This window comes from Impatiens glandulifera, chromosome 6, assembly GCF_907164915.1.
Source record: "Impatiens glandulifera chromosome 6, dImpGla2.1, whole genome shotgun sequence".
Taxonomy (NCBI): Eukaryota; Viridiplantae; Streptophyta; class Magnoliopsida; order Ericales; family Balsaminaceae; genus Impatiens; species Impatiens glandulifera.
The window spans coordinates 27,565,457-27,637,545 of record NC_061867.1 but is presented as its reverse complement, the minus strand read 5'-3'; the positions used below and the strand labels follow the sequence as shown (position 1 = coordinate 27,637,545).

Genomic DNA, 72,089 nt, shown 5'->3' with positions numbered 1-72,089 from the left:
TCATATATATATCCAAATTAACCACAACTCTCGACCCAACAATCTGAACATTTAAAAATTAAGCATCATTATATATATAACTAAAGTTATTTCCCTACGTTGTGCGTGTAATAATAAATAATTTTTTTAAAGAGAAATATATATTGGTTACATTTTAAATTAAGATAAAAGATAAGTGTAAATTAATTACATTATAAATTAGTATACAAGTTAAAATTATAATATTATATAAATCACACCACCATTCATAAAATTAAATATTATTAATAAAATTCCATTTAAGAGTGAGTTTGAAAAAAATGACATATATTTTCATACTAATAAATTAATCATTCAAAATCACTAATAAATTAAGTTTTAAATATTTCTTATAATTTTTATAATATTAAGTTTGAAAGAATATAAAAGATAAATGAATCTTATTTTAAATTTTTAAGAGAAGACTCATATAATACCTTAATAAATAAGGCAAAAATTATAGATATAAAAAATGTTTAGCAAAATCTTTTTTATCATTAATAAATAATCAGAAATTTTAAAGAATATATTAAAAACATTTGCTCATAAATAAAATAAACAAATAACAATTACAGAATTAGAGGAGAGTAGAGTTGTTGGACATATGTTAGTTGAAAGAAGATGAAATTGGTCTCATGAAGTGCGTAGAATGAAATAAGGCTCAATCTATTGATACGATAATTCACTCAAGGTTCATGGATTTGTGTGTTTAATGTTAGGACAAACTCTACTAAGAAGAAGATGACATGCAAGTCATTAAAAAGATTATGAATATGAGGAGTTATGGAAGTAAGATGATTGAATTCGGTTTTGATAACTGTATGGATATTTCCTTTTAACACGAGTCATGTTTCAAGTGTTGCTCTATATACATTATATCATAATTTCAATGTATTAGAATCAGACGAAGATATAATAGAGTCAACATATTTGAGATATTTATGACAACGACGGAGCTTCATAGAGGGCGGAGGTGGGTTGCCCAGAGTAAATTTTATAAAACCTTATATATATAAAAGTTTATAAGACAAAGATTTGTCAATATGGCTCTAGTGATGGCCTCGTTAATTTTTTAATTTATTACAATTTTATTTTCTTTATTATATTTTAAAATATAATAATAAATTATAACGAAATATATATTTATTATTTAAAGTTGATTTTTAATTTTTATATTTGTAAAAAAAAAAAGTTATTATTTTAAGTAAATATATATATATATATATATATTAATTATATACATAATTAAATATAATAATCATTTTAAAAAACTAATAATGTTAATTAAAAAATAGTAGTCAAATATAAAATTAATTTATAAAATAAAATTATATTTCATTATTAATAAATAATATTTATAATTAATTATATAAATAGTGTTATTATTATTATTATTATTATAAATTAATACAACTTATATTTATATAATTTATTATTTCTAACTAATTTATAATTCTATCATTCTAATTTCAAATATGATTTATTTATATAATTATATAAATATAAGGAATTGTATATAAAATAATTTAAAACATATAATAATATTATTTATTTTAAAACAATATTAATATGATAATTATATATATATATATATATTTATTAATTTTAATATAATTAAAAAGACAAATTACTTATAGAATAAAAATTATATATAAAAATTTATATAAATATATGGGTAAAATAGTATTTTATATTTCTTACTACTATCTTATACCTCTAACCAAAAATAAAATAATAAAATATATATAATCGTTTTCTCGAGCGTTTACTTACTTAATATTTTGTTTTTATAATGATTTTATGTTTTTTTTCTTATTTTCATGTTTTTTTTCTCTTTTTTTCCTATATTTTTATCAAATTGAGCTGCCACTAAATTATACTTTTCATATTTTTTATTTATATGGTTAGTTTTCACGTTATTTGAAACCTAATTCATTTAACTTCTCATGTTTTTTTAATCTAATTTTTCTTCAAATATATAATTTTAAATGTATACATTTGTTTTTTAAATCGAGTATTCTCAATACTTTTTAGATTTAGTATATTTATTTTAATTTAATAAAAGTATTTGTGGAAATGTTTGATTAATATGTTCACTTATTACTCGTAATAATGTAATATCTACCTAGGCAAAAATAAGAATTCTGGATTCGCCCTTGTTTATGATGAACAATAAATCAAACTTCTACATAGAGTCGAGGAAGGTAGATATTTCTACAATATGTTTGTTCTCTTGTCCTTTGTGGAGAAAGACGAGACTTTCAATATTAGAAAGTTAAGGTGGGGTGAATTTTGCTCTCATAAGGCTTGAGACATCATTAGAATTCATACGTATTAGAATTCATGCATAGATAGTTAATTGACACCATATTGGACTTGCATAGACATCATTTTATTTTTATTATTAATTATATATTATTTGGGTTTTTATTTTGAACTTGGGCCATCTAGAAAATATTGAATTGAATTAGTTCTAACAACCCCTCTAAAAAACATAAATACTAAATTTGCAACGCTTACACATTCAACTGATACAAATAATCAATTATTCTCTTTAACTTCGTCCTTTTAATGTTGAGAAATAAGTAAACAAATGTTATAAAAATATTCCTAGTGAAAATTTAACACTTTAAAATTATTAAGTATCACTAATATGTAGAGTCGTGTGGAATTCAATTTTCCTAAAAAAAATCATAAATTAGACATGGATAATGGAGTATGCGTTTTAAGACACTATTGTTTAAATGTTATTGGAATTTAGCAAATATAGATTATATATGATATAAATTGTACATCATAATGTAAATTTTATAGATTGATATTGTTTAGTTGTAAGGCTAAAAAATTCGATATTAAGTTGGGCGCTTAAGATTATATCATATACCACTAGAATATATGTTGTCCAAAATGTGATTATGAGTCTCGATCAATACATTTTCTTGCAAAAAAAAAAATAATTGCTAGAATATAAATAATATATATGTAAAATATTATCACAATATTAACATTTTTATGTCACCAAAATTAAATTTAAACTTCTAATCTTATGACTTAATTTTGAGTATTTTTCACCAACCATCTCATCATTATTAATATCGTCTCATTTCATTCAGCAACAATTTCTTCTCGTGGTTATCATTATACACATCTTACCCCCACATGTTTTTTATGACTTCATTCTAACATTTTACATGACAGTGTTGTTTTATCAAACTGACACTTATTACTCATCCATGTAGATAATTTATATATTAGTGAAATGATATTTCTACTTCTACTTCATTCACTTCCCACTTACTTCACTTCTTCCAAATTGATAAAATGAAAATGAAAGTTTATTTGGGATTTTGATAAAATAACAAACGGTGTAATTGATAAAAAAAATTATGGATGTTGATAAAATGAGTTTTTATACAAAATTATTTTTTTATAAATGGTGTTAATTTGAAAATAATAAAGATAAATAATATAGGTTTAATTTTAAGATGATTTGAAAAAAATGATATATTGAGAAATAAATGAGATATGAAAGTGATAAATTAGAGAAATTATTATATTTTTTCAGCTAATCAGATTGCGTCACGTAATCCCTTCTCCCAAATTCACTCCCCAATCATTTTTTATTATATATAAAATGTTATAAATATAGAATTATATAAGAGAATATTTATAAATTTATAATATATATGGTAAAAAACAATTAGAAGAGATATTATATGTTCTAAAATTTTCTATTCTATGTGATTTATTGAAAATTTGACAAAAATGATATGAGGGAGATAATGATAAATTTAAAGAATTTAGAAAAGTTATTATAAATATTATATATTCAAAAGTAAATGAAGTAGATAATATATTTTTTAATTTCTTTTATAATTTGGTGATATATAAATATAGATATATATATATATAAATATATAAATTTATATTATATAATTATAATATATTGAGAAATAAATGAGAATATAAAATATATTTTAAAAATTTTATTATATATAATGAGAGATAATATATATATATATATTATATTGTAAAATGAATTAGAGAAGATATTATATTTTATTAAATTTTTGTATTTTAGGTGATTTATTAGATAATAATATAAAATAGTTTATAAATTTTCATAATTAAGAAATAAAAAATGAGATACATATATTAAAGATATATTTTAATTAAGTTAAATAAAGAAAAGTAAAAATTTATTAAGAGAGAAATAATAAATTAATAAACTTAAAACAATAAGTACGACATAGTTTTAATTATGTAGTCTAAACAAAACAAAGTTGTGAAAATGTCTTTGCGCAGGTACAGCTCAAAAGACGTATGTCTTCAGACGTGGTCTGAAGCAAGCGTGAGCAGACGTCATCTAACTACATCAGACGTGATCTAAAGTAGTGCACGAGCAGACGTCATCTAACTACATCAGACGTGATCTGAAGTAGTGTGCGAGCAGACGTCGTCTTACTACATCAGACGTGGTCTGATGTAGTGCGCGTGCATACGTTGTCCAACTACATCAGACGTGATCTGAAGTAGTGCGCGAGCAGACGTCGTCTAACTACATTAGACGTGGTCAGTGCCGTTCCTGATATTTTTTAGGCCTTAGGCGAAAGCACGAAATTGGGGCCCTACGCATAAACTTCACTTGTGTTTCATCGTTGATCTTCAATAACCTTCCAATATCTATAAAGATGCAACATAAATTTTCAACGAAAGTGACTTCTTCTTGCATTTTTAGATGCAAAATCATTGATAATTGTATCGTAATCAATATACTCCAAAAAATCTTTTTCAATACATAAAATAGCAAGTCCATTCAATCTATCTTGAGACATCGAAGATCTTAGATAATTTTTCAATAATTTTAACTTAGAAAAACTTCTTTCAGCAGAAGCTATCGTAATAGGCAATGTTAGTAAAATTCGATATACAATAGAGACATTAGGATAACAATCTATTGACATTACAAAATCAAGAATTTCAGCAGCGGGCATATCCAAACTAGGTAAAGCAACTTGTAGTATTTTTAGTTCAGAAAACAAATCACTCAAATTAATATCACACGTACCTTCATGAGAAAGCACTAGTATCAGGAGTGCACTCAAGAATAACAGAAAAATATTTGGCCTCTTTAACATTCTTTATAATAGAATTTTGTACACTGTTAGCCAACATAATGATCAATTCATTCTGAATTTTATGGCTAAGATAATGATAATGTATTTCATTTTATAGCTCTTCAAGAATCCTACTAATATTTTTCCAATTCCTACATCCTTCATTTGCAAGTGAGCTGCTAATGTGATTTTTAATTTAAATAACTTACAACAAAAGCAAAACACATTATCCACTGATTTTGAATAAACCAACCATTTCATATCCCTTTCTTCTCCATTACTTAACTTTTGAGAATAGTGAAAATAAGAAAAGCGCCTAGAAATATGATCATAAGGAAACTCAAGATTTAATTCCCATCTAGGACCCTTTTCAACCAATAAATCTCTTGTTTTGTTATCAAGATTATCCCAATTTATAGGATCATATATATCTACTATGATTTTATCCACGAGAGAGATAGAATGGTTGTTCGTTTGACTATCATTTTCGGGAATGATATTTATTTCCTCCACATTCTCATCTACATTAACTATATTAATTTCTTCAGCATTTATCCCTTCAGTGGAGTCTAAATTTTCAGAAGCTTTTTGTTCTTTTAACAAACTTGTCAAGCGCACCACTTTGAGATTTAACAAACTGTTCTTCTAATTCTTTCCTTTTTTCGTTTTTCATATCCAGATAAATATTTTTTCGGCGCCATCAAACAAGTAAACTATTTTCAAATATCTTTACGGCTTAACCACACAAATACACAATCTCAAAACAAAGCATACAAATAAATAACAATCAAACCCTGATGTTGAATTTTCACTTTTAATGGTTAAACTTTACCTCAAGGCTCAACCCAGCGAAACAGAGTCACCGTCGAAATTATTTTGTTGTTGGTTTCGTTGTCGGTTTCGTTGTGAGTTTCGTTGTCGGTTTCATTGTCGATGTAGGATACAGAGACTGAGAGAGACAGATAGTGAGACAGATAGTAGGGTTTTCAATTTTTTGTTCTGATAGTGTTAGTTTGGGCTATAGAGCCATGGGCCAAAAAATCTAACATAATAAAAGAAAATAAAGAATAAGAAACTAAAAATCCTTACTAATACCTAGAATATATAAAAAAAATGGGCCCCTTTTTTGTCCTAGGCCCTAGGCTGTGGCCTAGGCTGCCTACCCCTCCGGGCCGGGACTGGACGTGGTCTGAAATAGTGCGCGAGCAGACGTCGTATAACTACATCAGACGTGGTTTGAAGTAGTGCGCGAGAAGACGTCGTCTTACTACATCAGACACGGTCTGAAGTAGTGCGCGAGCAGATGTCGTCTAACTACATCAGACGTGGTCTAAAGTAGTGTGTGAGCAAACATCGTCTAACTACATCAGACGTGGTCTGAAGTAGTGCGCGAGCAGATGTCGTCTAACTACATCAGACGTGGTCTGAAGTAGTGCGCGAGTAGACATCGTCCGACTTCATCAGACTTATAGTCTAAAGAAGTGCGTAAGTAGACACCTTGCTTTAGTAGCCATCTAAAGAAGCGTTCACCCTTCTGCTCAGCCCATAAGCAGCGTCTGACCAGTCTGCTTATCAAGCTATAACCACTCAAGTGCCACGTACTCAATATTCCTCTTGTCCGTTGTGTACCTTCTCGTATATCACGTTTCAGCGAATATTCTCCAATACAATCCGGTATGCCACGATCTAACGAATATATTCTTGTGTACCTTCCCGTACACCTGGCGAACATCTAACAGATAGCTGACACGTATCAAAGAAGAAGATTCGACTATCGCTGAATTTTCAGTATAAAAGGTGATCCAAGGACAACAACGAATCTCTCGGTTCTCTCACTTCTTGAAAAAATCTTACGAATTACGAACTACCAAGTGTTGTGAGCTCTAAGTGTATTCTGTAATTCATTGATTGTTCTTTCTATGTGAAATTTGAGTATTGTAAATTGAAAAGAGTTTGTTCTGTTCAAAAGAGAATTAGCTAGGAGTTCATTAACAGGCAGTTGTTAAGTCGTGTCTATCTGACTGGGTTTGTGTAGTCTTCTATACAAGTTAAAGCCTTCTAGTGAAATTCTTCCTGTTGAGAAAGAAGGGGTGATGTAAAAGTTTTATCTCCGATCATCCATAAAACTCCATGTGTTATTTCCTTTCCTCTTCTTGAATTCATTTTCCTAACGCTTCAAATCTAGCAAGCAGTTCCGCACTTGAATTTGTTCAAGAGATTGCGAAGATTTGTGAAGAATAGAAATGAATCTTAATCCCTCACATGATTAACATCGAATCAAAAGTTAAAAGTTGTTAACTATATTCTGAACCCCCTCTCTTTAGTTAACACTAATCCTAACAATTGGTATCAGAGCCAAATTTTATATTCACAAGCATCCAGTTTTCAACCATGTCTATTATCAACAAGATCCCAATGATCTCAAAAGAAAACTATGATTACTGAAAATTAAGAATGCAAGCGCATTTGGTGACCTTAGATGATAACATGTGGTATGTCATTATCGGTGGCCCAATGAAGATAGTGAAGGAAAGCTCCACCACTAACCCTGATGGCACTCCTATGATGAAGGAGAAACTGAGGTCTAAGTGGACCGCTAAAGATAAGACGAAGATAAGACGAAGATAAGACGAAGAACAACATCGACAATATGGCAAAAGACATTCTCTACAAGACACTGAACGATAATATGTTCAACAAGATCATCACATGCACAACTGCCAAAGGAAATTGGGAGAGGATGACTCAGCGTGTGAGGGAAACGATCAAACAAAAGAAAACAAACTCATGGTTGCCACATAGCAATTCGATATCATCAAGATGCGTCCCGAAGAAAAAAATGAATGAATTTGATGAAAGATTCAGTAAGGTTATCGTTGATCTCACAAATATGGGCAAGACATACATCAACATAGATGTTGTAATAAAAGTTATGCGTGCTTTTTCCAGAAAATGGGATATAAAGACGATGGCCATAAGGGAATCTAAAGACCTCAACAAGATGGAACTGCATGATATGTTTGCCGATCTGAAGGCTTCCGAGTTTGAGATAAACCCTAGGAACGTAGACGAGCCATCCACATCATCCATCTCTACCAAGGCACTAGTGGTTTCTAAGGAGCCACATGTCATAAAATCTGTGAAGACTGCTTATGAGCAGATCAGCATCGATGCCATGGCTCTTTTCGTGAATAAATTCGGAAAATTCATGAAGAAGACCAATTCTAACTCAAGCTCTTCAAATAATAATAATAATAATAATAATAAGATTGATTACAAGGCTAACTTGAAGTATTTCAATTGTGATAAATTAGGACACTTCAAGGCTGAATGTAGATAGCCGAAGCGGGATGACAAAAAGAAGGATGGGAAGAACAAAAAGCAGCAGAAGACTCTTATGTTTGTTGAATGCAAAGGCAAGTTGGTTGAAAGCAATTCATACGACTCATCATCAAGCGATAATGATGATGGAGTCGTCACATGCTTCTTGGCAGATGATGAATCTGAGGTATTTGACTTCTCCTCAGAAGAGTTCACAAGAGATGACTTAACTTCTGCACTCAATGACATGGTCATTGAGTACAAGAAGCTGTCACTCTTTTAATGAGATGAGTTTGAAAAATAAAACTGATAACACCTTTTCATCTCAAGTATCTGAACCAAAAGACTTTGAAAACAAAATGGTTGAGCTCTCATCTGAGAATGAGAAGCTCAAGGAAAATATTCAAATTTATTCGTCTGAAAACCAACGTTTAACTTACGTGGTTAGTTCCTGGACGAATTTTGAGGATGTAGTCAGACTATAGATCAGCCTGTTGAGGCCTGCGGATGTAAATCCAGTTTTGGATTTGACTATGAAAATCCAGATAAGGCCAATAAAAAGTTGAACCCAGTGAAAGGCGAGCTTAAGACTATAATCTTTGTAAAGGGACATTTAACTAAAAAAGGAATTGATCCAAGCTGTGAAGATCTAACTTTAAAGGACGAGGTTAAATATGTGAAACCAACTGAAAGATGGATGAAGCCCAAGAAGAGGGCAGCCATCAAGTCTGGCAAACCAAAACATGATAGTAAGTCAAGACGTTTTCAACAAAAATCATCCTCTAACGTTAACAGATCTGTTGCTGGCAGGAAGACGTCTGCTAAGCCTAAATCATACGCATTATTAAGCACACAAAATGAGAGATCCATCAAAATAACTCAAATATGAATTCCCAAGAGACTGATAAATCATGGACCCAAGTGAATATGGGTACCAAAAAGCTGTAAATATATGTTTTGTTAGGTACATCAGATCAGCCGTTTGGAGGAGTCTATCTGATATCTAGACAACGACTACTCCAGACATATGATGGGTGACAGATATTTACTAACTGAAGTAACGAAGTGCACTAGACCTAAGATCTTTGTTATAACCTAATCAGTGTTAGCTAGATGTGTGACAATGGTTATACTATTGATTTTCATAAACATGTCTTCCTCGTTAAGTATCAATAGGGTAACACCCTACTAACCGGAAGTATAGTAGGAAATTCTTATAAAATGAACTAGAAAATAAGATATTCGATCATATATGCATGATAGCCAAAAATGATCAAAATTGGGTATGGCATAAGAGATTGAATCATCTTAATTTTAAATCTACTAACAAATTTTGTTCAAATGATGTAGTCTTTGGAATGCCAAAATTGATGTTTTCAAAAGCAAAGTCAGTCCTGCTTGTTAGATGGGAAAACAGATCAGATCAACTTTTAAAAATAAATGTAATATCTAATCTGGCAGATGCCTTGAACGATTGCACATGGATCTGTTTGGTCCAGTTCAAGTCATCAGTTTAGGAGGAACTAAATATACCCTCGTAATTATCAACGATTACTCTAGATTTACATGGGTAATATTTTTGGAATCTAAAGATAAAACTGCTGAAAATTTGATTAAATTTCTTAAAAGAATTAAAAATTAAAAATCCTTAAGAATCATAAAGATAAGAAGTGATAGAGAAACTGAATTTACAAACAGAACTTTGTCCACCTATCTTGAGGGATCTGTTATAAGACACGAGTTGTATAGTGCTAGAACTCCTCAGTAAAATGGTGTATCTGAAAGGAGAAATATAACACTGAAGGAAGCAACTAGATCCATGATAGCTGATTCTAGTGTGTCTAAAAAATTGTGGGCAAAAGCCATAAACACAGCATGTCATACTTAAAACCGGTCAATGATTAATAAACGTTTTATGGTAAAACTCTTAAAATCTCATATTTTAGGATATTTGGATGTAAGTATTTTATTCATAACAATGGGAAGAATAACTTGACTTTATTTGATGTTAAAGATGATACTAACATTATTTGAGGTTACTCTTCAGTTAGTAAAGCGTATAGAGTTTATAATTAACGAAATCTAACTATTGAAGTATCTACCCACATTGTCTTTGATGAGTGTGTTGAAAGCAACTCTAATGAAGTCATTGAAGTCGCTAACATGTTCAAAGCTGCTAATATCCAATCTGATAGTGATGATGAAGTTCCAACAAACAGAAACAGAGCGTCTGATTATACGAATGATCTAGTTGATACTCAACTAGACGATCAGACTATAAGTCAACAGACGACTGACAGTCTGGATGTCGCGGGGTCGTCTGACCAGACGTCTGATCCTCTTATTGAACCAAACTTCAAATGGAGCATAAATCATCCACCCGAATTAATAATTGGTAATCCTAATGCTCCTTTTAGGACCAGACACCAATTACTGGTTGAAATTGCAAATTCCGCATTTATCTCTTAAATTGAGCATAAGAAAATCGATGAAGCATTTTTTGATCTAGATTGGATCAATGCTATGCAAGAGGAATTGAATCAATTTGAAATAAATAAAGTGTGGTATCTGACTCCATGACCGAGTGATCAATCGGTTATTGGAACTAAATGGGTTTTTCGAAACAAGCTTAGTGAAGATGGCTTGGTTGTGAGAAACAAATCCCGATTGGTAGCTCAAGGTTATACACACGAGGAAGGAATTTACTTTGTAGAGTCAATCTCCCCTATCACTAGACTTGAAGCTATTCGAATCTTCCTAGCTTATGCATAATTTAAAAACTTTAAATTTAATCAAATGGATGTAAAAAGTACATTCTTAAATGGAATTCTAAATGAGGATGTGTATGTTAAACAACCTCTTGGCTTTCAAGATCACTCCTTGCCTAATCATGTTTTTAAACTTGATAAACCTTTATATGGTGTCAAGCAAGCTCCTAGAGCTTGATATGACACCTTAACCAAATTCCTGTCTGAACACAATTTTATCATTGGCACTGTAGACAAAAGATTGTTTAGATTTGTTAAACATTCTCATATATTGTTTGTTTAAATTTATGTTGATGATATCGTATTTTGGTCAACTAACCCTAAATTATGTGAGAGATTTTCTAAGTTGATGCAGGATAAGTTTGATATGAGTATGATGGGAGAACTATCATTCTTCCTTGGTCTTCAAGTTCGTCAACTTGAAGATGACATATTCATTAATCAAGCTAAATACACTAGGGATCTACTGAAGAACTTCAGCATGGAGAGCTGCTCAACTGCTTCAACTCCAATGAACTTATCCAACAAGCTTGATAAGGATGAAGATGGCTAGAGTGTTGATATCACTGCATATAGAGGAATCATCGGATATTTGCTCTATCTAACTGTCAGCCGACCATAAATCATGTTTATTGTCGGCGCCTATGGAAGATTTCAGGCTAACCCTAAACAATCTCATTATATTGTTGTTAAACGTATTTTGAAATATTTAAAAGGAACTCAAAATGTGGGACTGTGGTATCCAAAAGATTCTAGTTTCAATTTAATTAGTTATTCTGATGTAGATTATGCAGGCTACAAGATCGATCGGAAGAGCACCAATGTGACTTGTCCGTTCCTTGGTGATCGTCTGATCTCTTGGTTCAACAATAAGCAGATGTCTGTCGCCACGTCTATAGAAGAAGCTGAGTACCTTGCTGCAGGCAGTTGCTTCTCTCAACTCTTGTGGGTTCAACAACAGCTGAGGGATTACAACATCCAGGTTGACGAGTCTTTAATTTTCTTTGACAACACCAACACAATTTCCATAACATACAACCCGGTGTTGCATTCCAGAACCAAGCATATCTACATCTGACACCATTTCCCCTAGGAGCACGTCAACTAGAAGCATATTCGGCTGGAATATGTTCCAACTTATCAACAAGTCACAAACGTCTTTATGAAGCCACTCCCCGAGACTAATTTTTCTTACTTTAGAAATGTTTTGGGTCTTTTAGACCGAAATTAATTTAATTAAGTATGCACAAATTGAGGGGGAAATTTGTTGTTAAGTTGATTGGACAGATGTGTTAAGACAAATATTTGAAATCAGAATGAATATATCAGTCGTTTGATGAAAACATGTATTAGAAGAGCTATGCTTAAGTATCTTGCAAATTAAGCGTGGTCATTCGTCTAAATGTGAAGTTGACGTCTACTGACCCGATTGTTACCATGCGTTAGCAGGCACCGTCTAAACAGACTTCTTACCAAGCCTAAACGCAAGGTATGCAGATAGCATTGACAGATGCCTGTCTATGTACATATTTAGACGCCTCATCTTACCAAACCTAAATGCAAGCCTATTAATTATGAGTTGTCTTGTACTTTTCCCTCTCAGACAGTAAACGGTCTTATTTCAAAATATATAGATGGAAAATGTTTATGAGATAAGATAAAATCTTTTAAATATATCCAAATATCGAATAACATGAAGACCCATGTCTATCAATGTTAAAAATATGACCAATATACTTGACGGTTCATTACTGCACACTTTTAAACTAATGATAGATTTTATGATTATTTAAATGACGTCTTTTAATGATGGCTTTTTGAGAATCGTTTTGAGTTAAATGACGTATGTTAATGATTGTGTTTGGGAAACAATTTTAATACCATGACGGTTTAAGTTAATGATGTCCTTTGGGACATGTGGCTGTCAAAATTTATTTAAGGGTGCCTTGCACATGCCTAAAATATTTTACTTTCTTTTGAGATTTTTCTAAAACCCTAAACCCTATCGCGCTCTGCCTTCTCTCTAGAAATCTAATAGTCTTCTTCATCGTTTCTTCTAAAAACCCTAAAGATGGCTAAAAAGATTGTTTCCTTTTCTCAAAACACTATGTAGGTAGATTTCGAGTCGGTGTATGCGTATGAACTGCTGGAGATAGTTGTTGTGTTTCGATCTTTGGAGACGTCTGGCCTTAGAAGGTTCCTCGGCGGCCTATTCATTCTTCATGACAAGGAGGTCCGCGAGTTCTTCGATTATGGAAAGATTAATGGTGACTCTCATTCGACAACGGTGAAAGATGTCGAAATAACTGTATCCGAAACATCCTTCGTCGAGTTCTTTAGGCTTTTGTCGAAGGCCCCACATTTGCAGATAAGATTCCGACCAAGAATATCTCAGAGATGCAAACCCGATTCTCTAACATTAGAGGCCCGGTGATCAATAATGGGAAGAAGAGGTATCTCAAGTATGAGTATTGTATTGTGAACGACATTGTGGCAAAATCTATTTAAGGGAAAGTAGGGTCGTTCGACGCCTACACCCAAGAAAGATTTGAGATGATGGTGACGATAATGAAAGGGATGGTCGTCAACTGGTCATCCATCATCTTATCTATTCTCTACCAGATGGTCTCTCCATTGAGCAATCATAATGTGGGCTTTTCATTCCAACTCGGTTGGCTTTTGGAGCATCTGTAGGTGCCTTTGAACAAAGGAAAGGGGCGCAATTAACCTTTATAGAATATTGTCGAGTACCACCGTCCGAAGTTATATGGTGCGTATAAAATTCGTCAAGGAAACCAAATCAAGCTTCTGTTCAATAGACGAGTGGTCAGTTCAAGCGTCCTGCGACCTCCAATCATTCTTCGTTAGAGAAGATATTATAATTTCTTAAATTTATGTATTTTATGTGATTTATTATATAATAATATAAAATAGTTTATAAAAATTCCATGATTAACAAATAAAAAATGAAATATGTATATAAAAGATATATATATATATATATATATATATATATATATTATAAACAAATTAGAGGAGATATTTTTTTTATATATATATATATATATATATATATTTATTAAGTATTGTGATATATATATATATATATAAATAAATTTATATTATATATTGAGAAATAAATGTGTGTAGATAATTTATTTTATTTTTTTTTAGTTATGGTGAACTTTTTTTTATCATATAGGAAATATTATATATATATTATAATAAAGAGAATATTTATAAGTATATAAAAAATTATATTACAGCGAAGATAATGTTATTTAATTTTTTAATATACATCTAATTAATAAAAATTTAAAACATTATTCTATTAAATCAACACCCATTTTAAAAAAGAATATTTATATAAAAAAAATTGAGAAAGAATATATATATATATATATATATATTTATTATTATGTGGAAATTTATAAATATATAACTTAAAAAAAAGTGAATATTTATATAAACATTTACCTTTATAAATAAATAAGGAGAAAAAATATATTTTTAAATACGATGAGAAATAAAATCTTTTTATTATATAAGAAATATTGTATATGTAAGTACAAATAATAAATATATATATATATATATATATATATATATATATTTATATATAATTCTTTTTTATATATTGGATTTTTTTTTAGAACTTTTTAAATACCAAACAAATGACCTATGTTATTTATTTTTTTATTGTTTATATTCTACTTTTATAGTTATTAATGTTATTTATGACGTTTTCTACAAAGATGATTTCATTAGTAGCGAAGAGGATTTCAATAGTAACGACAATTATTTCAATATAAGCGACCAAGAAGACACAATGGATTCTAATGAAAACAATATTGCTCCCATTTCAAAGATATGGCTCTAGCCATTAAGAAACTAGATGTTAATGGACTTCAAATTACCATAGGTATGTTGTAAATTTTTTTATATGCTCTTATAGTATAATCATTGGATTTCAGTTGTGAAAACTCTAACCTATAAATTTTTAATTGAATATATATTTTTTTTTTATAAATTTATGAAATTTTGAATATTTTTCTTTATTGAATTGAATACTTGTTAGTTTGATGTAAAAGTTTATTAATATGAGAATATATAGTTTTAGAGAATAAAGTTTATTAAGAAATAAATTTTATAATAAACTTAAATTAATTTTATTGTTATTTTTATTATTGTCTTTTTTTTTTTATAGATAGTTTTACTGGAAATATAGAAACTGCTTTTTATAATCCATGTAAATGTTATAGTCAAAAATATTTTGAGATAAGTTTTGAATAATTAAATATATTCAACAAATTAATATGAATACTGAAGCTAATGTATTAATTTATAATATAGTTACTAGTTGGAAGGGTACTAATATGGAGGTTAAAAATAAAGATGGAGACATTCTTTTCCATGCTGCTTGTGATAATGGTTTGTTTAATATTGTTGAATTTATATTCAATAATGTTAGTGACGGAGATATTAGAAAGAGAATGCTAAACTCAATTGATAGCCATGGTTAAACGGTAATTGAATTCATCTTCTAAATTAATAATATTTTTTTAATTAAATAAATGTTTTTAACCTTTAATTTATTTTTTGTTTTCAATATAGCCTATTCATAAAGTAGCTATTGAAAATAGCTACAATGTTAAACTATTGTTATTGAGACCAATAATTCAGCTTTGTATTAGTAAAATGGTACCAGCAATTAATACATACGATGATACAGTAATTTTTAATACTAAATATTTTCTTTTATATTTAAATTACATTATAATTATTTTTTATTTTTTAGTATAGGCTTTACCTAAAGCATCATTATACGGAAAAGTTAAAATTGTAAAATTATTACTGAATTAGGTGCTTCTACTCAAACACGTAACAATAATGGAATGGTTAATTTTTAAATATTTTTTTATTTGTTTTTTTTGTTCCAAATATTTATATAATGTTTTTTTACAGGTTTCGTATTAATTTGCTAAACGTAACTCAGAAGTTTGGAAAATATTTAAGGGAATTCATTGAAACTAATATGATTTTTTTTTTTAGAATTATTTTATAATTTAGTTATGTGTTTTTCTAGTTTGTATATCGATATAGTTCGGTAAACCTACTTTGTGAAAAAATTCTTAATTTATTTGATTTTTGATAGTTCATTTTATTGTTTATCTATTTTGTGAGAAGACATATTTATTTTTTGTTTTTATTGTTTTTATTTTGAACATGGGTCATCTAGAAAATATTGAATTGAATTAGTTGTAAAAAATACATCTAAAAGACGTGAACACTAAATTTGCAACTCTTATACATTCAACTAATACAAATAATCATTTATTCTTTTTAGCGTCGTCCATTTAATGTTGAGAAATAAGTAAACAAATGTTACACAAATATTCCTAGTGAAAATTTAACACATTATAAATTTACGATTTTAAAATTATTAAGTATCACTAATGTGTAGAGTCGTGTGGAGTTCAATTTTCCTAAAAAATTCATAAATTAAACATGGATAATGGAGTATGCGTGTTTTAAGACACTATTATTTAAATGTTATTGGAATTCAGAAACTATATAGATTATATATGATATAAATTGTACATCATAATGTAAATTTTATAGATTATTATTGTTTAGTTTGAAAGGCTAAAAAATTCGGTATTAAGTTGGGCGCTTAAGATTCTATCGTATACAGCTAAAATTTAGGTTGTCCAAAATGTGATTATGAGTCTCAAACAAGACTTGTTATTGCAAAAATAAAATAAAAATAATTATTAGAATATAAGATAATACATATATAAAATATTATCAAAATATTAATATTTTTATGTCACCTAAATTAAATTTTAACTTCTAATCTTATGACTTAATTTTGAGTATTTTGTACCAAACATCTCATCATTATTAACATCTTCTAATTTCGTTCAGCAACAATCTCATCTCTTGATTATCATTATCTACCTCTTACTCCCACATATTTCTTATGCCTTTATTCTAACATTTTACATGAGGGTGTTATTTTATTAAACTGACACTTATTACCCTTATATGTTGAGCATTTATATATTATATACTAGTGAAATGATATTTCTACCTTTACTTGATTCATTTCCCACTTACTTCACTTCTTCCTCTTTTTCTTAGGTGAAAAAGAGAAAAAACAAATAAATTATAGAAACATTAAAATAAGAATAATAAAAGGAAAATGAGGTTTATTTGGAATTTTGAAAGAATAATAAACTAGTGTAATTGAAAAAAAATGTATGAATGTTGATAAAATGAGTTTTTATATTAATTTATTTTGTTATAAAATGGTGTTAATTTGAAAATGATAAAGATAAAGAATAGATGTTAAATTTTAAGATGATTTGAAAAAAAATGATATATTGAGAAATAAATGAGATATGAAAGAGATAAATTAGATAAATTATTATATTTTTCAACCAATCAGATTGCGCCATGTATTTCCTTCTCCCAAATTTACTCCACAGTAACTTTTTTAATGTATATAAAATGTTATAAATATAAAATTATATGAGAGAATATTAATAAATTTATAATATATATAGTAAAAAAAATTAGAATAAATTTTATATTTTCTAAAATTTTCTATTCTACTTTATTTATTGAAAATTTGAGGAAAAATGATATGAGAGAGATAATAATAAATTTAAAGAATTTTGAAATGTTATTATAAATATTATATATTCATAAATAAATGAGGGAAATAATATAATTTTTAATTTCTTTTATAATTTTTGTGAGATATATGTCTATAAATATAATATATTAAGAAATAAATGAGAATATATAACATATTTTAAATTCTTTATTATATATAATGAGAGATAATATATATATATATATATATATATATATATATATATATATATTTATATTATATATTGTAAAATCAATTAGAGAAGATATTATGTTTTTTTAAATTTCTTTATTTTAGGTGATTTATTAGATAATAATATAAAATAGTTTATAAAAGTTCCATAATTAATAAATAAAAAATTGATATACCTGTAAAAGATATATTTTGATTATAAATATATATATATATATATTTATAATCAAAATATATCTTTTATTGATATATTTATATTATATATTGAGAAATAAATGAGGGAAGAATATATTTTTTTATTTTTATCTAGTTATGGATAATTTTTTTTTTATAATATATGAAATATTATATATATTATAATTATAAAAAGAGAATTTTTATAAATATGTTAAATTAAATAATCCAATTAACTTAGGATAATTAATCAATAATTATAAAATTATCTTATTTTAATATTTAGCTTAAATAATTAAAAAGGAAGAAATTATTAAGATAAAATGTTCAATCAATTATTGGTAAATACAAACTGAATTGTGTTTATTTAATCTTGTGCAGATTAAAGAAAACCGAAAAAGAAAAATTGTTCGGCCTTATGATCAATTTTATGACAAGGAATATCCGTCAAATTGCAACATCGGTTTTATAATCCGGTAGTTTTTAAAGAAGCGTCGTCAACTTTTAAACTTCGGTATTATGTAAAGATGGAGCGCGTCCGATTTTATTAATATCAGTATTATGTAAAGGAACATGCGTCCAGTATTTTGTGAGTGCAGCCAGCAATTTATACTTCAGTATTATATGCTACACGCCTCAGGTTTTATCTCAAGATGGGACACGTCCGGTATTATATAATCGGTTCTATATAATAAGACGCGTCCAATTATTTCTTCCGGTAGTTTGCTAATACGCGTCTAGTATTTTCTGAAGTCCGGTTATTTGTTATTCGGTTCTCGCTTCCGGTATTTTATATAGAAGCGCCCGGTTCTTGCTTCCGGTATTTTATATAGAAACGCCCGGTTCTCGCTTCCGGTATTTTATACAGAGTGCCTCCGGTTATTTATATTTTTGGTATTACATCAAGATGGAGCGCGTTCGGTATTTTTTATCATCCACTACATTAGGATGCTTCCGGTATTATCAGAGGCCAGCTTTATGTATCTTTAGTATCTATTTCCTTTTTGGTGCAAGTCTGATGAAAACCTCTTAGAAGTATGTCTCAGCAACAGTCCTCTATCAACCAAATATAAACTGTAAATCACCAAAACACAAATCCTCTAAGCTGTACGTTCCTCGTACATTGTAATTCCATTAATGTGATTTTGGCATACTATCATACAAGTACTGACAAGATTAAATGAGGATCTTCTCCGATGTACTAAAATGGAGTTCAACCAATCAAAATACAGTCGTTATTCACTACAGCAAATATATCCGTTGATATCTTTGCCTACAAAAAGAGAAGCAGGACTACAACTTTATATACGGTTACATATACAAGAGAGTTTTCAAGTTCTAAGTGCCCAAAAAGGAATCTTAAGTGCTAAATACAATCTTTCAAGCTCTCATATTCAAAAAGTTCTATGTGTACTAAGTGTTTACATTGTATTACATACTACCTATTCTGTGTGAGTTGTTAGAATTGTAAGTTGATAGAATTTGTTTCTGTTCAACAAGAGTGTGTGCTAGGAGTTCGAAAAGATGTAATATTTAAGTCATATTTGTTCGATTGGGTTTTGTACAGGTGTTGTATTCAACCAAATCTTCAAGTGAATATCTTTCTCAAGGTTGAGAAGAAGGGGTGACGTAGGAGCTTCTATTCCGAACATGCATAAACATTTTTTGTGTCCTGTGTTCTTTTTCATTGCATCATTCTAATCTTGTTGTGCTACTTCAAGTTGAAACAAATATTTTTGTACTTGAACCCGGTTCAAGAGTTTGTGACAACTTGCGAAGAATAGAAACCGATATTAACTTCTAATAGAGTTAATATCAAACGAAGAGTGCGTAAGCATTCAATAATAGCCAGACCCCCATCTCTATTGTTGATCCTGATCCTAACAAATGGTATTAGAGCATTGTTTTGTATTCTCATAGTAGCAACAAGAATTTGAACTATGTATATGGTTGTAATCAACAAGGTCCCTATGTTCTCAAAGGAAAACTATGTCGTATGGAAGGCGAGAGTTCACGCACATCTTGCTACTATAGATGATGACATGTCGATGATGCAAGGGTCTTATTCTTCAAGAAGTTTATCAAATTCATGAAGAAGAATCAAACCAACACTTCCTACAATAACAACTACTCTAACGGTAATAAGGCTAACGTCTATTATTTTAATTGGGATACCTTGGGTCATTACAAGTCGGAGTGTCAGAAGCCAATGAGAGACGACAAGAAGACAACCGATCAGAAACCTAGAGAGGATCATCAATCATCCAAACTCAATAACGATAAAAAAGAAATGATGGCAGAGGAAAGAAAAATCAAATGGGTTCAAAGTGACTAAGACAGTGATAATGAAGAAGTTAAATGCTTCATGGCCAACGATGAAGAGGTATTTGACTACGCTTATGAAGAATTCACACGAGATGACCTGATTACTGCACTCAATGTCATGGTCATTGAGTACAAGAATTAGTCTAATCTCATCCCAACTCAACCAGATAACTAGATTGGTAAAACAATTGAACTATCCTCTGAGAACGAGAATCTCAAGGACACAGTTCAATTGTTGACCAAGGAAAATGTAAGAACAAACTATGTGATTGCTGCATGGACTAAGTCTGGGGATGCAGTTAATCAAATGACAAGCCATCAGACACCTTCCAATTGCAAGATTGGTCTAGGTTATGGCGGTAGCAACCCAGACAAGCCATGCAACACGTTGAAATCCAAGAAAGACAAACTTCCTTTCATAAGTTTTGTCAAAGAAAGAACTTCAACTGACACTAAAGAAAGTCAAGATACAAATGAGTTAGAAACTAGAAAAGAACTAAAATATGTGGAGCCAACTAATTAGTCATGGTGACTTAATCCTGAGAGAAGGAAAGACAGGTGATCGGCTAGACATGAGCATAACAAACAGTCAAAGAGGTATCTCAAAACTCATCCTCAAAACATTATGACTCATCTAAAGGCAGACAAAGAGATGTGAAGCCTAGTGCATACAGAATCATTAAGACTAATATCGGGAGATCCATCAGAATAATACAAGTATGGATCCCTAAAGGACTAATTAACCGTGGACCCAAATAATATGTGTACCAAAGGGTGTAAATAATTCTGTTTTGCAGGTTAAACAAGTTAGTTATCTGGAGGACTCAGAATGGTACTTGGACAATGGATGTTCAAGGCACATGACCGAACACAACAAACTTTTAACCAACATAGTGAAATAATCTAGATCAAGAATAACATTGAGTGACAACTTCAAAGGTAAGACTGTGGGCAAGGGTAAGATTGTTCATGGTAATCTAACTATAAAAACTGTGCTACTTGTTGAAAATTTATGTTACAACTTACTTAGTATTAGTCAAATGTGTGATATAGGATATATCGTTGAATTTCATAAACAAACATGTTTAGTCAAGGATAAAAAAGGAAGTACTTTGTTGACAGGACATAGGACAAGAAATGTTTATAAAGTAAACTAGAAAAATAAATCATCTAATCCTAATTTCATGATAGCTAAAAATGATCAAAATTGATTTTGGAATAAAAGATTAAATCATCTAAACTTTAAGACCATTAACTCATTATGTTCTAAAGAACTAGTTGAAGACATTCCCAATGTAAAGTTTTCTAAAGATAAAGTTTGTTCTGCTTGCTAGATGGGCAAACAGATCAAATCCACTTTTAAAAACAAAGGTAACATTCAATCTGAAAGATGCTTAGAACTATTACATATGGATCTTTTCGGTCCAATTAAAGTAACAAGTTTAGGAGGCATGAAATACACCTTAGTAATTGATGATTACTCTAGGTTTACCCGGTTTATCTTTTTAGTCTCTAAAGATTAAGAAACTCCTAATCTAATTAAAATTCTTAAAAGAGTACAAAACGAAAAATCAATAAGTGTTAATAAAATTAAAAGTGATAGAGGTACTGAGTTTACCAACAACACTTTATCATATTATCTTGAGGCATCTAGTATTAGACACGAGTTGTCTAGTTCTAGAACCCTTCAACAAAATGGCTTAGCTGAAAGAAGAAACAGAACCCTTAAAGAAGTGGCCAGATCTATGATAGCCGACTCCGGTGTGGCTCAAAAACTTTGGGCAGAGGCTATCAACACAACATCTCACACACAAAACCGATCAATGATAAATAAAAGATTAAATAAAATACATTTTGAAATTTACCATGGCAAAGTTCCTAACATCCAATATTTTAGGATCTTTTGCTGTAAGTGTTATATTTATAACAATGGTAAAAACTACTTGACCGTTTTTTATGCCAAATCTAATGTTGATATTATGGTATGATATTCTGATTTTAGTAAAGCTTATAGTGTATATAATAATAAAACTCGAACTGTTGAAGAATCATCCCATGTTGTGTTTGATGAATCTATCGAAAATAACACTTCAATATCCATTGATTTGTCTAACAAAATGGAAAATATCAATCTACAGTCTGATAGCGAAGATGAAGTACAAGTCCACCGAAAAAATTCTTATAACCAGACGGTTGAGAATGCTGAAATTCAGCAAAATCAAACTACTTCCCAGCAGGTGATTGACAACTCGGATAATGCCGAGGAAACTGATCGGTATGACATTGATCAACCTACCGGTCAATCAAACCTTGATCAAATAACTAGTTGGTTAGAAAGAATTTCATGACCAAACTTCAAATAGAACAAAAATAATCCTCCTAATCTTATTATAGGTAGCCCCTCTACACCTCTTAGGACCAGACAACAATTATTAGATGAATGTGCAAACTCGGCTTTCAATTCACAGATTGAACCTAAGCACTATTTGATCAAATTGGATCGTTGCAATGCAAGAGGAACTAAATTAGTTCAAAAAAACAAAGTATGGCTTTTAATTCCAAGACCAACTAATCAATCTGTCATTGGAACCAGATGGGTCTTTCGCAACAAACTCAATGAAGATGCTTTGGTTATGAGGAACAAGGCTAAACTAGTGGGCCAAGGATATAAACAAGAGGAAGGAATTAACATCGAGGAGTCATTTTCTCTTGTTGCTATACATGAGGCCATTAGAATCTTTTTAGCAATTTCTTCTTTTAAAAATTTCAAAGTTTTTCAAATGGACGTTACAAGTATCTTTCTTAACGGAATTATAAATGAGGAGGTCTATATTGAACAACCTCCCTCTTTTAAAAACTTTTCTTTGATAAATCTTGTCTTTAGATTGGATAAAGCTTTATACGGTCTTAAACAAGATCCTAGAGCATGGTATGATACTCTTACTAAATTTCTATTTGATCATGATTTTACCATAGGATATGTGGATAAGACACTATTTAAGTTTGAAAAGGACTCTCATATCTTACTTGTTCAAATATATGTTGATGATATTATTTTGGGTTAAGTAACCCCAATTTGTGTGAGAGATTTTCTAAGATGATCACATATAAGTTTGAGATGAACATGATGGGAGAGTTAAGCTTCATTCTACGCCTTCAAGTTCGTCAACTTGAAGGAGGTACATTCATCAATGAAGTAAAGTATACAAAGGAGTTGTTAAAGAAGTTCTGCATGGAGAGCTGCTTTGCTGCCTCAACTCCTATAAGCTCATCAATCAAGTTTGACAAGGATGAAGATTGTCAGTCTGTTGATATTACGGCCTACCGGGGAATCATTGGATCATTGCTCTACCTCACAGCCAGCCGACCGGACATTCTATTTGCATTTGGAGTTTGCAGAAGATTCCAGGCTAATCCTAAACAATCTCATTATGTATCTGCTAAGAGAATATTAAAATATCTTAAGGGCACTCAAAATGTGGAACTGTGGTATCCGAAGGATTCCAATTTCAATTTGATAAGCTACTATAGTGCAGATTATGCTTGTTGTAAGGTGAACAGGAAAAGCACCAGTCGAACGTGCCAGTTCCCTGTTGATCGGCTTATCTCGTGGTACAACAAGAAGCAAACTTCTATTGCAACATCAACGGCTGAAGTAGAGTATCTTGTTGTTGGAATTTGTTGTGCTCAGCTTCTGTGGATGCAACAACAATTGAAATATTTTGGTATTTAAGCCGAGGAGTCCCCGATCTTTTGTGGCAACACTAGCGCCATTGCCATAACTTATAATCCGGTGTTTCACTCGAGAACCAAGCACATAGATATCCGACATCACTTTATTCGGGATCACGTGGCATAAAAGTATATTCGGATGGAATATGTGTCAACCGATCAACATGTGGATGATATATTTACCAAGCCACTGCAAGAGACTAAGTTTTTTTACTTTAGAAGCATTTTGGGTCTTGCAGACATTATCTAAACTTTTCTAAAACACGGCATGCATAGGGAGAACCTCCCTCTTTTTCAAAATATCCATATTACATATGTTTTCATACAAAACCGGGTATGCATTGAGGGAGAAGATGGTTCTTCTAAAAAATTATTAAGGTTGAAATTATTTCCATAAAAACACCATGCACAGATTTAGGGAGAAGTTCTCGCTTCTCAAACATATTTTCATTACATGATTTCATAAAATATGTGTTTTCATAAATTTAGAAGAAAATAAATTGATCAGACATATAAAACTGAACGATTTTCTCCTTTTGAAACCGAAATAACTCTAGATAAAACCGAACAACTTAAACAAACTGAAAGTCAAGCCGGTCGGTTTTAAGTTAAAAAATATCGCTCAGATAGATTTCTGTTTTATGCGGAAGCGGTTTTTCCTCAAAAATAAATATCTGGTCCATTAAATCCACAATATGCAGACAGTTCATTTGGTTATCTATATAAAAATTCTGGTAGTTTTATCTTCGAATCAAAATAGGACAACTGTCTGGTTTTGTCATTATCTGTCTGAATATACTCCCTCTCAAAAATCAAAACAGTCATATCTCAAATAACGTAAAGACCTGTGTCTCTCAATGTTCAAAAGAATGACTAACAAATCTATAACGGTCATTTTTCTCAGCCCAATAGATGCTAGGATGAACCTTAAGCAATAACTTTCTCTTATATGAATAACATACAAGTAACAATCATCTTTCTTTGCCCAATAGAATTTAGGATGAATCTTAAACAATTTCCTCCTGTTTAATGATGTCTTCTTTAAGAGTAACCAACACATCTGAAACTTTCCAAATTCCTCTAGGCAAATTTAAGCTCTATACTCTTCTGATCTTGAACTCTTTCTCATAAACAAAAGTCCCTCTCTTTCTTCTAGGATCAAAAGAAATGGATCCAGCCTTTGCCCATAATACCTTGATCATCGATTTTGACTTTGTATTATCCATCGGAGATGAAGATATCACTTCAATGTTCAGATCTCTAGAAAACTCAGGTTTGAGAAAATTTCTCGAAGGTTCACAGATGATTCGTCAAGATATCGATTTTGAATTCTTCAAAAACGCAAGGGTAATTGATGATTCAATTATCATATCAAAGATAGATGGAAAAGAATTCTTCTTTTCCGAAGAAGATTTTGCCCATACTTACAACCTTCCTTCGGAAAGGTTCTCTGATTTCCCTCCTTCCCCAAATGACATCATCTATGAAATGTCACTCCTCTTTTCAAACTCCTCCACTCATGATGATACCCATGGAGTTAAATCCTCTCTGAAGATAGAATTCTCTCTTCTAAATGACATCATCAACAAGTCTATTCTAGTGAAAGAATCCACACACATATATTCCAAGAAGGTTTTGAAGATGATGATTTCCATAACCAGGTGCATTCTCTTCCACTGGTCGAAGGTCATATTCGACAAGCTGAAGAGGATAATATCTTCTCCAAAAATTCTGGTTGGATATGTTTTTCAACTTGGCTTTTTCTTCTTCGATATCGATGCCTATATTGGACCTAGAACTAGCCCCATATTGTCTCATGTCTTGATCAAAGACAAAATCTATAGTTACATCGATATGATAGAAATAACGAAGGCTAAGAGAGAAATGTATATAGCGTCCTCAAGTCACTAGATATAGTCTTTCTATTAAAAATTATCAAATATGGGATGGAGGAAATAATTTTGTTGTTAAAATTTCTTTCATAAATGAATCGGTTAGTTAAAATTTTCCTTTTAAGTGATGTGTTATTAAATAAATTTGTGTTATTATATTAATATTAATTTCATTAATATGACTTTAAAGTGGACGCCACAAAACAATCATGATTTATTTTAAAACATAATTAAATTTCTGGGGAAAGCATTTTGCTTTTTCAAAATTGCCCTTTTTTTTCCTATTATAATAGCGTATGGGTACACTCACCAAGTAAAATGACGGTTCAGTTTCCTTTTATCTCGATTTTTCAAAAATACAGCCTGTCGTATAACCTAAGTGCATGCTGAAATTTTGGGTTCATGTTTCTGCAAACCCTAAATTCATCTTATGCTCTACCTTCTCTTTAAAACTTTTCATCTTCGTCTACTCTTCTAAAACTACCAATATGGATAAGGATAATGCATTTTCTAACAATACTATGTAGGTGGATTTCGAATCCATATATGAATCATGTACACTAGAGATGGTGAGTGTGTTCCGACATCTTGAGGCTTCCGGCCTCAGAAAGTCCCTGGGAGGCCCATTCATAAGCTACGATGATGCAGTCAAATCTTTCTTTAAATCATCAAAGATCATTGACAACCTCATCAGTGCCACGATGAACATCACAGAGTTCACTATTTCAAAAGAGTTGTTCGCTAATGTTCTAGGGATACCAACAAAAGGCATAGATTTTTCCACGGCATATTCTTCGACTATAATATCTCATATGCAAGAGATTCTTTCCAACAGCGATGTCCCAGTAAGTTGCAGCGGAAAGGAGAAGAAACTAAAATGCGAGTATCGCATCATGTGTGATATTGCTACTAAGGCACTACAGGGTAGAGGATGAGCTTTCAACCCCATTACTCTACCTAAGTTTGAAATGATGTCCACCATTATTAGGGGTGATACTATTAACTGGGGTTCCGTTTTATTCAACACTCTATACGAGATAGTATCTCCCCACGCTAAAAGAAGCATGGGCTTTTCAATCCAAATATGATGGATCTTAATGCACATATATGTGCCTACCGGTCCAAGTAATTCTCAAAACCCAAACAAGATCATGTATGCTATTACTGTTAGCAGATACATTACCAGAATCAAAAAAGCTAAAGAGTCTAACTTCGAGGCTTCGGGGATGCAATCTAGCAGAGGAAAGACTATCGGTGCGAAATCGACGAGCAAGTCTATTATCGGTCCTAAACAAGCAAACACTTCTAGCCGGGTAATTTTCGCCAAACGAGTTAATCCCTCTAGGCTCGAATCGGCTACCAGCTCTACCAGCAAGAATAGGCATGATGAAACTGCGGAGATAAACTCCACCAAAAAGAAATCTCGGTTCGAGGTAAACATCCCTCTCCCTCTCCTCTTATTACTGCCTTTGTGTCGGTAGCATCTCCAGCTCAAGGGAAAGGAGTAGCACCTTCTAAAGAACCGGTTGGGCCTGTGGTTTTAGAGGCTCAATTGGTAGTTGCTGATATATCAAATTTTGATGCTACTGATCGGTTAGATGTCTCTCAAACCGACCGGCTAAATGTTGGCTCTCAAACAGATTGATTACTTGTTGCTGAAATCGATCGGTCCGATATTTTGAAAACCGCCAGCCGAAATTCGCTGCTACTAATCAAACCAACACTACTCCCACTATTAAAAAGGAGGCATCTTCCATTGTCATGGTCCCCTCCTCTATTTCCAATGATGTAGCGGTAGAAACCGAGAATGCTAACTTCATTCATGTTCCAACTTTTCCCTATGGAATTCTGCACACTATGCTTGCTTCAAACAATAATGCAAGTGTTTAGGTCGAATCACTCCCACAAGGCTTCTCATCCTTCACTGAAATGAGAACTTCAAGGAAGTTTGAGTTCAGAGAACCGATTCAAGCACCAAAGAAGTCTGTAGTTGTTGGTCCAGGCAAAGGTCTCGCTTCTCCAACCCCTGAATCGTCCTTGGATGTCACCCCAGAGGCCCATACAACTATTAAATTGATTCTCGAACAAACTAAGACTGATTCCAAATTAAAGATCAATGTATTCAATACTTGGGTGAACATCAAATTGGTAATAGGCTTTGGTGAGGCACTTCTAGGTGTGGCGGATGGTGAAAAATGGTCGAAATTATTAGACCTGGAGGAGTTGATCTTCTCCATTTCCAAAACAAAGTCTCTCCCCGAGGCTCTCTAACGAAGTGAGAACGTGGAGACCTATGCAAAAGGCCGAGCCATCTTTCCATTTTACAAATCATGCCAGCTGAACTTCAATTTGACTGCAGAAACTACAATGGCAGACGTAGAAGTAATCAACCACATAAATGAGCTACTAGAGGAGCATATTTCCACTACTCTTAGGTATGTGGAGGTGGTGAAACCTCAAAAAACTCAGGTATTCCTCTTCCTCGAACCGACTTGAACTATCATAAGGAGGAAGAGCCGTTGGATTTTGTTTATGTACGTCGTTCTCTCAAGGTCGGACTCAAACGATAAGATCCGAGCAATTACTTGAAGAGGAGGATCATCTGGAAGTTCAATAGAAGTCTCTTGTAGTCGAAGATGATATGTCCAATGACTATGAAATGAGGGGACCATGCGCTAAGGTGGCCCATTGTATCCTAAGGCGGGATTGGGAGCGTATTGAAAAACGCTTGGAGATAACCTTTGTTGACAAAACTGATTCGGATCTTCTTTTTTCAGCATTTAAAAGTGATGAAGATAAAGATGGGAAAGATGAAGCTCACTCGAATCCTTCGATTGATGTCAACAAGGGCCCTTCCTCCTCTCATCATAACGAAAATCCCAAACCGACCGGTAATGATGTTCCTCATCCGGATTAGGCTAAAGACCAGAACCTCAAGAAACCAACCCAGGCTCAACCCATTTCAGAATTGATCGGTTAGCGAGCTGAAACAGAATCGGAGATATCCATTCAGGTAAGTTCTCGACGCACTATACCTATCTGATTTGTTCCTCTTGGTTCTCATCTATCAAACTCCGAGGATGAAACTCCAAGAAGAGTAGATGTCCAAAATCTTGTAATGGATGCCATGGCTCCATGGCAAGAGGTCTTTAAATACTTGATCTCTCGTCTGGAATGACTGGAAGAAAATCAAGCGACCTCCTCGAAAGAGAACAAATATGAGTTTAATAAACTGCGAAAAGAGCTCAAACAAGTGAAACCATTTTTCAACAAAACTTTTTCTCTTCATGGAGAAACCAAATCTTCTATTGATGCTGAAGGACTAAGAGAACATGAGGTGGTTGCTCAACACTTTAAGGACGAGGAAAACGCAGCCGCCAAAGCTGCTAAACGAGATAAGGAATCTAGAGGGGACAACCTTACTATTGAAAAAATGGCCAGCCATCTAAATATTTCCGTTCCCGTTCCTCGCAACTCCCGTTCAAACAAGAGGATTTGTCGGGGTGATGGATCTGTTGTTAGCTCTGCTCCTACTGTCGATCTTCCAAGTTGAAGATCAAATCAAAATCCCTTTAAGTTTCCTCCTTTTCCTGAACGTCCAGTCACCCGAGCGACAAGTGGAGGGGTCGTGGACGTAAGGCTGACAGTTCAACCAATAGTAGTTTCAAGGACGGACTGAGACATGATATTGAAAAGAGAACTTCAAAGGAGGTACACTAAAAACTCTATCTACATCTTTATTTTTTTTTTATGAACTTCTTAAATTATTTACGTTGAACATCTAATTTTTAACTATCGGCATTCCTATTTTATTTATCAAACAGAGAAGTCAAATGATGCATGCTAAACATTGTTTTTGATCAAATGCAGGTTTTGATAATTTTAAGATAAAACTATCCAAACGGGAGAAATTACTAAGAAATAGATAACTGAATTTGATAATTTATTCTAAACAATCAAAGAGGGAGAATATGTTAGATTAAATAAGCCAATTAACTTAGGATAATTAGCCAATAATTATAAAATTACCATATTTTGAATATTTAGCTTAAATAATTAAAAAGGGAGAAATTGTTAAGATAAAATGTTCAATCAATTATTGGTAAATAAAAACTGAATTGTATTTATTTAATCTTGTGCATATTAAAGAAAACCGGAAAAGAAAAACTGTTCGGCCTTATGATCAGTTTTATGACAAGGAATATCCGGCAAATTGTAACTTCGGTTTTATAATCCGGTAGTTTATAAAGAAGTGCCGCCAGCTTTTAAACTTCGGTATTATGTAAAGATGGAGCGTGTCCGGTTTTATAAATATCAGTATTATGTAAAGGAACACGCGCTCGATATTTTGTGAGCGCCGCCAACAGTTTATACTTCGGTATTATATGCTACACGCCTCCGATTTATCTCATGTTGGGACGTGTCCGGTATTATATAATTGGTTTTATATAATAAGACGCATCCGGTTATTTCTTTCAGTAGTTTGCTAATACGCGTCATGTATTTTGTGATGTCCGGTTATTTGTTATTCAATTCTCGCTTCGGTATGTTATATAGAAGCGCCCGGTTCTCGCTTCTGGTATTTTATATAGAAGAGCTCGGTTCTCGCTTCCAATACCTCTTAGCAATATGTCTCAGCAGAAGTCCTCTGTCAACCTAGTATAGACTACAAAGCACCAAAAGACAAATACTCTGAGTTGTACTTTCCTCGTATATCGTAATTCTATTAATGTGATTTTGGCATACTATCATACAAGTACAGACAAGATCAAATGAGGATCTTCTTCGATGTAATGGAGTTCAGTCAACCAAAATACAGCTGGTATTCTCTACAGAAAATATAACCGTTGAAAAGCAAATATATCCGTTGATATCTTTGCCTACAAAAAGAGAAGCGGAACTACAACTTTATATACGGTTACATATACAAGAGAGTTTTCAAGTTCTAAGCGCGCAAAAAGGACTCTTAAGTGCTAATTACAATCTTTCAAGTTATCATATTCAAAAATCTCTCTATGTACTAAGTGTTTACGTTGTATTACATACTACCTATTATGTGTGAGTGGTTAGCATTGTAAGTTGACATAATTAGTTTTTGTTCAACAAGAGTGTGTGCTAGGAGTTCGAAAACAGGGAATATATAAGTCATGGTTGTTCGACTGAGTTTTATACAAGTGTTATATTCAACCAAATCTTCTAGTGAATATCCTTCTCAAAGTTGAGAAGGGGTGACGTAGGAGCTTCTACTCCGAACATGCATAAACATCTTCTGTGTAATGTGTTCTTTTTCATTGCATCATTATAATCTTGTTGTGTTGCTTCGAGTGGAAATAAACATTTCCGTACTTGAACTCGGTTAAAGAGTTTGTGACAACTTGCGAAGAATAGAAACCAATATTAACTTCTAATAGAGTTAATATCAAACGAAGAGTGTGTAAACGTTGAATAATAGCCAGACCCCATCTCTATTGTTGATCCCGATCCTAACAAAATATATAAAAAATTATATTACATTGAAGATGAAGATGATATTATTAAATTTGTTAATATACACATAATTAAATTAACACTCATTTTAAAAAATAAATATTTATATATATAATTAAATAAAAATGTTGAGAATATATATATATATATATCTTTATTTATTATATTGAATTTTAAAAATATATAATTATAGAAAAAGTGAATATTTATATAAACATTTAATTTTTGAAATAAATAAGAAGAAAATATTTTTTAAATATGGTGAGAAATATAATACTTTTATTGTATAAGAAATATTTTATATGCAATTATAAAGAATATATATATATATATATATATATATATATATATATATCTTTTTTATATATAGATTTTGTTTTATAACTTTATAAATACCAAACAAATAGACCTATATTATTTATTTATTTTCATTGTTTATATTTTACTTTTATAATTTTAAGAGAGAATAATGGTGCTTATACCCAATAGTAAACATTCCAATCAATTATTAATGTTATTTATGACGTTTTCTACGAGGAAGATATTTCAGAAGTTGGGAAGATGATTTCAATAGCAGCGACAATATTTCAATATAAGCGACGAAGAAGACATAATGGAGACTAATGAAAATAATATTGCTCCCCATTTCAAAGATATGTCTCTAGCCATTAAAAAAACGAGATGTTAATTGGCTTCAAATTGCTATAGGTATGTTTTAAAAATATTTATATTCTTTTATTATATAATCTTTAGGATTTCAATTGTGAAAACTCTAACCTATAAAATTTTAATTGAATACATATTTTTTATAAATATATGAAATTTTGAATACTTTTCTTTATTGAATTGAATACTTGTTAGTTTCATGTAAAAATTTATTAATATGAAAATATATAGTTTTAGAGAATAAAGTTTATTAAGAAATAAATTTTATAATAAACTTAAATTAATTTTATTGTATTATTATTGTCTTTATTTGTTGTTATAGATAATTTTATTGAAAATATAAACGAATATTTTCAATAGATGGAGAATCTGCTCTTCACTATGCATATAAATGTTATAGTCAAAAATATTTTAAGATAATTTTTTAATAATTAATAATTAAATATATTCAACAAATTAATATGAATATTGAAGCTAATGTATTCATTTATAATATAGTTATTAGGTTGAAGGGGTGCTAATATAGAGGCTAAAAATAAAGATGGAGATATTTCTCTCTATATTGCTTGTGATGGAGATATTAGAAAGAGAATGTTAAACTCAATTGATAGCGATGATTCAACGGTAATTGAATTCATCTTCTAAATTAATTATATTTTTAAAAATTAAATAAATGTTTTTAACTTTAAATTTATTTTTTTGTTTTGAATAGCCTATGCATAAAGCTGCTAGTGAAAATATCAAAATTGTTAAATTATTATTAAATATTATTATTGAGACAGTTAATTCAGCTGGTATAAGTAAAATGATACAAGCAGTTAATACAAACGGTGATACGGTAATTATTAATAATAAATATTTTCTTTTATATTTAAATTATATTATAATAATTTTTTATTTTTTGGTATAGCCTTTACATGAAGAGCATTATATGGAAAAGTTAAAATTGTAAAATTATTACTCGAATTGGGTGATTTTATTCAAACACGCAACAATAATGTAATGGTTAGTTTTTAAATGTTTATTTATTTATTTTTTTATTCTAAATATTTATATAATATTTTTTATAGGTTTCGTATCAATTTGTTAAACGTAACTCAAAAGTTTAGAGAATAATCAATGGAATTCATTAAAACTAACATGATTTTTTTCTTTATAATTTACTTGTGTGTTTTTCTAGTTTATATATCGATATAGTTCTGTTAATCTATTTTGGGAGAAAATTCTTAATATATTTGATTTTTTATAGTTGATTATATTTGTTTATATATTTTGTGAGAAGACATATTTATTTTTTATTTTTATTGTTAATTATATATTATTTGGGATTTTATTTTGACTTGGGCCATCTAGAAAAAATTGAATTTAATTAGGTGTAACAACCACATCTAAAAGACATGAATACTGAATTTGCAACGCTTATACATTCAACTGATATAAATAATCATTTATTCTCTTTAGCGTCGTCCATTTTATGTTGAGAAATAAATAAACAAATGCTATACAAATATTTCCAGTGAAAATTTAACACATTAAAATTTTATGAATTTAAAATTATTAAGAATCACTAATATATAAAGTCGTGTGGAGTTCAATTTTTCAAAAATACTCATAAATTAAACATGGATAACTGAGTATGCGTATTTTATGACACTATTATTAAATGTTATTGGAATTTAGTAACTATATAGATTATATATGATATAATCTATATAGATTATTATTGTTTAGTTTGGAAGGCTGAAAAATTCGATATTAATGTTGTCCAAAATGTGATTATGAGTCTCAAACAAGACATTTTATTGAAAAAATAAAACAAAAATAATTGTTATAATATAAGATAATATATATGTAAAATGTTATCACAATATTAATATTTTTATGTCACCTAAATTAAATTTCAAATTCTAATCTTTTGACTTAATTTTGAGTATTTTACACCAAACATCTCATCATTATTAACCTCTTCTAATTTCGTTTAACAATACTCTCATCTCGTGATTATCATTATCCACATCTTATTCCCACATATTTCTTATGACTTTATTCTAACATTTTACATTACAGTGTTATTTTATTAAACTGACACTTATTGCTCATACATGTTGAGCATTTATATATTAGTGAAATGATATTTCAACCTCTACTTCATTCTTTTCCCACTCAATTCACTTATTCCTCTTTTTATTATGTGAAAAAATGAAAAACAAATATATTATAGAAACATTAAAAGAATTATAATAAAAGTAAAATGAAGGTTTATTTAGAATTTTGAAAGAATAATAAACTGGTGTAATTGATAAAAAAAATTATGAATGTTTTAAAATGAGTTTTTATACAAAATTGTTTTATTATAAAATGGTGATAATTTGAAAATGATAAAGATAAAGAATAGATGTTTAATTTTAAGATGATTTGAAAAAAAATGATATATTGAGAAATAAATGAGATATGAAAGAGATAAATTAGAGAAATTATTATATTTTTCAGCCAATCATATTGCGTCACGTAATCTTTTCTCCCAAATTCACTCCTCAATTATTTTTTAATAGGCCATAATTACAAATTGAGGCTTCCTATTTAGTGTCAATTGCAATTTCGGACCTCATATTTAAACCTCACAAATTGGGGCTTTACATTGTTAATTTGTACAAAATAGGGTCTCTCATTAACGAACATAGACGTTTGTTAAAAAAAAATTATGTTGCATTTATATTTATAAACAAATAAATACATGTGGCTGGCAATTTAAATTTTCTTTTAATAATTGTTATTATAATAAAATATTATTTATTAAAATAAAATAAAAATTCAATGAATTTTCTCACATATAGAAACAAAATCTCTCTCTCCCTCTTTTCCATCTTCTCCATCTACTCCATTCTTTCTCAACATTAAGTCATCCGTCCATCTTCTCGATCGAGTTCATTCTTTCTCAATAGTGCATTGTATGCTCACACTAGGTCGTCGATTTGTTTGATGAGACATTCTATCTTTTTTCATTGTTTCATCCAAACCAGTATCTTCTTCATTTTCAAAACCCGTATCTTCTTCATCTTTAAAACTAGTCAAAACTTGTAAGGGTATTGGATTCAAAGTAAACCCATTAACATGGACGGATCTTTACTACTAAGAAACCCTTACAAGTTATAATGGTATTGGGTTCAAAACAACTCAAAACTTGTAATGGTATTGGGTTCAAAACAAGTCAAAACTTGTAATGGTATTGGGTTCAAAACCCGCTCTCCTTTTGCACGACGAAAGCGGGAGGAGGGCGATAGGCGACGACGAACGTCTTACTGTCGAGAAAGAATGAAGTAGATGGAAAAGATGGACGAATAACTTATTGTTGAGAAAGAATGGAGTAGATGGAGAAGATGGAGAGAGATCTTGCTAGCTGTGTACGGGAAGATTCATTGATTTTTTGTTTTATTTTAATAAATAATATTTTATTATAATAACAATTAACAAAACAACCACCTGTATTTATATGTTTGTAAATATAAATGTCACATAATTTATTTTTAACAGGCGTCTATGTCTATTAGCGAGAGGCCCTATTTTGTAGAAATTGACAATGAGAAGCCCAATCTGTGTGGTTTTAAATAGAAGGTCCGAAATTGCAATTGACACTCAATAAGAAGTCTAAATTTATAATTTTCAATTTGTAATTCTGGCATTTTTTAATATATATAAAATGTTATAAATATAGAATTATAATATAATATATTTAGAAATAAATGAGAATATAAAACATATTTTAAATTGTTTATTATATATAATGAGTGATAATATATATATATATATATATATATATATATTATATATATTCTAAAATCAATTAGACAAGATATTATATTTTTTTTTAAATTTCTTTATTTTAAGTAATTTATTAGATAATAATATAAATTAATTTATAAAAGTTTCATAATAAAGAAAAAAAATGAAATAGGTATATAAAAGATATATTTTTATTATATATATATATATATATTATTGTATTATTTTGAGAAACAAATTAGGGGAGATAATATATATAGAGAGGAAAGATATATATACAGCACCCTTATATAACACTTCATACACCTTTCATACATCACCTACCTAATTTGTCAAGAAAGAGAAAATATTTTTCTCTTTCTTGTTTTTGTTAAGATATATATTTTCTGTTTCTTGAAAATGAGGTAGGTGATGTATGAAGGGTGTATGAAATATTTCATATAATATTTCATATAAAATTAGATACGTGCTATATAATTATAATATTTCATATAATATTATATAAAATATTTCATACACCCTTCATACAGCACCTACCTAATTTGTCAAAAAGAGAAAATATTTTTCTCTTTCTTGTAATTTTTTTAAAATATATATTTTCTCTTTCGTGGATATATATTTTCTCTTTCTTGACAAATAAGGTAGGTGATGTATGAAGGTGATATATATATATATATATATAAAATTATATTATATATTGAGAAATAAATAAGGGAAGATAATATAATTTTTTATTTTTTTTTCTAGTTATGGTTAATTGGTTTTATAATATATGAAATATTATATATATTATAATTATAAAAAGAGAATATTTATAAATATATAAAAAAAAGTTATATTACAGTAAAGATGAAGATGAAGATGAAGATGAAGATGAAGATGAAGATGAAGATGAAGATGAAGATGAAGATGAAGATGAAAATGGAGATAAAGATGAAGATGATGTTATTAAATTGGTTAACATACATTTAATTAATAAAATTTTAAAACATTATTTCTATTAAATCAACGGTACCCACCTTAAAAAACAAATATTTATATAAATAAATAAAAATATTGAGAATATATATATATATATATATTATATTTATAAGTGAATATTTATATAAACACTTACTTTTAGAAATAAATAAGGAGAATTTTTTTTAAATATGGTGAGAAATATAATATTTTTATTATATTAGAAATATTATATATGCATTTATAAAGAATAAATATATATATAAATCTTTTTTATATATAGATTTTGTTTTATAACTTTATAAATACCACATAAATACACCTTATTATTTATTTATTTTCCATTGTTTATATTCTACTTTTATAATTTCAATAGAGAATAATGGTGCTTATCCCCAATAGTAAACAACATTTGATCCAATATATTAATAATGTTATTCATGACGTTTTCTGCAAGGAAGATGATTTCAGTAGTAGCGAATATGATTTCAATAGCAGCGACGAAGAAGACACAATAGAGACTAATGAAAATAATATTGCTCCCCATTTCAAAGATATGGCTCTAGCCATTAAGAAACGAGATGTTAATGGACTTCAAATCGCCATAAGTATGTTGTAAATTTTTTTATATGCTTTTATTGTATCATCTTTTGGATTTCAGTTGTGAAAACTCTAACCTATAAAATTTTAATTGAATACATAATTTTTAAAATATATGATATTTTTTTAATGAAGCAAATATTTGTTAGTTTCATGTAAAAGTTTATTAATATGAGAATATATTGTTTTAGAGAATAAAGTTTATTAAGATATTAATTTTATAATAAACTTAATTTAATTTTATTGTTATAGATAATTTTACTGGAAATATAGACGAATATTCAATAGATGGAGAAACTGCTCTTCACTATGCATGTAAATGTTATAGTCGAAAATCTTTTGAGGTAAGTTTTTAATAATTAATAATTAAATATATTCAACAAATTAATATGAATATTGAAGCTAATGTATTCATTTATAATACAGTTACTAGTTAAAAGGGGTGCTAATATGGAGGCTAAAAATAAAGATGGAGGCATTCCTCTCCATACTGCTTGTGATATTGGTTTGTTTAATATTGTTGAATTTATATTCAATAATATCAGTGATAGAGATATTAGAAAGAGAATGTTAAACTCAATTGATAGCGATGGCTCAACGGTAATTAATTATATATTTTTAAATTAAATAAATGTTTTTAACCTTCAATTATTTTTTTTTTGTTTTGAATAGCCTATGCATAATGCAGTGAGTGAAAATATCAAAATTGTTGAACTATTGTTAGATATTGTTATTGAGACCGATAATTCAGCTGGTATAAATAAAATGTTACAAGCAGTTAATACATACGGTGATACGGTAACTTTTAATACAAAATATTTTCTTTTACATTTAAATTATATTATAATTTTTTTTTTTGGTATAGCCTTTACATGAAGCAGCATTATATGGAAAAGTTAAAATTGTAAAATTATTGCTAGAAGTGGGTGCTTCTCCTCACACACGTAATAATGAAGGAAATGTTAGTTTTTAAATATTTTTTATTTGTTTTTTTTATTCTAAATATTTATATAATATTTTCACAGGTTCCTTATAACTTGCTAAACGTAACTCAGAAGTTTGGAGAATACTTAAGGGAACTCATTAAAACAAATATGAATTTTTTTTCTAGAATTATTTTATAATTTAGTTGTGTGTTTTTCTAGTTTATATATCGATATAGTTCTGTTAATCTATTTTGTGAGAAAATTCTTAATTTATTTGATTTTTGATAGTTGATTTTATTTGTTTATCTATTTTGTGAGAAGACATCTTTATTTTTTTTATTTTTATTGTTAATTATATATTATTTTGGTTTTTATTTTGAACTTGGTCCATCTAGAAGATATTGAATTGAATTAGTTGTAACAATCACCTCGAAAGGACATGAATACTAAATTGGCAACGCTCATACATTCAACTGATACAAATAATTATTTATTCTCTTTAGCGTCGTCCATTTAAGGTTGAGAAATAAGTAAGCAAATGCTATACAAATATTTCTAGTGAAAATTTAACACAATAAAATTTTGTGAATTTAAAATTATTAAGTATCACTAATATGTAGAGTCTTGTGGAGTTCAATTTTATTAAAATATTCATAAATTAAACTTGGATAATGGAGTTTGCGTGTTTTAAGACACTATTGTTTAATTTAGTAACTATATTAGATTATATATGATATAAATTGTACATCATAACCTAATTTTGTAGGTTATTATTTTTAAGTTTTAAGGGCTGAAAAATTTGGTATTGAGGTGGGCGCTTAAGATTCTATCGTATACATCTAGAATTTAGGTTGTCTAAAATGTGATTATGAGTCTCAATCAAGACTTCTTATTGAAAAAATAAAAATAATTGTTAGAATATAATATAATATATATGTAAAATATTATCACAATATCAACATTTTTTTTTATGTCACTAAAATTAAACTTTGGCCTCTAATCTTAATAATTAATTTTGAGTATTTTGAACAAACATCTCATCATTATTGACATCTTCTCATTTCGGTTAACAACAATCTCATCTCGTGATTATCATTATCGATATCTTACTCGCACATATTTCTTATGACTTCATTTTAAAATTTTACATGACAGTGTTGTTTTATTAAACTAACATTTATTAGTCATACATGTTGATCATTTGTATATTAATGAAATGATATTTTTACCTCTACTTCATTCACTTCCCACTCACTTCACTTCTTCCTCTTTTTCTTATGTAAAAAGAAGAAAAACACAAATAAATTATAGAAAGATTAAGAAAAGAATAACAAAAGGAAAATGAAGGCTTATATGGAATTTTGATAGGATAATAAATTGGTGTAATTGATAAAAAAAAAGTTTATGGATATCTGTTAGGATCTAGGTCGCCGCTGGTGAACCGGGGGTTGGACCGGTTAGCGGTTCTCACTCGTAGGGTGGTGATTAATCCGATTAGAGATTAACACCGGGGTTTCAATACTACACAACCTGTCACAAACCCTTGAACCAGGTTCAAGAGCGGAAGAGGTTTGCTTTCAAGTTGAAGCGGTACACGTGTATGATAGGCGGAGTCGGTTTCGGATGATGGAAATTTGGAGATGGTGAGTCGGTTTTGGCAATCTGGATGTTCGGTGTGATTAGTAGAGATTCGGTTTGGAGCGGTATGGTTAAGTTAGTCGGTTATGTAATGAAGCCAACAGAAAGTAAATAACACAAAAGATTTTATGGATGTTCGGAGATAAAACTCCTACGTCACCCCTTCCTCTCGAAACCGCGAGAAGGATATTCACTAAGGAATACAAGTACAATCCGATCGAGACTTATTCTCTGCTCGATAACACTCTTACAATTTACACCGAAATTGTAGAACACACTTTAACGTTCAACACTTAGGCTTTCTAGAACATCACAATATTATTGTAGTAAATGCTTTTAGCTCTTGTTATCCCAATGTATGTCCCGCATTTACTCTTCTGCAACTGCCTCCTTTTATAGGTGAGATATGCCAACGATCATATTTCAAAGCCTTGAATCTGATTGGCTGATCAGAGGTGCAGTGATTCAGTGTCTCAGACCTGCCGGTCGTCTCCTCAGACCTGACGGTCAATCTCAGACCTGGTATCCTGTTTCAGACCTGCCGGTCTGTAAGGCAAACCTGCTGGGTTTGTCTTTTACTCAATGTAGGCACTGTCTGTTTGGACAGTTGTCTGTACTTTGAAGATTTCCTTTCTGGCTTATCCCGAAGTAGAAGGATCCGGTAGTACTGTTTTCTGCAGCCTACAGTCTTTCCTCAGACTTGCATGGATATGGAAGTATTCAGTCTGTTCCTTTGGTATCATTCTCAACAGATACCCAAAGTGTCTTCTTGTACAGGTCGGCCACTTGACTTGGCCGAATGTCTTTTGATAGTGAAGTAAGTAACCGGACTTCTTCCGGTTATACTTGTCTTGTGGATTGATCGGCTGTTTGATGGTTCCGGTTTTGAGCTTTGGCCGATCCTTCCTTTGTTTGGTCATGCTCCGAATACTCTTGATCGGTATGGTAACTTGACCGGTTCGGTTTCTTCAGTTGGTTCTCTTATTCATCCGGTCCGGTTCCTTGTTCCTGCATGGGAAGTTTGTTTAAGTTAGGTTTATTTGAACCGATATGAATTTATCTAACAATTTCTCCCTTTTTGATTATTTTATTTAAAATTATCAAAATCATGTAAGTTTGCAACCGTAGGCCGGTTGTTTTGTTTGGCCGTTTTTTTTTTTTTTTTTTTTTTTTTTTTTTTGAAAAAGACTTAGAGAATTTTTCGAAAAATTTTGAGGGAAGAGTTTTGGAAGAATCTCTATCTTTTATCTAACAATTTCTCCCTTTTTCATTATTTTATTTAAAATTATCAAAATCATGTAGAAATGCAAAATAAGGCCGGTATTCAAAAATAACTTTATATATTTATAGATAGCCGGAAAAGACAAAGTATAAATACTAAGACAAATAAGAAAAGGAAGGATAGTCCCTATTCCGAGTCCGTGAATTCGTAGGCGCTCTTCTTTTTCTTCGGTTGCGGTGGCGGTTGCGGTTGCCTGGTCTGTTGGGAGGGTCGTGGTCTTTTAGATCGGGACCGCAGCTGTTCTTCGACTGGGTCGGTTTGCTGCGAAGTACCCGTAGCAACCGGGTCAGATATTTCATTGAGCATCTCGACTATCCGAACTTTCTTAGGAGCCGGCCTTTTTCTTTTTGTCGGTGCTGAAGCGGAGGCGACCGCCTTCTTCTTTTTCTCGTTTTCCGTTGCATAGCCCGCCAGCCTTCGTGATTCCCTTTCCAGTCGTTCGGCATCCGCTGCAGCCTGACTGGCCACTTTCTCAGCATACCCTGGATATAAGATCTCGGTCCTTCTTATTCTTTCGGCCTCTACTTCGGCTTCGGTCAGCTGAGACGATCGCGGCGCCTCTTTATCCTTGCTGGCTTCGGCGTTTAGTTCATCCTGGACCCTTTTAGCTATTAGGGCATCAGCCTCTAGAGCCGCGGCATCCGCGTTTTCCTTAGCTTTCAGAATTTCGGCCATCTGTTCGGTGAGTGCCTTTACCTCGGCCACGAGAGTCTCATTTGTCTTTTCCAGCACTGAGACCCGGTCAATTGTCGTGTCCACCCGGTCGAAATCCTAATTTAAGTCCGAAGTTATACCTTCTAGAGCTGCGGTATGCTGAGCACATTTTTCGCGCTCACCGGCCTCTTCCCACAGCCCGGTGCTGAGATCTGCTAGGCGTGCTTGATGTTGATCCACAAGCTGTTTTGTCACACCGGCGAACTGCATGGCCGAATCAAATATTTTATTGCAGCATTCCTTGAACGGTTGAAGCTTGGACACTTCGTGTTCAAGTACACGGTCATCAATCTGCTCCGATATTGATGCCTTAAACTTTTGAAGCCGGTCTTCAAGCTGCCCTGATATGGACATTTCAAACTTCTTAAGTTGGTCATCAATCCGCCCCGAAACGGATGCTTCAAATTCTTGGAGCCGGTTATCAATCCATTCCTTAGGGGGAACTGAGGCGGTGACTTCCGGTGGTGGAGGAGGAGTTGATTGTTCGGTGTGATCAGGATCGGCTCTTGCACTGGAGTCTATCAGTGCAGCATTCTCATTAGGAGGTTCTAATGTTGCCGCATCCTCTAAGTTTGGCACCTCATCTTCCAGGTTTGGAACCGCATCTTCTAAGTTTGGAACCTCAACTCCCAAAGTCGGTATCGGTTCCTCATCTTCCAATATCGGTTCCTCAACATCCCTTGGTGTCTCAACCTCCTCTCTTGAGGGTGTTGGGTATTCAACTGGAAATTCTTCGATTACCGGAGCAGTATAGACCGGTACTTGCTTTTGGTTGCATATTGCTTCCAGCCGCTCTATTTCCTGACGTATTTCCAGTTTGCCCTTTTCAAGCTTTTCCAATACTCGCGGTGCTACGGTAGACACCGATCCCCCTTCGGCATATTCTTCCTTAATCTTTCTGATGCGCCTTCTTAGTTTCCGAAGATGGCTTCTCGGTATTAGGAGGCAAGTTCGGCATTGTACCTCCTGAATTGTGTTGGATTTTGTGAGGCTGAAGATCATGTCCTCTACTTCCTCCAATCTTGCGATGCAACCCTGTTGCGGGAGGTCCGGTAGGATATCTTTATACTTTGTATTGAACCGGTACTCATGCCACTCCAGATATAAGTCTATGACGTCCTCGTCTCGCCTGTTTATGCCCTGAAAGATATTCTGGGCAAGTCTTTCGGCCTCGGCCTCATCGGCATCTTCCTTGTTGTGGCCTTCATCATTGTTTCCTTCATCATTGTCTCCTTCATCAACCCCGTCTTCACCCTCGGTGGTCTCAGGATTAGCGCTTCGTTCGGCATCGTTCGGACTCCGAGCCGAATTATCGTCTTCATGGACCGTTCTATCTTCGGTCCACTCCGTGTCGGTTTCCTCAGAGGCCCACTCCTCATCCTCTGTTTGTTGCGGTGGGTCTTCGAAAGTTATCTTTTCTTTCCTCTTTCCTCCGGTCTTTGCTTTTGCCGGGGCATCTTTCTGTGCGGCTTTCTTCTTTCGTCCACCTGTGGAACTGGAGGCCGACTGCGTTCTTGGAAGGAATTGCCTCGATCGAATGATGCAGCATTTTATTAGCCCAACACCGGGACCGACGTTGACGTTCAAATGTAGGAAGATCTTACCGAGTTGCACGGCATACCCCCACGATCTGGCTGAATCCGGTCTTACCATGTCCATGAGGTTGCTGAATACAGATCTTGCCCAGTTGACCTCCCTTCCTTCCAACAGACGAAATATCATTTTGATTTTGTCTCTGGTGAGGTTGCTGAAGTTTCCTCCCCTCGCCAGTATCGCCCTGGCGAAAACGTCACATGCCGGGATATATTCCGGCTTCAGCGTGTTCTTACTTCCGGATGTCGTGATTGGCTTATTGGTTGCCGATAAGAGGTGGCGAGCCGTCTCAAAAGTATCATCGTCTATTGGTGCCGTTGCGTCCTCGCCGGTAGTTGGGAGACGCAAACTTTCGGCCACCACTTCTTCGGTGATCTCGATTTGGGAACCGCAAACCGTTGCGATGATCCTGTCGTAGGAGATGGTTGCGGTTTTGAAGAACTCTTCGACCGCCTCTCTGTAAATTACGTGAGGACCGTCTAGAAAATATCCCAGACCAGTTTTGATCAGCAGGTCAATGACTTCCTTTGCTTCGGTTGTTCCATTCTGCCGAATTTCCTCGAAATCTACTTGAGAGTAGAGTTTGAACAATGCCGAATCACGACCCATGTTGAAGAGTTTGAAAATGAGAGAAATCGGCTACAGAAAGTTTTAGGAAAGTTAGAGAGATAAAGTGAATTCGCGTGAGAATGAAAGAAATGACCGAAGGCCCCCTTTTATAGTCACGGTTTGGAAACCCAACCGTCCCATCATGAATGGGCGGGAATTTTCCCTCCAAGGTTAGAGTACGCCAAACCGTGGGCGGGAAACCGAAAACTGTGGGCGGCAATTTTGAGCGGGGATTTTCCCTCCAAAACACTTAGCCTATGTCATGGGTGATGCTTTCATTTCTTTGAGTCCGAATGATGGATCGGTTTCTAGTTTTATTAAGATATTTTGATTTATCGGCGTTTAACAGTTTTAAGTAGACTTTATGATACCGGATAAGAACGAGGTTAAGCCGGTTATTTAGATAGATGCAAAGAATAAAGAGAAACGATCTTTAAAACTGAAACGATATTTTTATTAGAATGGAAACCGATAGGATGAAAGAAAGATATTTAAGCAAAGACATTTAAGCAGTAAGCACCATTCTGGAATACTTTTCCACCACCGCATCTTTATCAAGAATGTTTGAGGGGGATGCCGGTGTGCCCGGTCCAAAATCTGGCTGGTACTTGAGAATGAGCTTGCTGATGTGAGGTGCAAAGCCGAGACCCTTCTTGGTCCGCACCATTTTCCTCAAGATTTGAAAGAGAACCGCTGCCCAATTAATGGGCGTGTGGTTGTAGATGTGGGTCATGATGTTGTAGGTATTCTTTGAATACCGCTGATTTTGAGATTGGCACAGAATTGATCGAGTGACAATTTCAAGAAGTAACTGAGTACTACGACCGAGACGGGTTTTTAACCCATGGGTTTCCGCCGGGTCAAAGGTTGCAGAACAGCGGAACCCATAGTAGTATTCATCAGTTCCCTCCATGGCCGGAAAATCAGAGAACCCTTCTTTGGGCAGATTGAAGAGGGTGGCAAATTCGGCTTCATCAAGCCGGAAGGTATGATTCCTTACAGGGGTGACAATGCGATCGCCCCAGTTGCAGGCATTTCTGAAGAATTCCTTGACATCCTCAGTCAGTATGGGACCGGATTCGTCAAGGAAGGATTGAAGACCGGTAACAATAAGGCTTTCGAACATGTGTTTCTTTGGATGGTCATAATCCCATTCTGCCATACATGAACTGAAGTCGACACTTAGAAAGTTTCCCAAAGTTCGGCTTGGCATGATTATGGTATAGAGAGAGAGATTCAAGAGATGTTCAAGATGAATACAAGTGTTTTGTACTTTTGGATGTGATAAAATGAAGAGAGATTGGCTCCTTATATAGGATCGGTTTTGGAGGGAAAATCTGTGCATTGATGGTCAGTTTTGTTTTATTAAGGAAGAGAATCTTTCCCTTTTAATGATGCATAGGGAAGCGGCAGATTGCAAGGCTCGAGGTAAATATTAGTTGGGAAGTGACCAGATTAGTTGGAAATTAAATATGTAGGTGGTTGGGAGTTATATCATTAAATGGGATTATCTCATTAAATGCATTTAACACATAACTGACATTGATTAGATAGAAACCGAAAATGGTAAGGACAATACCGAAAATGACATACATAAATGATGAAGTCAAGAAAAGGCACAAATAAAGCCGAAGGAGATATGAGTGAAGCCGATATGATCAGATTGGAATTGGTTAAGGATGCGTCCGGTACATGCTGCAAAATGACCGGATGCAGGAAGGAGTGACTTAGCGAGCACGGGAATTAGCATTACGAGGGGGGTTGAAGTTTCTCCTCCTCCATTCTCTTTCAAACCGATCGTAGAATGAGTCGATGACTTCTCTGGTGAACACCTGACCGTGGTTCAAACCTTCGCCGGGACATGTTGGAACTCCAAGTTCCTCAAAAAGTCGACTTATCTGGGGAACAAAGGCCACTGACCGGGTGCCGATTATCCAAATAAGGACGTCAAAAAGTACCCTAGACCAGTTGACTGGCGTTCTGGTGATGATGGCCGCCATAATGTTGAACGTTGCTGCGCAGTATGTATTGGTGACATCTTTTCCAAAGATGCCTCTTCCTATTATGTCATTGAGAAGCTGATACTCAGCCCTCAAAAGAGATTTAGAGCCATGGTCGTCAACAGGCTCATCTGACCGGGCAAGGGAGAGAGAGACCTCGGCCTTAATATCGGCCGGAGGGTTTAGGTCTGTTAGCCCTTGTTTGGGCAGATCGAAGCATCGACCGAAGTCCTGCTCGGTGAAATCAAAGAGAATACCCCCAACCTTTGATTGGATGTGGGTATCGAAGTGGGGTGTTCCCCGGTATACCCTGGCGTTGTAGTAAAATTCCAACACTGATTCAGGGTAGATTGTTTGCCTGGCATCCAGAAAATGCTGGAGGCCGGTATCTTCCAGTTGTTTGATCATCCGATACACCTCATAATGATCGGTATCGGAGCAAGATTCAAAGTCGACTTGGAGAATGTTTGGGAAGAGAGACATTTTTGCCTTAGTGATAGAGATAGTGTTTTGTTTGTGAGTGTTTTGGTGAGTGAGTGCTTCCTTTAAATACTGGTTTTGGGGCTAACCTATTGTCCGGGCATTAAATGAGATGATATGTATTAACCGCAGGATAAGAAACTTTGCATGAAATAGGCAGTTTTGCAGGTCTAGGTGTCGGTCATAGGCCTGGACTGTGAAAGATATCAAAAGATCTTCACGTCTTTTTAGGCGCGACCAGGTTTACTCTGAAAAGGCAATGATGCAGAACAGATACCGTTAACCTCTGATAACTATTCCTCTTCTGTTTGAAATTCAAATAATCTGGGGTAGCGTGCTTCCGAGCCGGTCAGACATCATTTGTTCATCCCGATGCGGTTATTTGGTGCAAGCACCAAGTAGCCGGTCGGTTTACTTTTTCTGATAGACTGGGCGGTTCTTCCGCAAACACCCCGAAGATTCAAAGTTCAACTTCTTAGGAAGAATTATCGGTTTGTCTGTCTGAACTGATTCCCTTTAATTATCCTTTGGAAGGATTTGGCTGATGTCGGTTAAGCCGAGAGTAAGTCTAAATTGAGAAAACTTAGCTTCCTGCAGCGGCTTCGTGAAGATATCAGCTACTTGTTGATCGGTTGGTACGTATTCCAGCCGGATATGCTTCAGCGTGACATGCTCTCTGATGAAGTGATGTCTGATGTCGATGTGCTTGGTTCTGGAGTGGAGAATCGGATTGTAGGTGATCGCAATAGCACTTGTGTTGTCACAGAAAATCGGGGACTCTTCGGCTGTAATACCGAAGTCCTTCAGCTGCTGTTGGATCCAGAGGAGTTGAGAACAGCAACTTCCGGCCGCCAAGTATTCAGCCTCTACGGTTGATGTTGCCACCGATGTCTGCTTCTTGCTGTGCCATGACACCAGTCGGTCACCTAGGAACTGACATGTTCCACTGATGCTCTTTCTGTCGATCTTGCACCCTGCATAATCTGCGTCTGAATAGCTTGTCAGATTAAATGATGAGTCTTTTGGGTACCACAGACTGACATCAGGAGTGCCCTTTAGATACTTCAGTATCCTCTTTGCGGCTGTGTAATGGGATTGCTTTGGATTTGCTTGGAATCTCCCACACACACCAACTGCAAACAGGATGTCCGGTCTACTTGCTGTCAGGTACAGCAGGGAACCGATCATGCCTCGGTATGCAATCTGATCTACCGATTGACCTTCATCATCTCTATCCAATTTAACGGATGAACTCATTGGGGTGGCCGCCGAGGAGCATGTGTCCATACCGAATTTCTTCAGAAGCTCCTTGGTGTATTTAGGTTGGCTGATGAATGTTCCTTCCTTGAGTTGTTTAACCTGAAGACCTAGGAAGAAGCTTAATTCTCCCATCATACTCATTTCAAACTTGTCAGTCATCATTTTTGAAAACTTGTCACAAAGTTTTGGATCAGTGGAACCGAAAATGATATCATCTACATAAATTTGAACAAGTAGGATATGTTCCTTCTTTTCAAACTTAAACAAGGTTTTATCCACCGAACCGATGGTGAAATCATGCTCTAATAAAAATGCGGTTAGCGTATCATACCAGGCTCTAGGTGCTTGCTTTAGACCGTATAAAGCTTTGTTCAGCCGGTATACATGGTTTGGAAATGCAGCATTTTTGAAACCGGGTGGCTGTTCAACGTACACTTCTTCACGTATATCACCGTTCAGAAATGCACTTTTAACATCCATTTGAAAGACTTTGAAATTTTTGAAAGCAGCAAATGCAAGAAAAATCCTAATGGCTTCAATCCTGGCTACAGGAGCAAATGACTCTTCAAAATCAATGCCTTCTTCCTGTTTGTAGCCTTGAGCCACTAATCTGGCTTTGTTCCTCGTGACCAAACCGTCCTCATTGAGTTTGTTTCTGAATACCCATCTTGTTCCTATGACCGATTTATCTTTCGGTCTGGGAACTAAGTACCAGACTTTACTACTCTCGAACTGGTTTAGCTCTTCTTGCATTCCCAAGATCCAATCCAGATCTGACAATGCTTCATCTATTCTTTTCGGTTCAATCTGGGATATAAAAGCAGAGTTAAAATATCCTTCCAGAAGTTGACTCCTAGTTCGAACAGGTTCTGAAGGGTCACCTATAATTTGCTCAGGAGGATGTTTACTATTTCTTCTGAGATTCAGTTCAGGGGTGTCTACCAAATTACCGGTAACTTGATCAAGGCTAGACATGTCGGTAGGTTGACCGAGATTGTCAGACCGACCGACTCCCTCGGATTGGACCGAAGTGTCAGCTTCCTGTTGTGGAACAGCTTGATCCGGCTGGGTATCGATATTACCCATTAGGTCATGGACAAACCGCCTGAAGACCGGAGTCTCATCTTCACTGTCAGAATGAATATCATTATTTTCAAATCTGTTGTGTAGATCAAAGCATGAAGCAGTGTTGCTTTCAACCGATTCATCGAAAACAACGTGAATTGTTTCCTCCATGGTTGCAGTTCTATTATTATATACTCTATATGCTTTACTTACTGCCGAGTATCCAAGCATGATGCCGGTATCGGTCTTTGCATCAAAAGCAGTGAGTTGGGTTTTACCATTTATATGAATATAACATTTACAGCCGAAAATCCTGAGGTACTTGAGTTTAGGAACTCTGTTAAAATAAACCTCATACGGTGTTTTGTTGTGAAATCTGTTTATTAAAGACCGGTTTTGTGTATGGCATGCAGTGTTGATAGCCTCAGCCCAGAATTTCTGAGCAATGCCGAAGTCGGCTATCATAGACCGTGCGGCTTCCTTGAGAGTCCGGTTTCTTCTCTCGGCCAGGCCATTTTGTTGAGGAGTCCTAGCACTAGACAACTCGTGTCTAATGCCGGATTCATCAAGATATGCAGTTAATGTACTGTTAGTAAATTCGGTACCTCGATCACTTCGAATGCTGTTGATACGAGTTGATTTTTCATTTTGCAACCGCTTAAGAAGTGTGATCAGGTTTGATACAGTTTCACGTTTAGATGGTAGAAATATCACCCATGTATATCTAGAATAATCATCAATAACTACCATGGTGTACAGCATACCGCCTAGACTAATGACCTGAATCGGTCCAAATAGATCCATGTGAAGAAGATCTAGGCATCGGCTAGATTGAATATTTCCTTTACTCTTAAAAGATGACCTAGTTTGTTTACCCATCTGGCATGCTGAACAGACCTTATCCTGGTTAAATACTATATCAGGAATACCTTCAACTAGCTTTTTACCGCGAATGTAGTTTAAGGTTTTCATGTTTAGATGATTTAGTCTCTTGTGCCATAGCCAGGTTTGATCGGTCTTAGCTATCATGCATATAGGATATTCTATTCTTGTCTTCCAGTCTACCTTATAAATGTTTCCTATCCTATTTCCGGTTAGTAATACAATACCTTGAGAATCCTTAACTAAGCATGCATGTTTAAGAAATTCTACCGTGTATCCGGCATCACACATCTGACTGATACTAAGTAGATTAAAACGTAGGTTTTCAACTAAAAGTACATTATCAATAGTTAGATTACCATGGACAATCTTACCCTTGCCCACAGTTTTACCCTTTGAGTTGTCACCGAAGGTAATTGGAGCACCGGTTACTGATCTGATGTCGATCAGCAAATTGCTGTTTCCGGTCATGTGCCTGGAGCAACCGCTGTCCAAGAACCATTCGGAATTTCCTAGCCGTTTCTTTGGATCCTGCAAAATGTACATATTTACAACTGTTTGGTACCCATATTTACTTGGGTCCACATGTTATTAGTCCCTTGGGTACCCAAACTTTGATGAACCGGACAGTTTTCTTTGCTAGGGTTTTAACTGTCCTTTTGACACTTGGTCTGGTGTATTTCGGTTTTCCATCGGATGTCCTAAATGGTGTTCGTCTTTGGTTCGGTGATCTGTAGTTTGACCTACGCGGCTCAGGAAAATCTTTCTTATATTTGAGGATTTCGGCTCTTCTTTTCTCAAGGTCAAGCCATGAATCGGTTGGGCCAACATAATCGTATTTTAGCTTTTCTTCCCTATAATATGCGGTTTCCTCTTCTTCAGCTGTCCAGGTACTCTTAAGGAATTTTATAAAGGGGAGGTTTCCTTTTGTAAGTCTGGCTTTCTCTGAGGTTTTTCGGTCTTTGGAGCTATTCCCTGTGTATCCTAGACCACGCTTACAACGAGGATGCCTATAGTGTTTATTCATATCATTTACTATATCGCTAGATCTTTTATAGGCGGCCATCGTATATTGAAATCGGGCATTTTCTTCCTCGGTTAGTTCTCTAGTCGGTTCACTAGGTTGTTCTATCTTAGGATCTAACTCGGTTTCTAGGGTGTGGGTATCATCAGGTTGTATGACTTTCGGTTCGGTGATGATAGGTACCTCTGGTTCTATTGGGATAGGTACTATGGGATCGGTCTTGATGTTAAGGTGTTTAGGTAACATGGTCAGTAGGTTCTTATATTCTTCTACCATGTCATTCAATGCTTCATATAACTCATCTTTAGTAAATTCATCATAAGGAGAATCGAATACCTGTTCCTCATTGGCCATGAGGCACGTGAGTTCATCGTCACTGTCACTGCGAGCCCACAAACTTCCTCCATCGTCGGCTATCAGTGCTTTCGGCACCTCACTTCCCTCACCGGCTTGTTGATAATTATTTGTCATTTTGATAGTCCGGTTTCTGGGTATCCCTCCTTGGTTTCCTGCATTCCCACTTAAAATGTCCCATACAGTTACAGTTGTAGCATCTTACATTGGATTTGTCACCATAGTAGTTGTTTGTCGGTTGACTCCTTTTCATGAACCTCCCAAACTTCTGTGCGAGCATTGCCATGGCGTCCTCAGTAAACTGTTCGGCTGTTCTGATAGGTGCGGGTGCAGGAACCGGTATCGGTGCAGGTGTAGGTACAGGAACAGGTACAGTCGGTTCTGTAGATGTGATTAGTGCTCTGGTTGATGTTGAGGCCGAGACTTCCTCTTCGGTTCTAGATTTCATTTCAAACTCGTATGCCTTGAGATCTTCGAATACATCGTATAGTTTCATCTTACGTAGGCTCTTTGATTCCCTCATTACCATTGTCTTTATATCCCAGGCGCTTGGAAGAGATCTCAAAGCCTTCATAACTACCTCTTTGTTCTCAAACTTTTTGCCCAGAGTTGCTAATTCATCTAACACACCAGTGAACCGGTCACTGTATTCCTTCATAGTTTCTCCTGGTTTCATTTTGATGCTTTCGAACTTCTGTGTAGCCATCATTATTTTGTTCTCCCTTGTTCTTTCATTTCCTTCAAAGATCTGGATGACCGTGTTCCATGTCTCCTTCGCAGTTTTGCAGTCTCTGATCTTGCAGTATGTGTTTCTGTCTACGCTGTTGGAGATCCGGTTTCTTGCGTGGTTGTCGAGATTGTTCCTTCTCCTGTCTTCAGCTGTCCATTCTTTTCTGTCTTTATCAATGACTATCGGTCCTTCGGTTAGAACGGATTCCATTTCATCATCCAAGGTGACTAGATGCAGGTGCATGCGTGCCTTCCAGTTGGCAAAGTCATCACCTTCTAGCATTGGAGGCCTATCCTGATACATGTTTGCTTGAGTATTGAAACTAACTGCTCTGATACCAATTGTTAGGATCTAGGTCGCCGCTGGTGAACAGGGGGTTGGACCGGTTAGCGGTTCTCACTCGTAGGGTGGTGATTAATCCGATTAGAGATTAACACCGGGGTTTCAATACTACACAACCTGTCACAAACCCTTGAACCAGGTTCAAGCGCGGAAGAGGTTTGCTTTCAAGTTGAAGCGGTACACGTGTATGATAGGCGGAGTCGGTTTCGGATGATGGAAATTTGGAGATGGTGAGTCGGTTTTGGCAATCTGGATGTTCGGTGTGATTAGTAGAGATTCGGTTTGGAGCGGTATGGTTAAGTTAGTCGGTTATGTAATGAAGCCAACAGAAAGTAAATAACACAAAAGATTTTATGGATGTTCGGAGATAAAACTCCTACGTCACCCCTTCCTCTCGAAACCGCGAGAAGGATATTCACTAAGGAATACAAGTACAATCCGATCGAGACTTATTCTCTGCTCGATAACACTCTTACAATTTACACCGAAATTGTAGAACACACTTTAACGTTCAACACTTAGGCTTTCTAGAACATCACAATATTATTGTAGTAAATGCTTTTAGCTCTTGTTATCCCAATGTATGTCCCGCATTTACTCTTCTGCAACTGCCTCCTTTTATAGGTGAGATATGCCAACGGTCATATTTCAAAGCCTTGAATCTGATTGGCTGATCAGAGGTGCAGTGATTCAGTGTCTCAGACCTGCTGGTCGTCTCCTCAGACCTGACGGTCAATCTCAGACCTGGTATCCTGTTTCAGACCTGCCGGTCTGTAAGGCAAACCTGCTGGGTTTGTCTTTTACTCAATGTAGGCACTGTCTGTTTGGACAGTTGTCTGTACTTTGAAGATTTCCTTTCTGGCTTATCCTGAAGTAGAAGGATCCGGTAGTACTGTTTTCTGCAGCCTACAGTCTTTCCTCAGACTTGCATGGATATGGAAGTATTCAGTCTGTTCCTTTGGTATCATTCTCAACAGATACCCAAAGTGTCTTCTTGTACAGGTCGGCCACTTGACTTGGCCGAATGTCTTTTGATAGTGAAGTAAGTAACCGGACTTCTTCCGGTTATACTTGTCTTGTGGATTGATCGGCTGTTTGATGGTTCCGGTTTTGAGCTTTGGCCGATCCTTCCTTTGTTTGGTCATGCTCCGAATACTCTTGATCGGTATGGTAACTTGACCGGTTCGGTTTCTTCAGTTGGTTCTCTTATTCATCCGGTCCGGTTTCTTGTTCCTGCATGGGAAGTTTGTTTAAGTTAGGTTTATTTGAACCGATATGAATTTATCTAACAATATCGATAAAATGAGTTTTTATACAAAATTATTTTGTTATAAAATGGTGTTAATTTTTAAATTATCGAGATCAAGAATACATGTTTAGTTTTAATATGATTTAAAAAATGATATATTGAGAAATAAATGAGATATGAAAGAGAGAAAATAGAGAAATTATTATATTTTTTAACCAATTAGGGTACACCCTTAACCCAAATTCACTCCCCTAATCATTTTTTTATTATATATAAAATTTGATAAATATTGAATTATATGAGAGAATATTTATAAATATATATTTATAAATTTATATTATTAATGGTAAAAAATAATTAGAAAAGATATTATATTTTCTTAATTTTTCTAATCTATATAATCTATTGAAAATTAGAAAGATTCCCGTGCGATTCACACGGATAAAAATATAAATAAAAAAAGTTAATCAAAAAATAATGATATGTATTCAATATTTTAATAAATCACGAATAATATATTAAAAAAATATAACACTCTCATTCCATATTTTATTCAATTCGGTAAAACAACTTATCTTCTCACAAATTTCATACCATATTTTTTTGAATCTCTCATTTCGTAACCTTACACTTTTACTTTGGTCAATCAAATATTTGATTCATATTTTTTAATATTTATTTTCGTAACTTCACACTTTGGTCAATCAAATATTTGATTCATATTTTTTTAATCACTTCCAATTGACACCAACCTATTATCCTTCGGCAAATCACATTTCAATCAGACTTGTTAAAGGGTTGTTGCATTTTTAATTTTATTTTTAACCGTTTTAAGTTTATGGACGGGTCAACACACAATCCAACCCAAATATCCATTTACTCTCACATATATATCCAAATTAACCACAACTCTTGACCCGGCAATCCGGACACTTTAAAAATTAAGCATCAATATAATTATATATATTAGTTAGTTAAAAAGTTGAACTTCTATTGTTTAAATGTTCCGCGTTCATCAAATTTGGTGTTGAATTAAAAAAAACATTTTATTTTGTGTATTATTGTTATACAATAATAAAAACAAATTCATAATCGAAGGAAGATAACATTACTCTTCATTTTACGAACTTCATAAAAATCGAAATGAGAATTCATTAAATAAAAATAAAACTAACATAATTCAATAGTTAATATCCGATTTCAACTTAAGAACATGAATAAATATAAATAAAATAAATTGGCTTAAAACTTAATTTATCTTTTGAATGATAATTGAAAAAAAAGATTGTTATTAAACTTCTAAATTTTTTTATTAAATATATTTTTTATTTTTATATCTTTCTAATTGTAATTATAAAATTGGAAACCTTTTTATATAAGGTTAGTTTTCGTTAGAGAATTTTTCATTACAGAAAGAACGAAGTAATTTGATCGAAGATAAGAGAGGGGATAATTTCATACGGGATGAATGATATGATAGTACTTTATAACACATTTTACCTATCATTGGTAGGGTTTGATATTATAGTTGAGCATGTAAATAACTATTTATAACCAATTTTTTAAAAATCTATTTTTTCTAAGACGAACCTAGTCCAACAAATTTGAAAGTAGGTCATGGAAAATTTAGATTAATAAAACTCCTTAACTAAATTATAAAATATTATCTCTTAAATAGTATCTTGAAAAAAAGAAGATTAATCAAATGATACAAACTCTATATTTATAAGGGAGGAATGAGGAAAACTCCGTAGATTTCATGGCACGATCTGCACGATCAGCATGAACGACACGATCTGCACGATCAGCACAAACGGAAAGAACAACACGATCGACACGGTATCAAGGTCATAGTTGCTAGTCGCTTAAAGTCGCTTGTCAAATCAAGAACATCTGCACAATTGACACGATCAGCACAATCGACACAATCAGCATGAATGACACGGTATCAAATCTAATAAGTAGGTCATTCATTCATTTGTGAAGCTTAGTTAGAAAGTTAAGGTTTCTAGTTTACCATATTCTGTAATAGTTAGGGTTTCTAGTGTACCCTATTCTGTTATTGCTCTGTTTTGTTGTTGTGTTCTGCTATTCATCAAAATGAGAATAATGAAAAAAAATAAGAACAAGGAAGTCAGAGAATTTGTGATGGAAGGTTTAAGGGAGGTAGCTGAAAAAGAAATTGTTAAGATTACTAAAGAAATTATCCATTAAAAACAGGAATGCAGTAAAAGTAAAGAACCAATTAATGATATAAATTCTAAAGAAAGTGTAGCAGGAAAACAAGGAAAAAAAATGAAAGAATATGGAAGGTTGAGTATAATGAAAGAACAAACATCTTTGGACATAAAAATCAGATCACAAAGCTACTGATGTATGCAAACAAAGGAAAGATTGTGCTCACCAAAGAGAAAATACAGCAAACAACCGTCCAATTGAATATATATTATCTTCAAGATTGGAATCTACTGAAGAAAGAAGAATACGAAAAGATAGTAAACTGGTCAGTAAAAACAACGAGAGAGCTAATGAAGTCCCCAAAATCAAAGATCTATATTATTAGAAGAAATTTCAACTAGAAGGTAAATGAAGTCTGGAAAAATAATGCAGAAAAGAAAGCAAAAGATCATGCATACAAATGTCAAATCTACTTGGGTGAGTTTAAAATAAAAGTTTAGATTCTCAACTCTCCTTTTGAATTTAAATTGCCCACTGAAGTAGAGGAAAAATGCGTCAAAGAATGGGAGAATGTAGTTGTTGTGAACTACATAGGAAAGAACCGTGTATCTTTCCCAGACACTAAAGAATCACTAATGAAACAATGAGAGCAGAAGGGTCTGGAGAAGGTTTCTGCAAACATCCATGATCTCTATTTTCTACAATTCAAAAAGGGAACGAACTAGGATAATATTCTGAAAAATGGGCATACTTATATTGGATCCAACGGTATGAAGTTGAAAAGATGGTCTGAATAATTGAGCCTTCTAAGCAAGCTAAAGGAAACAACCCAAATATGGTTCAAACTTAGGAACATCCCAGCACACATGTATAATATAGAAGCTCTAAGTCACTTTGCTAGTCTATAGAAGAAACCATTATATATGACCCAATTACAGAGTCAGAAACCATTGAAGTGCATCCTCAAAATACAATGCCAAAGAAAATGACAATTGTTGATAAGAAAGGAAAACCCACAGTCATGGAAAATCTCATATGAATGGAGTCCAAACAGGTTGAATTTCTGCAATACTTTCCAACAAGTTAGTACTAAATGTGCAAAATCAATTGAGGAAGAACAAAAAATCAAGAAAGCTCAGGAAGCAAAAAAGCAGGAAAATGAAACATAAGAAATAAGAATGGAAGATCATATTTTGAAAGTCAATGATAGTGATAAAAAAGACAATAATGAGGAAAATGCAGTGGAAGAAAGCAAGAATAATTTTGAGAAAAAGGAAAGCAACAAAATAAAGAAAGTAAAAGAAATCAAGATGAAGAGGAAAATAAATTTTTCTGTAATGCAAAGGATTATGATGAATATGGAAGATGAACCTCAAGTTATTGTTGAGAAAATTTAAGTGGAAAACACCCAGAATTTCAAAACTAAAATAGAGAATTCTATAGCCAATCAAGAAAATTTCAAAACTGATGTGGCGTCTAAAGCTGAAGCTAAAGATAAGGAAGACAAGAATACATAAATTTAAGTTGAAGATAACAAATGTAAAAGCCCATATGTCACGTCCCAATATTAGCTTTTCTAGACCGAGGAATCTGCAGTCTTGACCGAGATCTAAGACCGTGGATGATGGCACCCCAAGACCGAGTGGTCCGACCGATGATTCCGCAAACAAGGAATTCTCAAGCAAGTACTTTTATAAACGCTTTATAAAACCCACACAGTGCTATTTATCATGTATTTTATATAAACGAGGTAAAAGGTTTCCAAAGTATGTTTTCATTGCATGTCCATGATTTCTAAAGAATGATGATTTTATGAAGGGATATGGATTCAGTGGAATTGACGGATGTTTCAAGGAGGATGGCTACCGGCATGAGCTCCGGTAGTCCGATCCCAAATGTCTTGGCTGATTATTTATGGGACCAGAGTATTTAGCGTGAGCTCTATTTACTGCTGCCCAACCAAAAGACAGTCAAAAACAGGTTAAGGGCTTTTAGGGATGGACTCCTAATTATGCCTAACTAAATACGGCTCAAACAGACTCCTAGCCTTCAGGATCAGCTCTGAATGGTGTAGGGTCAAAAACGGCTCAGATGTAACTGTACATGATGATATTCCTTTAAAAGCCTCACGGATGCAATGCAGTAAAATATCTTCTTAAAATGCTTGTTGGATCCTTAGACTCACTATGCTTGTGTGGTGTAGGAACCCAGCCAACGGATTTAATGACAAGCGAAGGAAGAGTTGGAGCGGAAGCGTGGTGCCGGAGATGTGTGTGGGAGGAGGGACCGAGACCGTAGGACCGACTTTTATTGGAACTATTTCAATGATCGTGTCCAATAGGCACCCTAGAACTTCCGCATTTATGTTCGAAATCACGTTGATTTAGGTGCATGAAAGTAGGAATTTAGAACGTAACAACTTGGTATTCGAGCAACGGTTCCGAACCTTAGCACTTTCACACATATGCTCCTGCAGATGCACCTCCAAGGCCTTCATGTCTGTAAATTATTTTAAATGATATTTTTCATGACATGAAACTGTTTTCAAAATCACAATTTTTAGCACGACCCATAGGATCGAATTTCGGGTCGAAATTCTTTATAAGAGGGGTAGTTTGTCACGTCCCAAAATTAGCTTTTCTAGACCGAGGAATCTGCGGTCTTGACCGAGATCTAAGACCGTGGATGATGGCATCCCAAGACCGAGTGGTCCGACCGATGATTCCGCAAACAAGGAATTCTTAGGCAAGTACTTTTATAAACGCTTTATAAACCCACACAATGTTATTTATCATTTATTTTATATAAACGAGGTAAAAGGTTTCCAAAGTATGTTTTCATTGCATGTCCATGATTTCTAAAGAATGATGATTTTTTGAAGGGATATGGATACAGTGGAATTGACGGATATTTATAGGAGGATGGCTACCGGCATGAGCTCCGGTAGTCCGATCCCAAATGTCTTGGTTGATTATTTATGGGACCAGAGTATTTAGCGTGAGCTCTATTTACTACTGCCCAACTAAAAGACGGTCTAAAACAGGTTAAGGGCTTTTAGGGCTGGACTCCTAATTGTGCCTAACCAAATACGGCTCAAACAGACTCCTAGCCTTCAGGATCAGCTCTAAATGGTGTAGGGTCAAATACGGCTCAGATGTAACTATACATGATGATATTCCCTTAAAAGCCTCATGGATGCAATGCAGTAAAATATCTTCTTAAAATGCTTGCTGGGTCCTTAGACTCACTATGCTTGTGTGGTGTAGGAGCCAAGCCAACGTATTTAATGACAGGCGAAGGAAGAGTTGGAGCGGAAGCGTGGTGCCGGAGATGTGTGTGGGAGGAGGGACCGAAACCGTAGGACCGACTTTTATTGGAACTATTTCAATGATCGTGTCCAACAGGCACCCTAGAACTTCCGCATTTATGTTTGAAATCACGTTGATTTAGGTGCATGAAAGTAAGAATTTAGGGCGTAACAACTTGGTATCAGAGCAACGGTTCCAACCTTAGCACTTTCACACATATGCTTCTGCAGTTGCACCTCCAAGGTCTTCATGTCTGGAAATTATTTTAAATGATATTTTGCATGACATGAAACTGTTTTCAAAATCACAATTTTTAGCACGACCCATAGGATCGAATTTCGGGTCGAAATTCTTTATAAGAGGGGTAGTTTGTCACGTCCCAAAATTAGCTTTTCTAGACCGAGGAATCTACGGTCTTGACCGAGATCTAAGACCGTGGATGATGGCACCCCAAGACCGAGTGGTCCGACCGATGATTCCGCAAACAAGGAATTCTCAAGCAAGTACTTTTATAAACGTTTTATAAAACCCACACAGTGCTATTTATCATTTATTTTATTTAAACGAGGTAAAAGGTTTCCAAAGTATGTTTTCATTGCATGTCCATGATTTCTAAAGAATGATGATTTTATGAAGGGATATGGATTCAGTGGAATTGACGGATGTTTATAGGAGGATGGCTACCGGCATGAGCTCCGGTAGTCCGATCCAAAATGTCTTGGCTGATTATTTATGGGACCAGAGTATTTAGCGTGAGCTCTATTTACTACTGCCCAACCAAAAGACGGTCTAAAACAGGTTAAGGGATTTTAGGGTTGGACTCCTAATTGTGCCTAACCAAATACGGCTCAAACAGACTCCTAGCCTTCAGGATCAGCTCTAAATGGTGTAGGGTCAAATACGGCTCAGATGTAACTGTACATGATAATATTCCCTTAAAAGCCTCATGGATGCAATGTAGTAAAATATCTTCTTAAAATGCTTGCTGGGTCCTTAGACTCACTATGCTTGTGTGGTGTAGGAACCAAACCAACGGATTTAATGACAGGCGAAGGAAGAGTTGGAGCGGAAGCGTGATGCCGGAGTTGTGTGTGGGAGGAGGGACCGAGACCGTAGGACCGACTTTTATTGGAACTATTTCAATGACCGTGTCCAACAGGCACCCTAGAACTTCCGCATTTATGTTTGAAATCACGTTGATTTAGGTACATGAAAGTAGGAATTTAGGGCGTAACAACTTGGTATCAGAGCAACGGTTCCGATCCTTAGCACTTTCACACATATTCTCCTGCAGATGCACCTCCAAGGCCTTCATGTCTGTAAATTATTTTAAATGATATTTTGCATGACATGAAACTGTTTTCAAAATCACAATTTTTAGCACGACCCATAGGATCGAATTTCGGGTCGAAATTCTTTATAAGAGAGGTAGTTTGTCACGTCCCAAATTTAGCTTTTCTAGACCGAAGAATCTGCGGTCTTTACCGAGATCTAAGACCGTGGATGATGGCACCTCAAGACCGAGTGGTCCGACCGAAGATTCCCCAAACAAGGAATTTTTAGGCAAGTACTTTTATAAACGTTTTATAAAACCCACACAGTGCTATTTATCATTTATTTTATATAAACGAGGTAAAAGGTTTCCAAAGTATGTTTTCATTGCATGTCCATGATTTCTAAAGAATGATGATTTTATGAAGGGGTATGGATTTAGTGGAATTGACGGATTTTTATAGGAGGATGGCTACCGGAATGAGCTCCGGTAGTCCGATCCTAAATGTCTTGGCTGATTATTTATGGGACTAGAGTATTTAGCGTGAGCTCTATTTATTGCTGCCCAACCAAAAGACGGTCCAAAACAGGTTAAGGGCTTTTAAGGCTGGACTCCTAATTGTGCCTAACCAAATACGGCTCAAACAGACTCCTAGCCTTCAAGATCAACTCTAAATGATGTAGGGTCAAATACGGCTCAAATGTAACTGTACATGAGGATATTCCCTTAAAAGCCACATGGATGCAATGTAGTAAAATATCTTCTTAAAATGCTTGCTGGGTCCTTAGACTCACTATGCTAGTGTGGTGTAGGAACTAAGCCAACGGATTTAATGACAGGCGAAGGAAGAGTTGGAGCGGAAGCGTGGTGCCGGAGATGTGTGTGGGAGGAGGGACCGAGACCGTAGGACCGACTTTTATTGGAACTATTTCAATGATCGTGTCCAATAGGCACCCTAGAACTTCCGCATTTATGTTTGAAATCACGTTAATTTAGGTGCATGAAAGTAGAAATTTATGCCGTAACAACTTGGTATCAGAGCAACGGTTCCGAACCTTAGCACTTTCACACATATGCTCTTGCAGATGCACCTCCAAGGCCTTCATGTCTGTAAATTATTTTAAATGATATTTTGTATGACATGAAACTGTTTTCAAAATCACAATTTTTAGCACGACCCATAGGATCGAATTTCGGGTCGAAATTCTTTATAAAAGGGGTAGTTTGTCACGTCCCAAAATTAGCTTTTTTAGATCGAGGAATCTACGGTCTTGACCGAGATCTAAGACTGTGGATGATGGCACCCCAAGACCGAGTGGTCCGACCGATGATTCCGTAAACAAGGAATTCTCAGGAAAGTACTTTTATAAACGTTTTATAAAACCCACACAGTGCTATTTATCATTTATTTTATATAAACGAGGTAAAAGGTTTCCAAAGTATGTTTTCATTGCATGTCCATGATTTCTAAATAATGATGATTTTATGAAGGGATATAGATTCAGTGGAATTGACAGATGTTTATAGGAGGATGGCTACCAGCATGAGCTCCGGTAGTCCGATCCCAAATGTCTTGGCTGATTATTTATTGGGACCAAAGTATTTAGCGTGAGCTCTATTTACTACCGCCCAACCAAAAGACGGTCCAAAATAGGTTAAGGGCTTTTAGGGCTGGACTCCTGATTGTGTCTAACCAAATACGGCTCAAATAGACTCCTAGCCTTCAGGATCAGCTCTAAATGGTGTAGGGTAAAATACGGCTCAGATGTAACTGTACATGATGATATTCCCTTAAAAGCCTCATGGATGCAATGTAGTAAAATATCTTCTTAAAATGCTTGCTGGGTCCTTAGACTCACTATGCTAGTGTGGTGTAGAAACCCAGCCAACGGATTTAATGACAGACGAAGGTAGAGTTGGAACGGAAGCGTGGTGCCGGAGATGTGTGTGGGAGGAGGGACCGAGACCGTAGGACCGACTTGTATTGGAACTATTTTAATGATCGTGTCCAATAGGCACCCTAGAACTTCAGCATTTATGTTCGAAATCACGTTGATTTAGGTGCATGAAAATAGGAATTTAGGGGGTAACACCATAAATTCTCAGAAACAATTCTTTCTATCAAATCAGAACAGGCTCGTACAAAGAGATAATTAGAAATGAGAAACAACAATACTCATCATCCCCTTTAATACAATCTCATTTTATCGTTAGAGGAAGAGGAAGAGGAAGGGGGAGGGAATAATGCATCTCAATGAAAATAGATGGCATGCGAAAATCTCAGGCTGGGATGGTTATATTTGAATGAAGTCTTTTCAGTTTGTAATCTTTGGTTTTTAGAATGTATGAATGATACTAATCAGTTTTTATGGTCTTTTGATTGTTATCTTTAATCATAGCTAGGGTTTGTCTACCTTTGATTTATGACCCTCCCACTTTTGGGATTTTAATGAAATGGTTTTAACCATTACCCCCCAAAAAAAACTTTATATTTATAATGAAAGACTAAGTGAGTGTTAATATATTTTGTTCAATAAAAAAATATATCACTAATAGTACCTTAATTCTAATAATAGTATTATCTTAAAAGTAAGATATATGTTATATAATATAAAATATGTTTGGATCATATGTATATTAATTATTTTTAGTTGTTAATGCTGACTATATCAATTTTTTGCAATGAACTTCAATAAATTTAGTAGAAGAATTATTGAGATATTTATATTTTTCATAAAGTGTGATAGTGTTGATATACAAGAGTCTAGACAAAAAATGAATATTTTAGAGATAGAAATTTGTTTGAAAGTTTACATAACACTCGGTCATTGTAGAAATGAAACCACCCCGTAGAGTGATTACCATAATTGAATAACATTCAAGAAAAATGCAAAAAATTATCAAATAATAAAAAATGTGATATAAAAAAATATGTTCCACAAATAAATGGTTTCTTGAACAACCAAATTAAGAAAATTCTCTTAAAATAATTAAAACTAAAAAATAGTATTATTTAAATAAAAAATTAGTTGTCTTATATCAATATATTTTAATCTCATATATACCATCATCATTGTCAAACTCACATTAGGAGAGATTCGAACCCATGAACTCATATATGAAATATAAACACTTTAACCACCACACCACTTATGATTGATTTCAATTTAAAATTTTATATATATATATATATATATATATATTAAGTAAGTTTTTGACCATTTATTTTAAATAGGTGTTTATACTTATATATATTCATATTATGGCTTGGAAACTTTGGGAGGCTTACAAAGAGAGACAAGTTCATGAATATTCGATTGGAGTTTTAAACTCCATTAGTTAAATGAAAATTATAATTTAGATAAATAAATTAAATGTAATTTCATATAAATAAATAATGATTTACACTAAATTCAAATTTAAATTTTTGATAAAATTTAATGTTAATGGATAAAATCGAATGCTAATGGATAAGATTAAATGTTAACGGATATACTTCTGTAAATCTATTTTGTGAGAAGATTCTTAATTTATTTGATATTTGATAGTCTCAGTTTATTTGTTTATCTATTTTGAGAGAAGACATATTTATATTTTATTTTTATGGTTAATTATATATTATTTGGGTTTTTATTTTGAACATGGGCCATTTAGAAAATATTGAATTGAATTAGTTGTAACAACCACCTCTAAAAGACATGAACACTAAATTTGAAACACTTATACATTCAATTGATACAAATAATCATTTATTCTTTTTAGCGTCTTCCATTTAATTAAAAATAAGTAAACAAATGTTATACAAATATTCCTAGTAAAAATTTAACACATTAAAAATTTACGAATTTAAAATTATTAAATATCACTAATATGTAGAGTCTTGTAGAGTTCAATTTTCTTAAAAAAATTCTTAAATTAAACTTGAATAATGGAGTATGCGTGTTTTAAGTGACTATTATTTAAATGTTATTGGAATTCAGCAACAATATAGATTATATATGATATAAATTATACATCACAATGTAAATTTTATAGGTTATTATTGTTTAGTTTGAAAGACTGAAAAATTCGGTATTAAGTTGGGTGCTTAAAATTCTATCGTATACAACTAGAATTTAGGTTGTCCAAAATGTGATTATGAGTCTCAAACAAGACTTTTATTGCAAAAATAAAATAAAAATAATTGTTAGAATATAAGATAATATATATGTAAAATATTATCACAATATTAATATTTTTATGTCACCTAAATTAAATTTCAACTTCTAATCTTATGACTTAATTTTGAGTATTTTGCACTAAACATCTCATCATTATTAACATCTTCTAATTTCGTTCAGCAATAATCTCATCTCGTGATTATCATTATACACATCTTATAACTTTATTCTAACATTTTATATGAGAGTATTGTTTTATTAAACTGACACTTATTACCCATACATGTTGAGCATTTATATATTAGTGAAATGATATTTTTACCTCTACTTCATTCATTTCCCACTTACTTGTACTTCTTCCTTTTTTCTTAGGTGAAAAAGAAGAAAAATAAATAAATTATAGAAACATTAAAAGAAGAATAACAAAAGGAAAATGAGGTTTATTTGGATTTTTGAAATAATAATAAACTGGTGTAATTGATAAAAAAAATTATGGATGTTAATAAAATGAGTTTTTATAAAAATAAAAATTGTTATAAAATAATGTTAATTTAATGATAAAGATAATGAATAGATATTTAATTTTAAGATGATTTGAAAAAAAATAAAATATTGAGAAATAAATGAGATATGAAATAGATAAATTTGAGAAATTATTATATTTTCAGCCAATCAGATTGCACCACGTAATCGCTTATCCCAAATTCACTCCCTAATCATTTTTTAATGTATATAAAATGTTATAAATATAGAATTATATGAGAGAATATTTATAAATTTATAATATATATGGTAAAAAACAATTAGAAAAGATTTTATATTTTTTAAAATTTTGTATTCTACATTATTTATTGAAAATTTGAAGAAAAATGATATGAGAGAGATAATGATAAATTTAAAGAATTAGAACTGTTATTATAAATATTATATATTGAGAAATAAATGATGGAGATAATATATTTTTTAATTTCTTTTATAATTTTTGTGATATATATATATATATATATATATATATATATATATATATATATATATATATATATAAATTGATATTATATAAGAGAAATGATTAGGTGAGGGAATGATTTGTCATGAAAAAATCAAATAATTTCTCTCTTTTCTTTATTTCCTCCCACTTTTACATTTTCCAACCAATGAAGGTGATGTCAAGTCATTCCCTCACCAAATTCCCTCTCTCTATCACTCCTCATTATATAAATATAATATATTGAGAAATAAATGAGAATATAAAACATATTTTAAATTTTTTATTATATATAATGAGAGATAATATATATATATATATATACATTTATATTATATATTGTAAAATCAATTAGAGAAGATATTATATTTTGTGATTTATTAGATAATAATATAAAATAGTTTATAAAAGTTTCATAATTAAGAAATAAAAAATGAGATAGGAGAAACAAATTAGGGGAGAGAAATAAATGAGAATATAAAACATATTTTAAATTTTTTATTATATATAATGAGAGATAATATATATATAAATTTATATTATATATTGTAAAATCAATTAGAGAAGATATTATATTTTGTGATTTATTAGATAATAATATAAAATAGTTTATAAAAGTTTCATAATTAAGAAATAAAAAATGAGATAGGAGAAACAAATTAGGAGAGATAATATATATATATATATATATATTTATATTATATATTTATATTATATATTATATATTATATATTATATATTATATATTATATATTGAGAAATAAATGAGAGAAGATAATATATTTTTTATTTTTTTAGTTATGGTTAATTATTTTTATAATATATGTTAGATTAAATTAGCTAATTAAATTAGGATAATTATAAAATTACCATATTTTGAATATTTGACTTAAAGAAATGTTAAGTAAAAATGTTCCATCAATTATTAGTAAATAAAAACTGAATTGTGTTTATTTAATTTTGTGCAGATTAAAGAAAATCGGTAAAGAAAACTATTCGGCCTTATGCTCATTTTTATGACAAGGAGTATCGGTAAATTGCAACTTCGGTTTTTATGTTAAAGATGATCTGGTAGTTTATTAAGAAGCACCGCCAGCTTTTTAAACTTCGGTAGATGCGCGTCCGATTTTATAAAAGGAATATGTGTCCGTTATTTTGTGAGCGCAGCCAACAGTTTATACTTCGGTATTATATGCTAGACGCTTCCGGTTTTATCGAAAGTTGGGACGCGTTCGGTATTATATAATCGATTTTATATAATAAGACGTGTCCGGTATTTTGTGAAGTCCGGTTATTTGTTATCCGGTTCTCGTTTCCGGTATTTTATATAGAAGCGCATTCGGTTCTCGCTTCCGGTATTTCATACAGAAGCGCCTTCGATTATTTATATCTTCGACATTATATCAAGATGGAGCGCGTCGGATATTTTAATCTTCCCACGCTTCATCAGGATGCTTCCGGTATTATCAAAAATAATCTTTATGTGTCTTCATTATCTGTTTTCTTTTTGGTACAAGTTTGATGAAGACGTCTTGGCAGTATGTCTCAATATTAGTCTTCTTCCAACCTAGTATAGATTGCCAAGCACCAAAAGAGAAATCCTTTGAGATGTATGTTCCTCGTACATCGTAATTCCATTAATGTGAATTTGGTGTACTATCATATAAGTACAGACAAGATCAAACGAGGATCTTCTCCGATGTACTTAAATGGAACTCAGCCAATCAAAACAGAGTCGGCATTTTCTACAGCAAATATAACCGTTGAGAAGCAAATATATCCGTTGATATCTTTGCATACTTAAAGAGAAGATGAACTAAACTTAAAGTGTCATACACATATACAAGACGAAATATATACAAGAGAGTTTTCAAGTTCTTAGCGCCCAAAAAGTCTTAAGTGCTAACTACAATCTTTTAAAATCTCATATTCAAAAAGCACTCTATGTACGAAGTGTTTACATTGTATTACATACTATCTATTCTTTGTGAGTGGTTAGAATTATAAGTTGACAAAATTTGTTTTTATTCAACAAGAATGTGTGTGCTAGGAGTTCGAAAACAGGCAGTATCTATGTCCTGGTTGTTCGACTGTGTTTTGTACAAGTATTGTATTCAACCAAATTTTCTAGTGAATATCCTTTCCAAGGTTGAGAAGAAGAAGTGACGGAGAATCTTCTACTCCGAACATCCAAAAATATGTTGTGTCTTGTGTTCTTTTCAATTACATCATTCTAATCTTGTTGTGCCGCTTCAAGTTGAAACAAACATTTCCGCACTTGAAATCGGTTCAAGAGTTTGTGACAACTTTTTTAAAATAGAAACCGATAGTAACTTCTAACATAGTTAATATCAAATGACGTGTGTAAGTGTTCAATAATAGTCAGACCTCCGTCTCTTGTGTTGATCCCGATCCTAACAAGTAGTATCAGAATAAGTTTTTCTATTCTCAAAGAACCAACAAGAATTTGAACCATGTCTGTGGCTGTAATCAACAAGGTCCATATGTTCTCAAAGGAAAACTATGTTGTATGGAAGGCGAGAGTTCACGCACATCTTGTTGCTATAGATGATGACATATGGTTTGTCATCATCAAAGACCCAATAAAGATTGAAAAGGATAGATCTGAGTGGACTAGTGAAGATAAAAGAAAGAAAAACCTGGACAACCTAGACAACCTAGACAAAAACATCTTCTATAAAACCTTGGATGACAACACGTTCAACTATATCATCTCATACAACTCTATCAAAAAAATCTGGGAGAGGCTGACCCAACTCTGTGTGGGTAATGAGCAAACCAAAGAGAACAAACTCATGATTGCTACACAACAGTTTGATAACATTAAGTTGCGTACTAGAGAAACGATGACGGAATTTTATGGGAGATTCAACAAGATCATCAATACTCTTTATACTCTAGGTTAGACCTACAGAAATAGAGAGATTCCAATCAAAGTCATGTGTGCTCTGCCCAGGGAGTGGGATATCAAGACGATAGCAATGAGGGAGTCTAAAGACCTCAACAAGATGGAACTTTATGACTTTCTAGCTGATCTAAAAATCTATGAGTTTGAGATGAACTCAAGAAATGAAGATGAGACTTCATCTTCGAACGTGACTAAAGCGTTGGTGTCTTCTATGGAGCCAACAGTCCATGAAACCGTCAAGACAGACGAGCAATTCAATGATGATGCAATGGCCTTACTTGTCATGAAGTTTGGCAGATTCATGAAAAAAAATCAACCCAACACTTTCTACAACAACAACTATTCTAACGGTAATATGGATAACGTTCGTTGTTTTAATTGTGATACCTTATGTCATTACAAGTCGGAGTATCGGAAGCCAAAAAGGGATGACAAGAAACCAGCCGATCAGAAACCTACGGAGGACCATCAATCATCCAAACACAATAATAATCAAAAAGAAATGCTGGCAGAGAAAAGAAAAAGTAAATGGGCTTAAAGTGACTCAGATAATGACGATGAAGAAGTTTAATGCTTCATGGCAATGATGAAGAGGTACTTGACTTCTCTTCAGAAGAATTCACACGAGATAACCTAATTATTGCACTCAATGACATGGTCATTAAGTACAAGAATTTGTCTAATCTTATCTCAACTCAACCAGATAACCAAATTGGTAAAACAGTTGAATTATCCTCTGAAAACGATAAGCTCAAAGAGAGAGTTCAACTATTGACCAAGGAAAATGAATGAACAAACTATTTGATTGTTGCATGGACTAAGTCTGGGGTGCTAAAATCAAATGACAAACCATTAGAGACCTGCCAACTGCAAGTTTCGTATAGTTTATGATGGTAGCAACCTAGACAAGCCATGCAACACGTTAAAACCCAAGATAGACAAACTTCCTCTCATAAGTTTTGTCAAGGGGACCTCAACTAACACAATAGCAAGTCAAGATGCAGATGACTTAGAAACCAGAAAAGAACTAAAATATGTGGAGCCAACTAATCAGTCACGGTGGCTTAATCATGAGAGAAGGAAAGTCAGTCGGTCGGCTGGACATGAGCATAACAAACAGTTAAAGAGGTATCATCAAAATTCATCCTCAAAATATTATGACTCATCTAAAGACATATAGAGAGATGTCAAGCCTAGTGCATATAAAATTATTAAGACTAACATCGGGAGGTCCATCAAAGTAAGACAAGTATGGATCCCCAAGGGACTAATTAACCGCAGACTTAATTAAATATTGGTACCATAGGGTGTAAATAGTTCTGTTTCGTAGGTTAAACATGCCAGTTATCTAGAGGACTCGGAATGGTACTTGGACAATGGATATTCAAGGCATATGACAGGAAACAACAAACTTTTAACCAACATAGTGAAAGAAACTGGTTCACGTATCACATTTGGTGACAACTCAAAGGGTAAGACTGTTGGCAAGGGTAAGATTGTCCATGGTAACCTAACCATAATAAATGTGTTACTTTTTGAAAATTTATGCTACAACTTGCTTAACATTTGTCAAATGTGTGATATAGGATATACCGTTGAATTTCATAAACAAGCATGTTTAGTCAAGGATCAACATGGAAGTACGTTGCTCACAGGGCATAGGACAAGATATGTTTGTAAAGTAAACTAGAAAAATAAAATCATCTAAGAATATTTGCATGATAGCTAAAAATGATCAAAACTGGCTTTGGCATAAAATATTAAATCATCTAAACTTTAAGACCATTAACTCTTTATGTTCTAAAGAACTAGTTGAAGGCATTCCTAATGTAAAGTTTTCTAAAGATAAAGTTTGTTGGGAAAAAGTAAAATTAAAATAAAGAAAATAGTTAATTAAGTGAGAAGTAATTAACTAAAAAGTCAAAAGGTATGAAACATTAAACAACAGAAGTTTGATAATGTTTAGAACAGAATTTTGATGATGTTTAGTTGTGAACATTACAGAATTTTGATGATGTCTAGTTGAGAATAAAGCTAGATATTCATTAAGAATGAAGCTAAGTTGTCTATTTATTTTGTGTAGGTGCATAGACTATGCTGAATTAGACGTGGTCTAAGTAGGGTAAATAGACGTGTAACGAAGTTAGACGTTGAAGTCTAACTCCATTAGACGTTGTAGTCTAATGGGAAATTTAGTTAGACGTTGACGTCTAACTCCTTCAAACAAGTCTAAAGAGATACGTAGTTAGACATTGTAGTTTAACAGATGCGTAGTTAGACGTTGAAGTCTAACTCTATTAGACGTTGAAGTCTAACTCCATTAGACGTGGTAGTCTAATGGGTAACGTAGTTAGACGTTGACGTCTAACTCCTTTAGACAAGTCTGAAGTGATGCGTAGTTAGACGTTATAGTCTAAAAGATACGTATTTAGACATTGTAGTTTAACTCCATTAGACGTGGTAGTCTAATGGGTAACGTAGTTAGACGTTGACGTCTAACTTCTTTAGACAAGTCTGAAGGGATACGTAGTTACACATTGTAGTCTAACTCCATTAGACTTGTTAGTCTAATGGAACGTGCAGTTAGACGTTGAAGTCTAACTCCCTTAGACTTGGTAGTTTAATGGAGCATGTCTAATGCCTCACTTCAGCAGTCGTCTGAAGTTAGCATACGTCTAACCACGATCAACTGGTTGTCTGCTACTCTGCTCCACTCACTCTTGTGAAGTCTGACAAGCCAGCTAATTATATCAAATGAACTAACGCCACGTATGCAAATTTCCTTCCAATAGTTTGTTCAGTATAGGACAATTCTAAAAGGATATCCGACGCACTACTAGTTCGGTATGACCACGATCCATATGCTCAGAGTCTATTGTACTCTTGTACTATTGGCGGCCTTCCAATGGACGCTTGCCACATGTCCATGAAGAATATTCGACTGTTGGTGTCCTTCTTCTAAAAATAGATGCTCAAGGACAACAGATGAATCTCTCTCTCTCTCTTGGTCTCTTGCCATCGCATGGTTACCTGATTCACAATCTTACTCTTGAACTTACTGATTTCTTACATTCTTCAAGTTCAAGAGAAAAAGAATTAAATTATTGTCTAGTCGTGTGATTATTATTGATAATATTATAAGTTGAATAGAGGGTGTTCTGTTCAACAGAGTATTAGCTAGTTCAGTAAGCTGTATTTGATTCAAAGAATTTAGTGAAATCCTTCCTGTTGTGAAAGAAGGGGTGATGTAGGAGGGTTTGCTCCGAACATCCATAAATAACTCATTCGTTCTTTACTTTCTGTCATTCATCTTCCATTGGTTCAAAGCTTCAAATCCGACGAACACTTCCGCACTTAAAACTGTTTTTCAAGAGTTCGAAGGATTTGTAAAGAATAGAAACATATATTAATCCCT

The 72,089-nt window shown here is 33.2% G+C and overlaps 2 protein-coding genes across 2 annotated transcripts; both read left to right on the top strand.

The window, feature by feature from the left end:
- Positions 1 to 23,673: 23,673 nt before the first annotated feature.
- Positions 23,674 to 24,309, top strand: LOC124943444 (secreted RxLR effector protein 161-like). Its single transcript, XM_047483947.1, has one exon. It carries the CDS (start codon positions 23,674 to 23,676, stop codon positions 24,307 to 24,309), a length of 636 nt encoding a protein of 211 aa, XP_047339903.1.
- A 13,166-nt stretch (positions 24,310 to 37,475) lies between these two features.
- LOC124943443 (E3 ubiquitin-protein ligase mind-bomb-like) lies at positions 37,476 to 38,666 on the top strand. Its single transcript, XM_047483946.1, has 5 exons — positions 37,476 to 37,701; positions 37,946 to 38,037; positions 38,120 to 38,293; positions 38,366 to 38,491; positions 38,559 to 38,666. The coding sequence occupies exons 1-5, from the start codon at positions 37,476 to 37,478 to the stop codon at positions 38,664 to 38,666; spliced, it is 726 nt and encodes a 241-aa protein (XP_047339902.1).
- Positions 38,667 to 72,089: the final 33,423 nt, after the last annotated feature.

What these genes read in the sequence shown, in the direction of transcription:
- LOC124943444 (XM_047483947.1), top strand. Translation starts at nt 23,674, where the DNA reads ATGATCACATATAAGTTTGAGATGAACATGATGGGAGAGTTAAGCTTC.
- LOC124943443 (XM_047483946.1), top strand. Translation starts at nt 37,476, where the DNA reads ATGGTGCTTATCCCCAATAGTAAACAACATTTGATCCAATATATTAAT. An exon ending in ATAGTCGAAAATCTTTTGAG is followed by an intron (nt 38,038 to 38,119) that starts GTAAGTTTTTAA and finishes TTTATAATACAG; the next exon opens with TTACTAGTTAAAAGGGGTGC. An exon ending in TTAATACATACGGTGATACG is followed by an intron (nt 38,492 to 38,558) that starts GTAACTTTTAAT and finishes TTTTTGGTATAG; the next exon opens with CCTTTACATGAAGCAGCATT.